The 72,089-nt window shown below is 36.5% G+C and overlaps 3 protein-coding genes and 1 long non-coding RNA gene across 5 annotated transcripts; 1 reads left to right on the plus strand and 3 right to left on the minus strand.

Annotated features, from left to right (window-relative positions):
• Positions 1–8,351: 8,351 nt before the first annotated feature.
• LOC137389554 (dehydrogenase/reductase SDR family member 11-like) lies at positions 8,352–18,613 on the minus strand. Its single transcript, XM_068075595.1, has 6 exons — positions 18,397–18,613; positions 15,148–15,348; positions 14,949–15,043; positions 14,523–14,658; positions 12,377–12,463; positions 8,352–8,686 (listed from the first exon to the last, which is right to left on the minus strand). The coding sequence occupies exons 1-6, from the start codon at positions 18,526–18,528 to the stop codon at positions 8,579–8,581; spliced, it is 759 nt and encodes a 252-aa protein (XP_067931696.1). The 5' UTR covers positions 18,529–18,613; the 3' UTR covers positions 8,352–8,578.
• A 4,181-nt stretch (positions 18,614–22,794) lies between these two features.
• On the minus strand, positions 22,795–31,482 carry LOC137391414 (dehydrogenase/reductase SDR family member 11-like). The gene is made up of 6 exons (XM_068077880.1): positions 31,322–31,482; positions 30,781–30,981; positions 29,222–29,316; positions 23,948–24,083; positions 23,427–23,513; positions 22,795–23,284 (listed from the first exon to the last, which is right to left on the minus strand). Exons 1-6 carry the CDS (start codon positions 31,451–31,453, stop codon positions 23,189–23,191), a joined length of 747 nt encoding a protein of 248 aa, XP_067933981.1. The 5' UTR covers positions 31,454–31,482; the 3' UTR covers positions 22,795–23,188.
• A 275-nt stretch (positions 31,483–31,757) lies between these two features.
• LOC137391483 (glutathione S-transferase 1-like) lies at positions 31,758–35,628 on the plus strand. 2 transcript variants are annotated; one of them, XM_068077974.1, is made up of 5 exons: positions 31,758–32,032; positions 32,291–32,383; positions 32,980–33,092; positions 33,525–33,647; positions 35,008–35,628. In XM_068077974.1, the coding sequence occupies exons 1-5, from the start codon at positions 31,894–31,896 to the stop codon at positions 35,185–35,187; spliced, it is 648 nt and encodes a 215-aa protein (XP_067934075.1). In that variant the 5' UTR covers positions 31,758–31,893; the 3' UTR covers positions 35,188–35,628. The 2 variants fall into 2 exon arrangements, with proteins under 2 accessions (XP_067934075.1, XP_067934076.1); XM_068077975.1 differs by lacking the exon at positions 32,291–32,383.
• A 9,716-nt stretch (positions 35,629–45,344) lies between these two features.
• Positions 45,345–47,964, minus strand: LOC137391744 (uncharacterized). Its single transcript, XR_010978162.1, has 3 exons — positions 47,912–47,964; positions 46,451–46,570; positions 45,345–45,824 (listed from the first exon to the last, which is right to left on the minus strand). It is a non-coding gene; the product is annotated as an uncharacterized lncRNA (long non-coding RNA).
• Positions 47,965–72,089: the final 24,125 nt, after the last annotated feature.

The following is a 72,089-nucleotide window of genomic DNA, read 5'->3' on the forward strand; positions in this document are numbered from 1 at the left end:
CCGAGTTGTTGAACTCGAGTTGCTGTTGAAAGAACTCGGCTTGGGTTTTGGTGAACTCGAGTTGTGCAACTCGAGTTGTACAACTCGAGTTATATTTACAAACTCGAGTTGTACAACTCGAGTTGTGCAACTCGAGTTGTACAACTCGAGTTGCAAACTCGGCACAGTATAATTCTAATAATTCGCTATTAGTTCTAGTTTTACAGTACACACATAATTTAATTTCTATTAGCTAACGGGTGTCTATTGATATACCATTGGTAATATAACCAGATCTACGGTTATGCTACCGTAATACCAATATATTGCACCTTACTTTTGAAAAGTCGTGTTGCGCGTTCACAACTCGAGTTGTGCAACTCGAGTTGATCAACTCGAGTTGTGAACGCGCAACGCGAGGCACTGTAAGGCGCCATACTTTCTTTCTCAGCGGTGCAATATAGTTAGTACCTGTGCTAAGACAAATGGCATGCGTTACACTTTACTGCACCACACTTGTGGCACGAAAATTGATTTCTGTGTCATGACAATATTCACCCCAACCAGACTGTCGAATTGTTTAACAGTATTTATTGCAAGTATGGACTTCTTCCTAAAATACACCCCAACATGTTTACCATTCACTCAGTGCAAATCAGTGAAAACAGCACATTCGTTCTGTCGGACAGGTGTCCTTCAGTGGAATATTGCCGAGGCTAGGCCGTAGTCTACACACACACAAAAAACAACATGTTGTTTTTTGTGTGTGTAGACTACGGCCCGACTTTGGCAATATCCCACTAAAGGACACTTGTGTTCTGTCGGCACTTATTTCAAATAAACTATTCGAAAAATGAGTTTCATTTTAATACTAGTTTGTAATCTTTTATTTTGTTGATAACAAAATAATAAAAAACCTCTATTTGCAGGCATATTATCAAATGAAATGAAAACTGTAAAAGTATCTTGAACACAAGATAGTAGTGAACAATTCATATTTAGTTTGAGATTATTTGTGTGAAAAATTGAAAGAAAATTTACATGAGAGGATGACTTCAAATAAGTTATACAGGATAACTTATACAAAAATAAATTGATTGATGCTATATCATAATATTCAAGTGCTCCAGTCTAAAGACTAGATTCTTTAGGAGTATTGATTGTGGCAAGATCGATTGTTAAATAATAAATGGATGACTATAATATGGTCTGTATCATCTGTCTGTGTGAGTATCATTGGTGTTTACTTCTATGGTCTATCTGCAGTGGGTTAATTATGTTTTTTAGTGAATCGGCCGCTTCATGTATAAATTCTAGCAGATGTTGGTAGTTGGGAGCATTAGGAAATATTTTCTTTTCTAGATTGATGTAATTGCGGCATCTGTATAGATAATGGTCTACTGTTTCATCCTCATCCTTCATTTTAATGCTTATATCACATCATCTACTTAGAGCTTTTATAAACACCTTCTGGTACGTTTTGTACAAATTGTATGATTTGGCGCGAGCTCTTTAATCATATGAATTATATTATACAATTATTGAGCTATTATTAGTTCTCGTGTAATATTTTTTCATGTAATGAGAATTTCTTAAATTTTCCGATCGCTCGCGCTATGTGATTGAATATTTCGAATTATTGCTGCAAAGCTCAATTCGGCACTTATATGTAACATACCTGCCGCTGCGCTTGTTATGCAGTTTTAGTTAGCGTTCTGTTATCTCAGGAAACGCTTGATCTGTGTGCATAAATAGATCATTTAATCATTATTAAAGAATCATTGAAAGAAGTCATTTGTTTGATAGGATGTAGACTGGTAAAAACAATACATTATATATAATTAGTTATATCTTTCTGTGCGTAATCATTACATGAGCATAGTGAGACAAGCCATTATAACCATGTGTTGAAGATGGGTCTGTTTTCTGCTAACTACAAATTCTTGTAACTCTTATATGACAGGCCACTGAAGATAGCTGCCACATCAACTTTACCCTTTTGAACTTTCTAAAGCGCACCCTCTAGAGTAAAAATACTTCTGTCTGTATGGTTATATTCATCCTTGTGCACTATACAATACAAACTGCTACCTTTTCCAGATCTTTCTACAAAACAGGTCAGGGATATGACAACCCATTAGACTGCTAACCAAAAGCCACTTCTTTAGTGGTAGCAGTGGGATTCTAGGCAAGAAGGTAGAAAACAAGGAAGCAAACTGTGTTTAGCTCTACACATATCCATAAACTAGGAGTTATCTTCTATATGCCCTGATCAGTGACAATGAAGCAATTGCTGTTATTCCGTTTTTAGTCCTACACATACCTGTAAGCAAGAAGTCACCATCTATATGTGGCTTGCTACACTAGTTGATTAACACAATCAATTAGTCTATAACTCGCAGACAGATCCAGTAAGACATGTTTAGCATACACCATAAATGTTTAGGGTTTGTGGTCTGCAATTGTTTATGAAGATATCGAGCTACGGCTTTTAGTAATGTGCCAACACACAGACACATAATCACTAGTGTTATTATTATAATAACAAGAAAGAGTCAATAACTCAGGAAGGTTTGCTAAGAGCGGACCAGACCATTTATATCAGTAGATAGTTAAGCGGATGATTGACTTATAATTTAGATAATTTTATATGAGATGCAAAATGCTACACAAATGAGCCGAAGAGGTAAATGTAAAACTACATATTACAGCAAAGACATCCACAACAAATAATTAGTGATTTCTATTTAACATAAGAGTGAAGTTCATAGACTGCCCAGCAGATGAAACTGTTTAGTTAATGTAAGATTCTTCTACCATAGAATTTACAATGCTATATGAGTATTTTAACACTTGTAATGCTTGATTATATTACTATGCTTGATGTTTCTTTGGCTTTGAATTGGATAGCCAGCAGGTGAGTGCTAGAAAAGCTGGTTTTCAAGAACCAGATCAAGTTTTGAAACTAAATATTAATTAATCATGTAAACATACCATAAAGTCTCTAATTGAATGCCTCCTCTATTTGACCACTACTATGAGAGAAAGGTTGTAAAATAGCGAGGCAACCTCTAATTGAACCCCACCTCTATTAAACCGCCACTTTGACTATGTTTGATCTTTATGAACCCATAAAAGCAAGTGATCAGTAGAAAAGTGTCCACAAAATAGTACTAATAATGACTCGGTTACTTCATTAACAATTAACTCTTTTGTGGTTCCACTCCGTGTCGAAGTCTATTTTTTATCTCAAGCTTTCATGTGACTAAAACTTTCTCATTTTGTGCGCAAAAAGTGTGCTAAATAACGACACAAAAGTTTTGCTCTGCTAAAAATTGTTTGGAGACTAAAATATTAACTAGTTCAACAGGGCAGAAGAAGAGTTCAGGTCTGAAGTCACGGCGGAAGGTATTAAACAGCCAAAAGTAGACGAAATAAATCCAAACAAAAGTAACAATCAGAATGCAATTGGCCGAGCAAATGACGCAAATATTTTTGCTTCAAAAATGTTAATTTTTGTTTCTGCATATATTATTAATATGGTTTATTTATGCCACTTGTTCGGTAGTGTGTATTTGTAGCATTTGATAAATTATTATTATATAACTTATAAACTTGCAGATTTGTAGGATATTATTTAATGACATCTTTGCCTTTATCTAAACTTTGCTTTCGATATATTGATGATCATAACTACTCTTCTATTGCACATAAAAAGCCAGTTTTGGCTGCAAACTGTAGCAAATATATCAGTGAGTACAATGAGCTTCATTGTAATATTGCGTAACATAGTTATAAATACAAACACGCCTTCAAACTTAAAATGAAATAAAAAATGAAAGCTCCAACAAATCACAATGCAGGCTCTATGGTTATCGTGGGTTTATTGCAAACAATAGATATCAACTGATAGATATTACTTGGTCTCCAAATGCATATTTATTTAAAGATCTACGAAGGCAAGTTATAGCAGATTTATTGCACCCAAAAGGGTTAATGTCGCTTCGCTCGAAGGAGAGTGCAAAATATGGGTGACATCTGCTTCCCCCGTATACGAGTTAACTTTAGCTTTGAAAAATTCTGGTACATTTGCAGATCGATAGCTTCTGATCTTTGTTGCTTGTGGGTGACGATCGCTAGCATTACACACAAGCACCAAAGATCAGATGCTATCGATCTGCAAATTGAATCCGAAGCTATTGATCTGTTAGTGATGATCGCTAGTGTTACCCAAAATATGATAATCGTTGATGTTATACTGCAGGCTGAGAGATTTAGAGACTTTGTGTAAAGTTCACACTTGGCTGTCACCTGTCTACAGTTTACAGTTTACAATTCTGTTACAGTCTACAATTCCCTGGCAGTCCGGTGTGCGGCGAGAAATCGTCCTGTGAATAGTCATGTGCACAATAATTCTAAAATGCTAGAATCAGTGATTGAGGCAGGCGGTAGTGCACTGGGTGGCAAAGCTGAAGGACATGGGCTCGAGTCTTGGTTAATGCAACCTTTGGTCTCAACCTCCATTTGTGGTTTTGGACAGACAGATGAACAGACAGACGAACAATGCTTTTTCCTAGTAAAAATTAAGTATGTCTATATAGCTTAGCTGGCTGCATGTTCATTTTAAAGTAAACGTTCAGATCATAGTATCGAGGATACTTTTGAGGCCGATTGGATATGAGCTGTAACTATCAAAGATTGCGATTGTAATAAAACTACCACTTACTATCACTTCAACTTAATGCAGAACATGCATTTGTACATAAAATAACTTCCACGATATGAAATGGAGTCTCTCAAAATACTCGTTGCGTAAATAAGTACAAATGATTGCAGGTCTCACTTACATTGCTTAGTTCTACACTACTATATAATATTAAACAGTACACCATATCTTCCTTTGACTGCTTCAGGAATCATTCAGCGCTGTTCGATCTTGAGTTGAGGTCATCTCAAAACACAAACTGTTTGATACAACATAAAAATTCGACAAATATTTGTCTAGGCATACGACGAAATTTCCATTTCATGACATTTTAAATTTTTATGACATGCAGTTTAGTAAGCTAGTGAATAGAGTTGTAGCTATTCCTCGTGTCGTTTACTTTGAAAAGCACTCTAAAAATATTAAACAATATACCGTAAAACCTCTAATTGAATGCCACTTTCAATTGATAGCCACTATGGAGGAAGGATTGAGAAACAGAGCTCCATGGCGTTCAATTAGAGGCTTTAGACTTCCTTTTATAGTTTTAAAATGACTGATCCTAAAAGCAACTGAAACTTTGCTAAAATTAGTTGAACACGATTTTTCTTAATGGTAGGAAAAACTACATGCGATGATTTTTTTCAAAGAATTAACAACTCACACATATCTCTAAAAATCAGAATTGCGGTGAGTGGGCCTAACTTAAAATATCCAATATGGCATTCTTCCGAAATGCCTACTTACTTTAGACTCGCCATAGCTGTGTCTGTAGAAGCTATCCAGTACTCTACAGAGTTATAGTATCATCCAAGTAACACTGAGCAGGCTTGTTCTACATCCAACCAACTACTTTCAGCTCATCATAGCTTTGATGAACCAAATCAAAACAAAAACTTATCTAAAACTGTTTCACATCTGGAGCAGCTGCTGCAACCTTGACATGTAGATGTCACACTTGTTAGTTTGATGTAGCATGAGATGAATAAAATTTTGCTTTTAGTTACACAGTTTTGTGCCAAAGTTTGGAGATTTATTTCCCTTTTCCTGAAGCTGATGCGCAGTCACAATAGCTTAACCTTGACTCTAAACAAGAATCAATGTAGCATGCTGCCTTAGCTTAAATCTAAAAGCCTGTAAATAAATTACTGAAAAATGACAAGGGCACCCGGCACCCTTTAAGAAAGGTGAGTAGAGTATATCCTTCAAGCAATCATTATGCGCCGGTCCCTTCTTGACTCCATTCACCTCGGTTTAAGCAAATATGCGATTGCGAATACAGTCCAACTTGCTATACAAGTTCAACTTTTTTCTGTAGACTTTCATAATCTTGAGTGAGTATAAGTTGGCGAATTTATTTGTATTTTAGCCAGATGCAGATGTTTTACCTATTTTTATTACAGCTAGCATGAATATATCGAGCGACACTCCCACTAAAATATCTGTAGACATATTTAGCTAATACAGAAATGATATTAAATTTAGCAGTGATAAAGCAATTCTTGACCTGTTTATTGCTGGAAAAGAAAATTGAGTCTCAGACCAGCTTGAAATCAACAGATATTGTTCAACAATGAGCTCTACCTCGAATTAAAAGCTTTTATTATGATTTCCTTGTATGAAAGAGATTAAAATCACTGCTAGCATAACCATACTGATGACTAGACTTTGTTTTAGTTCTAGTTATCGTAAAACCTTTATTTGAAGGCCACCTCTAATAGAGTGCCACTTTTAACAAAATGCCACCATAGGAGAAAAGTTGAAAACCCTAGGGCCAATCTTTAATTGAACCGCACCTCTATTTGACCACCTGTTTGACAGTTTTTGATCTTTAAGAGCCCATAATAGAAAGTGATTATTAGAATAGTGTCCACAAACTCGTACTATTAATGACTCAGTTACATCAATAACAATTAATTCATTTTTGTTGTAGTGGTTGTCATGATTGTAGTGATGGTGTACTTGAGAATATCAATCGTCACAATCATCAAAACTACATTCTTATTTGAACTCACTCAGGTCTAAATCCGATCTATTGTTTTTAGATTCGTCTGTAATGTGGTTTACACTCTTACCTGAAGACTTTAAAGCCTTTTGATGAATGATGATAATACTCTTCAGGAACATTGTGTGACGTATTAACAGTGATTGTTATGGTGTACCAAAGTCTGTTTTTCTGCTCTTAAGCTTTATGGATTTTCTTTAAAACTTTAAAAGTGACACCAATGAAATAATTAATGTTTGCATGCGAGTAATAATCTTTTACTCAAAGTAGTTCCTTGTTTAACTCGATCTGATACTTTGATGTATATGAAGATGGTTGACAACGGGAACATCGCTCCACTCAAAGGAGAGTACAAAACATTGGTGACATACGCTTCACAAGTGAAAGAGTTAAATTTATCTTTTCAAAATTTGACGAGCTAGTAGCAATTACAGTGCTACCCTCTATTTGAACGCCACCTCCAATAAAATGTCACTACAAGAGAACATTTTTACAGGGAACGTAAGAGGTTTTATGGTTAATGTTTTTACCTTGGTTTGACTGTATGCTGCCTCAGCTGTTTCTTTTGATGTGAATGAGCCTAAAAGAATGTCTTAATGAGTCCAGAACTGATTTGCTGTAAGTATATAACATCTTCATAACCCTAAATTATAACATGAAATTATCATATTCATACAGTAAAGTTATAATAACATGATAATCAGTAAAAGGATGAGGTAGTAGAGCATTTTTTAAAACTTATATAAGCTTTATTTATCTCTTGAGTTGAAGCATTTTACAATTTTAGCTGTGCATTTTTATAATTAAAATGGAACGATGTCTTATATTGATGAAACCTGCATCTCTGATAGCTGGTTTATTTTTATTTGTAGAATTTCACAAGTTTGAGGCTGCCTTTTGAATTTTCATTGATATCATTTTGGATACAGTTGGACTTATTGCTAGGTTTTTACAAAACATTACCAAGAAGCCAATTAGTGGTCTCATAGTCTAACATTTTGTAACCAACTTTGATAAAGTTGACCTGTGTCAACCAGAGATACATGTACTTACCGACACTCTGCAGTTGAGATCTGGTTGCTCATTAAGAAGCGCATGCCGAGTTCCTTGAGAGATTGCCTTTACAGCAAACTTTTTGGCAGCATAGACATGCGTATAAGTACTAGGGTAATAGACATAACTACTCTATTACTCTGTATTTAGTTTTATACATATCCATAAACTGGGAGTTATCTTCTACATGACACTTTCAGTGACCAATACAGTAACAACTCTATTACATTGAGTGTTTTAATCCTACACATACCCATAAACTAGAAATTATCTTCTACATGGCAATTTCAGTGAGTATATTAGTAACTACTCTATTCTATGTTTTTAGTTCTACGAATATCCATATACTAAGAGCTAGGCTTATGCAATTTGAGGATGTGCCTGTAGTAAAGACAAGAAACCATTTGTATGCATGTTTGACATATTCTTGGCATAATCTTGTGTTTTCTATGTGGAACTTTTTTTTAATTAGAAGCTGTTCCTAGCAACATCGTATTTGCAGCCATTGCACCTTCTGTACAACCCCACTGCTTTAAACCGTTTGTTGTTCATTTTGTAAACACGGATTGGTCGACATTTACGACTCTCCTTTTGAGTGACATTATAGTTGTCAAATTTTATAGCAAATTTTATTATAGCGAATAGTAATGGTTGAACCCTTTGAACCTGTTGAATACCATAATATGAATACCCTTGAAGGAAGCTAATGATTAATAATATCTTCCAATGGCCAGCTAAAAGCTATATCAAGTAACGTGACAGCGGTTTACTGATTGTTTTTAGTCTAGAAAGCACGTGATGCTTGTAAGAAAAACAAGACTTCAGCTTCTGAAAATTCAAGAAGTTTGCTGCAGGGGTCTGATCAAAACATCTTGCACCTGTGCATGAGCAGGCAACCCTAGCTGATATACGACTGTCTGGGCTATGTCCTCTGCTTCTAGTGCCTGTAATAAAACAATATACAGCATCTATGATTACATGTAAAAGTTCTTCAGTATTAAATAAGCTTGTTGTATATGCTCAAGCTGTTGTTGATATATCAAACAGTTGTTAAATTTTTAAATATTTTATACAAGATTTAAAAAGTTACATGCATATGCTAAACATGTTAGAAGGGGCTCAGACGTTAGACTGAAAAATACTTTAGTGTTAAATTGATAAATTAACCTGGTAAACTAAATCACTAATGCCAGTCAATAATCTCTATATATGTATATATATGTATATATATATAAAATGCGCTTTTGGGAACAGCTAAGATCTTGAGGCGAGTGCTCAAACTCCCAAGTCTCTTGTAAGAGACCCGAGTTGGAGCAGAAATTACCACCCATACGGGTTAACCGGGGTGAGGAAACAATTTTTTTATGTATATATATATTTCTCCGAGTTTGTGTGTATCTGTACATGACCAACCATTAAAATTCTGCACTCTAATGGACTTGAACTCCGCAAGTTTTAATTTGCATTTGCAACTGCAAGTTTTAAATCCACACTCTCTACCACTGAGCTATACAAGGCTTATTGATTAAAGACATCATATACCATAAACCGTATGCACATGCTAAATGATCTATTATTTGACACTCTATGGTTCTATCAACACTGTGAGACATGATGGTTTTTGTGTTTTCTTGAACTTATATTTTTGGTTTTTCGTAAGGTTCAATTGCTGTATTGCGATCATGGCCAATTACTTTCACTCGGACAATTGTATTATCTTTGTAGGAAGTGCCTCTACATTGTCTTTTCATTTGGTCAGACAAAGACAGTACGATATCTCATTTTCACATTCGTACCAGTTTCGAGAGGTACCAGTATCATCGTATTCAAAGTTTTGATGGATAACTTCTGGTGGAACAGTAACCTTTTTTCATACACACACACTCTTCTGCAAGAACTGTTATTACTAATTCAACATATTCAGGATTTTATTTTGTTTTCTTAGTTCATATGAATTGTATCATTGCCGAATCATCTTTTATTGTAATCATAGCAAAACAGATTTAATTTAGCTATTACTTGCTAATTTCTTCACATTTACTACATTCAAACCCTTTTATACATGTTTTATTTATTTTTAATTTATTTGACCTTCAAAAACCATTTTTCTAAAGATATGAAGTTTGAAGGTTGTTTGAAAAATATTGAAAACCTTTACAGTTGTTTTTATTTTCTCTCGTAATTTATTTAAACTACACAAAACACTTTTCTCATGATATGAAGTTTGATAGTTAGAATGGCAAATACTATTAAATGTTAAAAACAAATAAATTTTCTGTACAAAAACTTTATTGTTACCCGAGCAAGGCCGGGCATTCAGTTAGTTAATCTATATCTGTATATACATTTCTTAAAGTATGTCCGTATGTCTGTCTTCATTCCGGCTATAGCTATTGTTAGAATAACTGTAGCTGGGCAACAAGGCTGATGCATTGTTACAGCAATGCTGATGCAACTAGCCTACTGAAATTACTAGCTTAGAATTAGTAAGCTTACTAGCTTACTTAGTTTACAAGCTCATTTTTAACATCCGGGCAACGCCAGGAGGCACAGCTAGTCTGTATATATAAATCTCACGGTCTGTGTATCTGTGTGTAGTTCAGTTTGTCCAGTTATAGTTCTTAAAATATTGGAATGAAGAATCCATAACGCAGAAGATCTAATCTCAGAACCTCCCGTTCACCAGGCAAATGCCTTACTAATTTAGCTACGCGAGGTTGATGGATTCATTGGGCGAAATATGTCGCTATGTGGGTGAAATACGCTGCCGCTTTCCGTGACGGCGCATTCTAACTTTATGCGTGCTCTAAATGCTTTTGTTAGTAAGCTTACTCAAAGTAGCCATTGGCAATGTGCCAGGCTAATGGCGAGGTTGGCAAGCTGATTTTTAATACCCGTGCAATGACGGGCATTCCAATAGTACATGTATTAATTTCAGTATTTGTCCTTTATTGTCCGAATTTTCAGATATAGCGATAAAATTTTAGGTAAAGAAAATTGGTTTTACCGTAGATTTGAACTCAGAACTTCCAAGTCTGCAGACAGGCGAGCTAGCCCGCTCCACTACGCTGTCTTTGTCATACTTTGGATTAATACCGCACATTCTTATGCAGTGCTCGCAAAAGTACTAATGGTTATTAGCACGCTTGAAGATCTTATTTGCATGATGGATCAATATGCGTAACGTAACTCACAAGCTGCATCAGATGTAGGACACGACTCATATTATAGTGAGTTACAGGAGTCTAGATGGCTATTTACAGTGAGTATAGATAGTTTTGCTAGCTTAAGTTACTCAAGTTCGTTGGGTAATTATATTCAGCTTTTATTATTCAACTTCAGCAATTACTATAATCTGTTAGTAACAATATAATTTTAATAACATTGGCACTTCTATAAAGTGTTTACTAAACCACTAAAGATTCCATGCTACAATTCGCCTGTGTGTGAGTAGTTATATCGTGCACATATCTTTTTCTAGGAATGCATAAACAAGTTTCCTTTTAAATGATTTGGATATATGGCTTTTCAAAAGTTTATTTCTGCAAAATCTCATCAAATAAATATTTACCATTGGCATGTATTTGCATGTGATTGTGACACTAAGCTTGGACATACAAGTTCATAGCTCTTCTGCTAGCACAAATAGTTGCGACATTTAGCTACGATAACTACGATAACTATGATATTTAATGACGCATAAACAACGAAATGTTTAAACTTTTCAACAGAACTGTTGCTATTTAAAAACTTTCCTTTATTACGAAAATCATTTCAATTTTATTGTGTTAAATAACTTAAAAACATTTGAAGAAATCACCTAATATGAATATAAATGTTTTAACAAGAAAATCTCCTTTGAGGCAGCAATAATATAGGTCAGCGCAAGTATAGGCACTCTACGGACAATTATAAGTTGAGGCTAAGTAGCAGTTATTATTATGGACAACAATTATTGTCAACTTATAGTATCACAAAACTATTGGAATGAAAATTCATCTGAATTTGATAAAAACTGTACAGAGGCTGCTGATTAAACTTGATGGTTTAAGGAATTTAATTTATTCATATTATTCCGCAGAGCAGTTGCTAACAAACCTCTATAGTTATAACAGCCTCTTGTCTTTTTAAACTAATATCTGAATTAGTGTGATCTAAAGCAATTTGTTAATACCCAATACACATCAGAGTGCTTGTTAACATCCTTTAACATATCAGAGAACTTGTTAACATCATTTAATATATCAGAGTGCTTGTTAACATCCCATACACATCAGAGTGCTTGTTAACATCCTTTAACATATCAGAAAACTTGTTAACACCTTATGACACTTCAAAGTATTTTTTAACACCCCATGATTTATAGATCTATTAACTATACCATATTAAGTATAGTTGATAGGTCTATGCTTTGGCCTTTCAATCCTGCGAACTCAGTATAAGGACATACCAAAGCTCGCAAATGTATGTATGTTCTAATGCTCACAAGTACGCTTACTCCTAGTCTTATTAAATGATAAGATGAGATATTAAAATGAGGACTGCTCTGTCTTGCTGGTTAAAAATCATATAAGATAATTTACTTACGTTTCATGTGATTAACATAATGCTAAAAAAAACTAAATGAAACTCACCTTCAATTGACTGAAAATGGCTGCAGCGCGCTCCTCTCCTGCGTGTAATCCTATGAAAGGTGTTTCTACCAATCCAGGACTGATTTGCTAAAACAAAACAAAGCTGTTAAACTATGGCAGAAACAAGACTTTCCATAGATGCACAACTTATCTACGCTTGGGCAGCAATGCTGTCTAGTTTAGTCAGATTTCTGTATTAGAACTGTTTGCGTATGCCCCATTTTAATGACCTTGAAGAACTTTTGAACATATGAGAAATCTTCCTAAGTTATAAATTTGACTCACATGATCTAGTGATGACTCATGCATTTGATAACTAAATACAGATTGAAATGCTGACCAGATGTGATGCATTACTTTATAACTCGTAGCATCTGAGGAGTAAGCCTAACTTCCTTAAATTCAAACTTTATTAAAGACTTCATAGGATATTTTACTAAACATTTCAACATGATAACAAGTTTTGATAAGCAACTTTATTAGCACCAAGTCTGAGCGGAGTTGAACTATGATCACTTACTGTACCTAACTTATCAGATGACATACCTACTGACATTCCATAGTTAAAGAATAGATGACATACCTACTGATGGTCTGAAGTTAAGGAATAGATGATATACCTACTGATGGTCTGAAGTTCAGGAATAGATGATATACCTACTGATGGTCTGATGTTAAGGAATAGATGACATACCTACTGATGATCTGAAGTTAAAGAATAGATGTCATACCTACTGATGGTCTGAAGTTAAGAAATAGATGACATACCTACTGATGGTCTGAAGTTAAGGAATAGATGACATACCTACTGATGGTCTGAAGTTAAGGAATAGATGAAATACCTACTGATGATCTGAAGTTAAAGAATAGATGTCATACCTACTGATGGTCTGAAGTTAAAGAATAGATGTCATACCTACTGATGGTCTGAAGTTAAGGAATAGATGACATACCTACTGATGGTCAGAAGTTAAGGAATAGATGAAATACCTACTGATGATCTGAAGTTAAAGAATAGATGTCATACCTACTGATGGTCTGAAGTTAAGGAATAGATGACATACCTACTGATGGTCTGAAGTTAAGGAATAGATGACATACCTACTGATGGTCTGAAGTTAAGGAATAGATGAAATACCTACTGATGATCTGAAGTTAAAGAATAGATGTCATACCTACTGATGGTCTGAAGTTAAAGAATAGATGTCATGTCATACCTACTGATGGTCTGAAGTTAAGGAATAGATGACATACCTACTGATGGTCTGAAGTTAAGGAATAGATAACATACCTACTGATGGTCTGAAGTTAAGGAATAGATGACATACCTACTGATGGTCTGAAGATAAGGACTTGATGACATACCTACTGATGGTCTGAAGTTAAGTAATAGATGACATACCCACTGATGGTCTGAAGATAAGGAATAGATGACATACTTACTGATGGTCTGAAGTTAAAGAACAGATGTCTTACCTACTGATGGTCTGAAGTAAAGGAATAGATGACATACCTACTGATGGTCTGAAGTTAAGGAATAGATAACATACCTACTGATGGTCTGAAGTTAAGGAATAGATGACATACCTACTGATGATCTGAAGTTAAAGAATAGATGTCATACCTACTGATGGTCTGAAGTTAAGGAATAGATGACATACCTAATGATGGTCTGAAGTTAAGGAATAGATGACATACCTACAGATGGTCTGAAGTTAAGGAATAGATGACATACCTACTGATGGTCTGAAGTTAAGGAATAGATGACATACCTACTGATGGTCTGAAGTTAAGGAATAGATGACATACCTACTGATGGTCTGAAGTTAAGGAATAAATGACATACCCACTGATGGTCTGAAGATAAGGACTTGATGATATACCCACTGATGGTCTGAAGTTAAGGAATAGATGACATACCTACTGATGGTCTGAAGTTAAGGAATAGATGACATACCTACTGATGGTCTGAAGTTAAGGAATAGATGATATACCTACTGATGGTCTGAAGTTAAGGAATAGATGACATACCTACTGATGGTCTGAAGTTAAGGAATAAATGACATACCCACTGATGGTCTGAAGATAAGGAATAGATGATATACCTAATGATGGTCTGAAGTTAAAGAATAGATGACATACGTACTGATACTCTGCAGTTAAGTTCTGACTGCATGTCAAGAAGCTCATGCCGAGTACCCTGGGTAATAGCTGTCAAAGCAAACTTTGAAGAAGCATAGACATGGCTACGAGCAGAAGGCAGCACTCGGTGTCCTGAAAGACTGCAAATTGATAAGACGTTGAGTTATGCTTTTTGGCCTCCTTGAACTAGTAATTGAAACCTTTGGTAACGGATAGTTGGCATTTTATGTAGGTTGTTATTGGGTGCCTTTTAGTTAAAGGCTCAAATGATCAATTTTCGTTTTCTTGATCAAGTAGACTCATCATAGCTATTTTATAACCAATATCTCTATTACATAAAAGAGTAGTTCCTGTAATGGCTAACTACATCTTTATATTTGTATCACCGGTAATAACTTGCTTTCTATAATAAAATTCATGAGATATTTACCTGTTGATGTTTATAATATGACATTCTTTGGCTCCTTTTGATTTCATACTAGCTACTGCTTCCCTGGTTATCCTTAACACCCCAATAACATTTACCTGTTGTAAAACATTAACTTCTGAAAAAACAATAGGAATGAATTCATAAAAAATTGGATTTGCAAATACTACTGAAAAGATATTATCAAAGTTTAGATACTTACATCAAACATTAGCTGCCAGTCCTCAGACTTCCCTGACAGAATTGGACTGCTCTTGGATAAGCCAGCATTGTTAATGCACACATCTACTCCGCCATATTTTTCTTTAATTTTGGAGAACATGGAGATGACATCGTCTTCTTTGCTCACATCGCAGGGAATAATAGTCAGCTCTCCCTTAGATCCAAATGTCGACTCTAGTTCCTAGAATAATCATTTTTGGTTTGTTAATGCCAAACATACTTGACCTGTAGAACTTGACTTTACTGTATGTAGACGATAGCATTACGCCATACTAGCAGTGCATAAATCTACTGTACCATACTAGTAATATATAACTCTACTATACCATACTATAGTAATATATAACTCTACAATACCATACTAGTAATACATAACTCTACTATACCATACTAGTAATATATAACTCTATTGTACCATACTAGTAATATATAACTCTACAATACCATACTAGTAATACATAACTCTACTATACCATACTAGTAATATGTAACTACTGTACCATACTAGTAATATATAACTCTACAATACCATACTAGTAATACATAACTCTACTATACCATACTAGTAATATATAACTCTACTATACCATACTAGTAATATATAACTCTACTATACCATATTAGTAATATATAACTCTACTACACCATACTAGTAATATATAACTCTACTATATGATACTAGTAATATATTACTCTATTACAACATACTAGTAATATACAACTCTACTATACCATACTAGTAATATATAACTCTACTACACAATACTAGTAATATATAACTCTACTATACCATACTGGTAAAATATACCTCTACTATACCTTACTAGTAATACATAACTCTACTATACCATACTAGTATTATATAACTCTACTATACCAAACTAGTAATATATAGCTTTACTATACCATACTCGTAATATATAACCCTACTATACGATACTAGCAATATATAGCTCTAATATACCATACTAGCAATATATAACTATACTCTAACATACTAGTAATATATATATATAACTCTACTATACCATACTAGTAATATATGACTCTACTATACCATACTAGTAATATATAACTCTACAATACGATACTAGTCATATATAACTCTACTATACCATACTACTAATATATAAATTTACTATACCATACCAGTAATATATAACTCTACAATACCATACTTGTAATACATAACTCTACTATACCATACTAGTAATGCATAACTCTACTATACCATACTAGTAATATATAACTCTACTATACCATACTACTAACACATGTGTAACTCTACTTTGTGTCTTCTTAAAACCGCATAGTTGGTTTTTCATTACGATGAGACATACAAGTAGCTAGCTTACTGAATATTGTATTCTTTCTATTGATTTCTAACACAAAATAGATCTTGTGTGTGGTGGACAGTTCCTGCAATAAAAACTTCCTATTATGGTACTAAAATCTGTTCGGTATCTTTACCACAATATGGTGCTGCGGTGTACATTATTCATTTCAGGGGTAGCCAAACATTTTCGTAATGGGGCTAATTTTTAGAATACAAGCAGTTGTGCGTGGCAGAAGGTTTTCGGTTTTAAAACTACACACATTTTTACATAAAACAATCCATGTATTTGCAAACAAGGGTTTTGCAAATATTCGAAACAAAAAAAGAGATTTTACAAACAGCTAACATGTGATGCAGCTGTCTATATTCACTGCAATTTCATATTTTGCATTTCACAATCATATCTATAAACGCTACAACAACATGATATTTTTGTGTAACAAATTATGATAACAGAAATATATTTATCTGATAAATATGGCTAGTTACGCCAAATCCAAAATATCTGTTGACACATGCAGGGCTAACGAATACAATTACGCAATATGCATTTCTGTGTGTAGTTGCCTTATTAGGTCATTAGCTGCTGTAATTCATGTGTGCGCCTTTACACGCTTGTCAAGATAACCGGTTGATTGCAGCTTGTCAACAACGCCTTTTCTATCAGGAAACACTGTTTTTGCGACTTCTAACATGAACAACTTTACTAGATCAGCATAGCTGTATGGTGCAAGCCATTTTGTCTCAAGGAAGGACGCAAGAAAGCTTCTCTAGCTCTCTTCTTCTATGAAGAGTTTTTTCAACATTGCACTCTTTGACGTAATTGCCGTTCTCAAAGTTCCAACTTTCTCTTATCTTGCTTGAGAATCTGGTGGAAAGATTTGATCACACCTCTCTGCGCTTAGCAAAGTAGTGTCTCTGAATGTTATTTTCTTGATAACAGCAACCGTATCATGATATATCAAGCATTGAGGTTTAGCATAATGCAGTATATAAAGAAACTCCATCGTCCAATCATGATTGAATATTCAAATAGCAGGCTGCAACTTTTGCTTTTTCTCAGTGCTGGCCATTATCATTATGTTTATTTGCAGATTAATAGAAGCATATGAAACAAACTGAGTTGTCAGCATATTTATAGGTAAGTTACAAGAAATTACTAGCCAACTACATACTGAAGTAATTACACGTATAAGTACATTACCAAATGGGTCATGCAGAAAGAGGTGATGCAACACAATCACATGCTGATGCAATGCAGAGTATTCAGTATTTATAAAACCGATATATACATGTATGTTGTGTGATGCAGAATCTTTGAATGTTTACAGTAATTATATAGCGCATTGGTTATGCGGAACAAATCCAGTGAGTTTCATGAACTACATGTATTTCCTGTGCAAAACTTGGCACAAGAAAGTGGGCAACTCCAAATGGGCAAGTGGGCCACATTTTGCAAACGAACCATAGTTTAGCCACCCTTGATCAAGTTATGAGTATTTAGTTGAACCTGCACAGTATTTTCAGTTCTCTTTGAAAAATGTTCTAAAAAATATCTTTCTAAAATATCTTCGAAATTTTAAAGACTAATAAAATAGTCAAAAGTCAGCTTTAGAACTGTTGTATACTGTACAAATTATAAACTGTTTTAGAAATTTGTTCTAACACACTGATCCATAATCTCACTGTGCCATTCAACAAAACATCAGTCTGCTATATTATACAGTTAATGGGAATACATCTGTTTCATGGTGAAAACTTATGCTTGTTTTCATACAAATATAGCAAGAGCTAGGTGTACAACGTTGAAACTTATGTAGGCTGTCAATTTATAGCTTTATTACTTCAAAAATATCATTCGTTTTTCACATACCAACAATGTTCACTTTTTACCTGAAGTGCCTCTAATCTTCTTCCGCATCCGACTACTTTCATGCCATTCTCCAAGAGTTTGCTAACGGTCGCTTTGCCTATACCTGTTGCAGCTCCGGTGATTAATGCTACTTTTCCACACCACCTCTCCATACTGCCTTTCTATTTACTTGTTGTGGCCTAGGAAACTTTTGACCTATAAGTGCAGAACAACTTTCTGCCTCACTGGTACAAGTTAGGTAGTACTTGCTCTAAGACAAATGACATATGTTACGCTTGGCTGCACAACACTTGTGACATGATACTTGATTTCTATGTAATGACAGTATTCATCCAAACCAGACTGTCAAACTATTTAACACTGTTTACTGCAGTGCTAGACTTCCTCGTTAAATAAATCTTAGTATGTTTACCATTCACCACGTTTTTGTGAAAATCAGTTACATATTTCTAACAACAGCACATTGATTTTGTCTGCACTTTTTTCAAATAAATTATTTGAAAAAAGAATTTCATGTTTAATGCTCATGCCACATCAAGCTAAGGTTTTATGGAATACTTCTGGTATGCTCTGCACATGTTGTATGTTTTTGCGCGAGCTTTTTAATCAAACACATTCTAGTACACAATTATTGAACTATTATTAGTTCTCGCATAAGATTTTTTATATAATGAAAATTTCATAAACTTTGCGGTTAGTCGCGCTATGTGATTACATATTTCAAATCATAAAAAGCCGTAAAGCTCAATTCGGCACTCATATGTAACATACCTGCCGCTGAACTTGTTACGCAGTTTCAATTTGTGTTTTGTTATCTCAGAAAATGCTTGATTTGTGGGCATAAATAAATTATTTAATCATTGTTGAAACTTGTTTATTTATTGAGCATCATCATTGACAAAAGTCATTTGTTTGATGTGATGTAGAGTGGTACAAACAATTCCTATACACTATGTACCTGAATGGTACACTATATATCCTTAGTTATTTCTTTAATCTTTATACGTGTATAATAAGACTAGCCATTATATAACCATGTGTTGAGGGTGGGCCTGTTTTCTGCTAACTATGAATCATTGTAAGTCTTCTATGGCAGGCCACATAAGATAGCTGACAAATCAACTTTACTCTCTTCAACTTGCTCCCTTGCCCTCTAGGGTATAAATACTTTTGTATCTATGATTATATCCATTCTTGTGCACCACACAATACAAACTACAACCTTCTCTAGATCTTTCTACAAGCATTAACCAGCTAGCTAGCAATTGTCTGCATTGCATCAGCAAGTATCTTCTTCAATAAGCAACTAGGTGGCAATCTCCTAAATTGCACCAGTGCCAAAGTGCATCAGCAGGACAGTTGTATCTCCTTAAAGATTGACGCAACAAAATTCACATCACAGTTATTTGATATGAAAAGATTCACCATGTCTTACTCTGTTGTGTTTTAGGCGCGGAGTATATGGGAAAGGTGATTACAAGCTCTTAAAAGCTCAAAAACAAACAGAAAATCACAGCCACACGAGATCGCCCTAGTTTGGATTCCCTTTCCAAAACGGCTCAAATGCGATGTAGTTGTGAGAGATGGCTTCTGTTTACACTTTCTTGCAACCTTATTCGTCGAAATATTTTCACAAATATACTCCACACATTCAATAAAACTATGTTTATTGTTCTTACGCGTCTGTTTTATCGTCATTGTAATGCTGTCACTTTTAGCACTGATATCTTATAACTTACCGTAAAAAATTGTTAAACTTTTTAACCTTAGCTCGAAGGAGTACATATCATTGTCTGATAATCATGACGAGCCTATTGGTCCCCTGTGACAATCGAAAAGTGCTGCAAAAATTATTTGCGAAGTATTAGGTCACATGATCAGAGAACGACTTGACGATTGAATAATGCCGAAACAAAACTGTAAAGTAGCGAGCATCTATATTTGATACGGGGTCTTCGGTAAAACCCGAAGCGTTTGTCATAAACTAGTACTACGATAAGTTTTATATTGAGCTTTGTATTGGCCTTTCAATTCACGTGAGAACATACGTGACAAGACGATAACCAAATTTCGTGGCTGCGTCATCGAAATAAAGAAATTCCAATCTACGGCCGCTTTTCGTTTTGAGCTTTTAAGAGCTTGTAATCACATTTCCACATATTTGGCACTTACAACACAACAGAGTAAGACATGGTGAATCTTTTGATACCAAATAACTGTAATGTGAATTTTGTTGCAAGTCAACCTTTAACCTTTTCCACTTGTCAGGTGTCTCAGGACCCAAAGGAGGTACTCCTTTTTTTTAATAGAGCTAGTTGGAGCTGCAATCTCTGTAAACATGTCAGGGATTGGACATCCCCTTAAGACTGCTAACCAAAAGCCACTTCTTTAGTGGCAGCAGTGGGATTCTGGGCAAGAAGGTAGAAAACAAGGAAGCAAACTGTGTTCAGCTCTACACATATCCATAAACTAGGAGTTATCTTCTATATGCCCTGATCAGTGACAAAGAAGCAATATTGCTCTGTTACTCCGTTTTTAATCCTACACATACCTGTAAGATAGAAGTCATCATCTATATATGGCTTGCTACACTAGTTGACTAACACAGTCAGTTAGTCGCTGACTCACAGACAGATCCAGTTAGACATGTTTAGCATACACCGTAAATGTTTAGGTTTTGTGGTCTGCAGTTGTTGCATTGTTTATGAAGGTATTGAGCTACGGCCTTTAGTAATGTACCAACACATAGATCCATAACCACTAGTGTTATCATTATAATAGCATGAAAGAGTCAATAACTCAGAAAGGTTTGCTAAGAGCGGACCAGATCATTTATATCAGTAGGTAGTTAAGCAGATGGTTGACTCATAATTTAGTTAATATTATATGAGATGCAAAATGCTACACAAGTGAGCCGAAGAGGCAAATGTAAAACTACATATTACTGCAAAGACATCCACAGCAAATAATTAGTTATTTTTATTTAACATAAGAGTGAAGTTCAAGGACTGCCCAGCGGATGAAACTGTTTAGTTAATGTAAGATTCTCCTACCATAGAATTTACAATGCTATTTGAGTATTTTAACACTTGTATTGCTTGATTATATTACCAGATGGTAGTAATCCAAGGGATGCTTGAGGTTTCTTTAGCTTTTAATCGAATAGCCCACAGGCAATAATATATAGCCCTCAGTGGGGGCTGTATATTACTGCCTGCAGGTGAGCGTTTAAGAGGTTGATTCTTAGGCGTCAGACAGAGTTTTAGAACCAAATAATTTTTAGCATTTTGGCTTAAGGTGCAAGCATACCTGTGTGAAGTTTGGATAAAATCGGCCCTAGAATGTAGAAATTCATAGCGTTTATGCAGACTAACAGACAGACAATGACGAAATCGGAGTTATTAATAGAGATGCATCTTGGCTAATATTTTCAGAGAAATTAATTAAACACTTTTAGCATTCACCATGCAAACATGTCCTATTACACAGGTTTGTCTTATACACATATAATGCTTACACACACACTAAGAAATAATTAAGAATATATATTATATAATGTATTGTTTTTACCAGTCTACATCCCATGAAGCAAATGATTTCTTTCAATGATGATGCTAAATAAATAAACAAGTTTTGACAATGATTAAATGATATATTTATGCACACAGATCAAGCGTTTTCTGAGATAACAGAACACAAATTAAAACTGCGTAACAAGCTCAGCGGCAGGTATGTTACATATAAGTGCCAAATTGAGCTTTCAGGATAATGATAATCACAGGATAATGCAGTCAGCTTTCTCTTCCATCTTAATGCTGACTCCAGTTCCTAGAAAATGCTACTTTGGTTTGTGATTACTATACATACTTAACCTCTCCAACTAGACTTTGTGTCGATTGCATCATGCTAGCCATACATAGTTCTACCTGTCTTTTCAACGCATTGATTCATAGTATTACTAGGTTATTTTACAGGGTTTATTAAAACATTCGTAATAAAATAAAGTATATTTCAAATAATGCTAGTCTTCATACACTTTTAACAAAAGTTAGAGGTACAATATTTCAAGATATACAGGCCTTCAATGTATAGCTTTATTCCATTAAGATTATTACCCTTTCTTTACATACGAACAATTGCTGCTTCTTACCTTCAGTGCTTCTAATCTTCTCTCACACCCAACTACAGTACTTTCATGCCACGCTCTAGGAGTTTATTGAGATCGTTGTGCCTACACCTGCTGTAGCAGCTCTTGTAGCAGCTCCTGTAATTAACGCTACCTTTCCTCTCCACCTATCCATGTTGCCTTTCTACCGGCACATTGCTTTGTGGCACATGCTGTTAGAAGCAACGCTGGAACTAATGCCACAAGTTTCGTCTGACTACGCAACAAATGTAAGATAAAGGTTGATTATTATATTTCGAAAGTAATCACACAGCGTCTAGACCTGGATACACATGCTGATGACATGCGCTGACGACATAATGGTTATACATTGTCAGATTAACAGATGTATTTGTATTCTAGCCACACGCAGAAGTTTTACTAATTTTTTATCATAACAAACATGTATATATTAAGCGACAATCCCACTAAAAGATTCTTAAACATTTTAGAAAAAAATCATATTAAAGTGATAAAGCAAAAGTTGATATAGAGTGATCAAATTTAGCAGCCCAAAAGCTATTCTCTAGCTGCTTATTGCTACAAAAAAAAATTGAGTCTCAGACCAGCTTGAGATCAAGAGCTATTGTTCAACATTGAGCTCTACCAACAAAATCACTACCACTAGATATTGTCTATCTTGTCAGCTAGGCGGGCAGCATTATGACGTCTTGTACTTGAGCATGAGCAGGCAACCCCAGTTGATATACAACAGTCTCCGCTAGTTCATCTACCTCCAACGCCTGTACAACAGATAAAAAGTATGGAGATGGAATTAAAAACTTCTATTATGATTTGCTTGTCTGAAAGAGATCATAATCATTGGCAGCACAACCTTGCGTACGACTTAACAATACTGTAGTAGTTTCAGATAAATGTTTTTACCTTGGCTTGTCTGTATGCGGCCTCGGCTGTCTCTTTTGATGTATACGATTCTAAAAATGGTGTCTTAATGAGTCCAGGGCTGATTTGCTGTAAGTATATAACATCTTCATAACCCTAAATTATAACATGAAATTATCATATTCATACAGTAAAGTTATAATAACATGATAATCAGTAAAAGGATGAGGTAGTAGGGCATTTCTTTAAACTTATATAAGCTTTATTTATTTGTTGAACTGAAAAATCTTCAAAATTTAGTTTTGCATTCTTGGAATGAAAAATGGACAATATCTTGGATCAATGACGCAAGCACTACTGATAGCAGTTATATTATTATTAGTAAAACTTCACACGTTGGAGTTGCCTTTTGACTTTTTATCGATATCATTTTGACTGAGGTTTACTACATTTCCCTTTAAATATTTGCGGAGCACTACCATGAAGCCCATTAGTGGTCTCATAGTCTCACATTTTGTAACCAACTTTGATAAAGTTGATCTGTGTCAACCAGAGATACATACCGACACTTTGCAGTTGAGACCTGGTTGCTCATCAAGAAGCTCGTAGCGTGTTCCTTGAGAGATTGCCGTTACAGCAAACTTGGTGGCAGCGTAAACATGCAGTCGTGCGGCGGGTATAACTTGGTGTCCAAGTGTACTAAAAGGATTTCATAGAATATGTTTCAAAGTGATTGCATTCAGAGTGGCTTGGCAAACTACTGATAGTCAAACCAAGGTGTCAATGCACAAAGTTGTCAGCAAACAGCATTGGAAAGCATATTAAATACCATTCATTCTTAAAGTCAGCAGGGTAATTACAGGGTTTTTATTACAGACAGTGTGTTTAAATTGTTTTAAATGGTAACCTGTTTGTATTAATGACAGTGTATCGTAATTGTTCCCAATGATATTGTTATGGCAAAATCCCATTGACAGAGCCGCAAATGCCAACTCCACGAGCACAGACACAGCAAGGCTGAACCCTCCTATCACAACAGGAGGCTCGGCCATCAATAAGCTTAGAGGACCAGGAGCAATCAGGGAGAAACAAACAAAAAGGATGGAGCCTATTACGGAAAGGAATATATATACTAGGAGAATGCCCGGCATAGCCCGGGTAATAAAAAAGCATGTGCACAAAAAATTTATTTTTATTCAACATATAACAACAGTTGCCTTGTAACTTAATATCACGAGAAAAGCGTTTGTGCAAATGAAATAAATTAAGAGGAAAAATAAAATAACTGTAAAGGTGTTTAAATGTGAACGTGAAATAATTAGCAAGTAATGGCTAAGTAAAGTTTCTTTTGCTACAATTACAATGAAAAATTATTTGGTATACAATTATATGATTTTAATTCATTTCAGTGTTGTAGTGAAAATTTTGTAGAGTGGTATAGAAACCCATTGTAATTATCTAATGCAAACACCTGGTAAAATACCTGGTTTTGTATACATACTGTACATATTAAATGTAGAACAATTTTAGAACATATGAGAATATGTTAACCTTAGTAACTACATGTATAGTTACCTACAATAACTTTAGTGTATTTAGTGGTGAGCTGCAAGAAAATGTAACATTACAATGTACTACAGGCAGTATGAACTGTAGGGTGTTCTTACCATTGAGATATACGCATAACATTAAATTTGAATTTAACTTAATAGATTTAGCTTACAAAATATATACTTGAGGCTGAGTTTTAGAATGCATTTAATGAAACTAAACTTAAACTTTCAACTGAAATTTTATTACCTATGGTTTTCAAATTTGTTTTTACTGGAACTTATAACGATTAACGCTGAACTGAAATAGCGATCAACATATATCTCTTTCAGCCGTTGTGGGAGGGATTTCAGTGAATAGCATATCGACATTTTTTATATTTCGTCGTTATCAGTACAGCAACTGTACACCAAATAACAGGGGCATCGTAACCCGTGGACACATTGTATCAATAATTTGGCGTGTGCAATTATGAAAAGGGTATACAGCATATGGTAAGAGCGACAGTAATGGTAAGGACAGCGTAGCCCTGTGGTTATGTGCGCTTGTTTACAAACTTGCAGTTGCGATCTTCACGAGTTAAACGCTAGCACGAAGCAGAATTTTCACTGCTATATTTGAATCGCTAAAGCTGGTCAGACATCCAACGACAGATGACAAACTTTGAGAACTATATGTGGATGGGACTGACTGAATGTAGTTGGCAGTTGTATGCATACGCTTCTGCATGCTTGTTTATGCTTTTACTAATAAATAAATATATTCTGTTGAATGAACACGCGGTGTATTGGTTTTCCTGATCGGTCTTGTGGAGAGTAAGGGGCTAGGGGAGTCTTTTACACTGGTGGCAGTAGTGGGAATAATCTCAGCTCCACAAGACCAAATCTAGGGATGAGAGTCATCTCTAACCCCCGACGAGCCATGTTGCTGCAGATTGCACCACCTTTCCCGGCGGTTGGTGAATACTCACTCGAGTGATCGGTGAAGAGGAGCTTCCCTGATCTCGGCAGGTCGTGTGTTGCCGGAACGACACCAACCCTGTATTAGTGAGGTTTCCCCACAAGAAGAATTAAAGGCTGATGCTCGAGAAGCGCGGACAGAGGTACAGACTGGTTGGTGAAAACCCTTGAGGGACTGGTGATGGTGCCCCAGCAAGATCTAAGTGGTGCGCGACATTACAGTGCCGAATGACCGCTAAAAATTACTGCCCTTTGGGAGTTATTCAGGACTGTCAGAGTGGTCGGCTGCTGGCTGCAAACTTGAACCAGACTCGGCCAAAGGGAAGCGTATCACCGTAGTGCCTCAATCTCATGGACCAACCCCATCAACTCCGAACTAGCAATACGGTAGGTATATACATGGGAGTATAGGACCACCATGTGGATGACGAGCCATTTATTTCCAGTTTGAAACCCATGTTCCCGAATGCGAATACGTTGGATGGAAAGATGTCAGCTCACTTGAAGGGCCTCTACGCAGCGGCCAGACACAACTGCACAGAGCTAGGACAGGCCGAGCGGCTGGCATGGCTGCTCACACAATAATAAAGTCTGTTAAGCATCGACGACGGAGGCGTGGTACGCACCTCCGAGTGTAACATTCTGTTCCACTAAAAGCGGAAACCTGCCCTATCCACGAGCCACCGGCCCGGGGAAGGCAGAGCATCAAATCCAGGAGCTGCTGAACAAAAGACTCATTGAGCCAGCCGGTGGGGCTTGGAGCTCGCAAGTGGTACTTGTCTGGAAGAAGTATGGCCAGTGGCATTTCTGTGTCGATTACCAATGGCTAAATGCTGTCACCGAGCAAGACCCCTACCCCTTTCCCGGATCGATGACAGTCTTGATGCATTGTCCAGCAGCAAGTACCCTAGCACATTGGACTTAGTGGCTACTGGCAAGCACTCTAGGTCAGTGATGCAAAAGAAAAATCGGCATTCATGACTCATTCCAACCTCTGGAAGTGAAAGGTCTTACCTCAGCGCCGGCCACCTTCCAAAGGTTGATGGAGCAAGTACTGCATGACTTGCATTGGAAGATGCTATTGCTCTACTTGAATGACATCATATATCTTCAAGCCGGCCACCTTCCAAAGGTTGATGGAGCAAGTACTGCATGACTTGCATTGGAAGATGCTATTGCTCTACTTGAATGACATCATATATCTTCAAGCCGGCCACCTTCCAAAGGTTGATGGAGCAAGTACTGCATGACTTGCATTGGAAGATGCTATTGCTCTACTTGAATGACATCATAGTCGTCGCTCCCGATTTCGAGACCCACTAGCAAAGGTTAGAGGAGGTGCTCTGACAGCTAAAATGAGCCGGCTTGAAGTTTAAGCCCTCTAAGTGTAAGCTCCTCCAGTCACAGGCCCGGTATCTAGGCCATGTAGTGAGCTCGGAAGGAGTGGCTACCGACCAAGAAAATACTCAGGCGGTCATCAATGGTTGACCCCCAACAAACTCGGGGAAATGCAAGGCTTCTTGGAAACAATAGGGTACTACCGACAGTGTGTTCTCAACTTTGCCACCATTGTACCTCTTCTATACCGACTAGCGAATATAGAGAAAGAATGGACGTGAGACAAAGCAGAGCAGATGGAAGGACATCTTTTAGCAGCCCCTGTACTGGGCTATCTGCATCCGAGTCGGACGCATGTCCTGGATACAGATGCCAGTGGCAGAAGAGTGTTTACAGCACTCTTTCAAGTACAAGAAGCGGACGAGAAAGTGATAGCTTTCTTCAGCTAGACACTGACACCGGCTGAGAGAAATTACTGCATGACCTGGGAGCTGCTGGCCGTGGTCAAGGTAGTAAAACACTTCCGACTCTACCTGTACGGCATGCAGCTCCCGACAGAGTTTCGATATGCACTGGAACACAGAGCCAGTCCCCATCATGGGAATGCGAATGGGCTCAGCTGGCAGACCTGTGAAGACAGGTCAGCAATGTGCTCCAGTGTACTCCATCGCTCATTGAACTGAGAAATAGAGAATCGACTCAGAAAGAGCTAGCCACAAAAAAGGCTCAAGACTCAAGGACAGTCTGTCCACTGTACCCTAGGTTGCCGAGGCCGCGTGTGAAAAGTTTGGTCGTATGGACCTGTTTGTTGCCACAGCAACTGGGGGACCTACATGTAGCTCAGGACCGACCAAGGTCACCTTGAACCCTGTAGCATGGCACAGATGGAGACTCGGAAGGACACTGAGAGAAAGCTGACCCAGATGCAAGCTACTGACCGGGGACCAGTGGCCACTATGTACCATGCCATTGGATGAGCTGGAGACTTGGCGCTGAAGCAGTTGGAGTTAGGGGTCAAGAGCTCTGACAGCTGCATCAAATTTGTCCATCCCTCAAGCTACAACCTGACAGGGTACTGGAGACCCAGACCTCTCCTCATGGTCAACCAAAATGGTGCTCGGCTTGTCCACCAGCCATCAGAGAGACAGCTGTCTGGAAGACTCACACCCCTGCTAACTCTAGGGTGAGTGAGACTATCAGCTGACTGCGATTAACCTGGTTCTGGCCAAAGATGACAGCCATGGTGATAAGACTGATCAAGAGCTTTAAGGTCTACTAGGCGGCAAAACATGGTGGCACCAAGAGAGCCGGCAATAGGCATTGACTGCCAGGCGCCTCTGGCAAAAGGTAGTCCTGGACCTGATGGGACTGATGCCAGAGACTCTCAAAGGGAACAGAACAAATGGATCCTGGTACTCATGGATCTCTTTACGAGGTAGTGGAATGCCCTAGCCTTTCAGAAGGTCACGGGTCCAAAAGTGGGAGTACCTTGGATGAATGAGTGTTTTGCTACATAGATTCACCGAGCAGATCCACACCGACCAGTGGGCACAGTTTGAGTCAACTAATGACTGAACATTGTCAGCTCTAGTGGGTAGAGAAAACTTACACCATGCTCTGCCACTCCGTGTTACATTCGATGATGGTGTTGTTGAACATACCACTAGAGTGAGCACTACATCTCTGCGAGCACTACTACTGGGCTAAGGGCAGGAGTGGGACAAGTTGCTCCCTTAACTGTTGAGAGCCTAGGACAGATACTGCTACCGATCTCCCTACCAGCAACCCTGTCAAAACAATTATGGCTTAACCATGAGTCAGTGGAGACAGAGGAGAGAGACGATGGTGTGCTTGCTGAGCTCAAAAGAAGAGTCTGCATCTGTGTGTCAGAGCATAGGCTCGGCTGCCTTTGATGGCGCAGCGAAACCCACCACCAGGCAACTAAAAACCTTAGTTATGATATTCTTAAGAGAAACTGCGTCGACATACCTGTTAATGTTGATGATGTGGCCTTCCTCAGTTCCCTTAGCTTTCATAGAGGCAACTGCTTCCCTAGTCACCCTTAGCACTCCCATTACATTCACCTGGTTAAATCGAAAACCGGCATGTAAACCAGATACTTTGGACAAAGTCTCTGATATTAAGTTATCCAAGCTACAAAGTTGTAGCTTGGATAACTTAAAGTTTGTTTGACTTCAGATACTTTGGACAAAGTCTCTGAAGTCAAACAAACTTTGAAGATAAAAGAGTACATTTTTGCTTTAGGAATTTTTAGTGTTTCGACCAGTCTGACAGTTTTATAAAATAGTAAATAATCAGTTTGGTCAACTCTTCTGATTAGCCAAACAGAACAGTTATCATAAACAAAAGTTGACTGCACGTGTTGTTGTTTCTCATTAATAAGGAGTCCCTATCAAAATGTAAACTATTAGATGGGCCTGATTAAACAGTTGTGTGTTGATGATCAGTGCAGGTGGATGGTGTGTTGCTCTCACACTGTCACTTAGAGAGCTAATAGCACCAAAAGGTAATAATGGAATAACATAGTAAAGACCAAGCCAGTAATCCTATATAACCTTTAGATATGAGAGTAACTGAGGTAAGACGACAGTGTAGCTAAGTACAATTGGTAACAGCAAAATGCAGGAAAAACTGTAAAAGAGAGAATGATGGCGAAGCCTGAGTTATGCATGGTTCTTATAGAGAGTGCTAGTAGAAGTGAGAGAAACGATATCTTGCGCAATGCTGATAGCTGCAGAAAAAAGTTCAATGTTGTCCAACATTTAAGCAAGAGAACCGACAAAACTTCTTCAAAATAATTGTACCGGTGAAGGTGAAGATCATGCTTGGTAGTTCAGTTTTCTGCTGAAAGTAGCCATGTGAAAAATAACCTTGAAATTCCGTGGCAACTTATCCGTGTAATTATCTGTAAAGTTGCTTTATGTAACACAAACTGTTAAACCTCACATGCAGGTGCTTGGAAGCGCAATAAAGCCGCTAGGGTATTGCCACAAATAAGGCAACTAGTCTTGATTTGTCTTTGCATGTGCGTTTACTATGTATGGGTATACAGACAATCCTCATTTGTTAGGACTAATACAGACTTGGCCATTTCCAAACATTGAAAAGTCTTAATAGTGAGAATTGAGTGCTGTAGGTATATATTTTACTAAGTATGGATATATGGTTTACTATGTATGTATATATAGTTTACCATGTATGAATAGATAGTTTACTATGTATGGATATATGGCTTACTATGCATGGATATATATAGTTTACTATGTATGGATATATATTTTACTATGTATATATATATAGTTTACTATGTATGGATATATGGTTTACTATGTATGGATATATGGCTGACTCTCTATGGCTATATAGCTGACTCTCTACAGGTATCTATTGAAAATCTAAATCGTAATTTTGCCTAGAGATTACCAGAAAGGACAGATACACCTTTGAAACTACAATAACATCTTGAAACAACCAATGAAAACAAAACACATGGGACTTTCAGACAATATTTTAGTCTTAGTATTTACATTGAACAAAGTCTGCCAATCCTCAGACTTTCCTGACAAAATTGGGCTGTTTCTGCCCAGGCCAGCATTGTTAATGCACACATCCACTCCTCCATATTTCTCTTTAATTTTGGAGAACAAGGAGATGACATCGTCTTCTTTGCTCACATCACAGGGTATAATAGTCAGCTCTCCCTTAGATCCTAATGCTGACTCTAGCTCCTAGAATAACCAACTTTGATTTATCACAACTAAACATACTGTACTTGCAAAACCTGACTTTTCTGTGAATGGACGATTGCATCACGTCATATTAGCAATGCATTACCTGTTCTTCTGACACTGATTCTTACTACTTTATTTCACAAAGGGTGTATCTAAAATATTTTAGTGCACTGCGACGTATATCTTTTATAATGCTAATCTTAATAAACTTTTAGCAGAAGCTAGGTGTACAACATTCAAAGACATATAAGCCTTCAAAGTAATGAAAGTATAGCTTTACTACATTGATAATATCGCTCATTCTCCCCGTAGGCTACAAACAATTTCTGCTTCTTACCTGCAATGCCTCTAGCCTTCTGCCGCACCCAATTACTTTCATGCCGTGCTTTAATAGTTTATTAACGGTTGCTTTGCCTACACCTGTAGCAGCTCCTGTGATTAACGCTACTTTCCCTACCCATCTTTCCATGCTGCCTTTTTCCTGAACACCGCAGCGTATACTGGTTAGCAGTCCTGCTGGAACTAATGCCATACATTTCGCCTGACTGAACGGTATCTAGAAGGTTTTAGTGATTTCGCCAAAATTCTATTAGTCGAAATACGCATAAGCTGTTAAATACTCAATACACTGTATATAGTTTTTATTTGATTTTTTTATTTGATTTTTGTTTAATATCTAATTGATTTAACAAATAAATACCTACATCAGTCTGGATCACCCATGCATGCAATCGTCGTTTTTTTATCGAAAGTTCATTAGGCGGTGACGTAGTCAGGCGGGAAACTCAGAACGGTAATATGAAATTGATAAATTTCCCATCCATTTTGTACGTCCATTTTTAAACTTCATCTTGTATTTTCCATCATCGGTCAGTGCTTCAGCAAGTTGTTAGTGACATACAGAGTGAAATGGCAGAAGAGACCTACAAATTGACTTATTTTGACCTGCGAGCAAGGGCAGAGCCTGCTAGGGCTATGCTTACTATGGCTGGCCAAAAATTTGAAGACATCAGGGTTTTGCCTCAAAACTGGGAAAATCTGAAACCAGGTTAAGTAATGAGATCTTTCCAAGGCTGCATTTTGTTTTAGCTATAGTGTTTCACGATTCTCTTCAGCCGTACTGTTTGTATAGAAGGCAGGTTTATATTGTTAGAAGAAGCAAATTTTATTTGCACAATTTCCTTTGTGTTTTTCCACAGTGCTATATAATTGTCCTTGCTACTGTTGTTACTTTATAACAACAATAAAGGTTACTGATAGTAGCAATATCAACTAGCCTTTTGATTTGATTTCATTTACTTTTCAGAAACTCCTCTTGGATTTCTTCCTATCTTAGAAACGTCAAGGGGAACGATTTGTCAAACACCGGTTATTAATTATTATGTTGCTGAAAAAACTGGTGAGAGATGAGATTTCAACTTTTATAGCTCATTTTATAGTCTGTTGCCTTTTCTGTTTCAATGGGGCATAATAGCATTGTGAATTATATTACCAATGTAACCAATAGCAATGATATACAGCCACCACACTTGGGGGCTGTATATCATTGCCAATAGTAACAATTACCAATATTTAAACCAATTTTTGATGTTATACAGTTGGGCTAATATCCAATTGCAATCCCATAATTTTATTAACAACTGCTGTCAAAGAAATGTCACTATCTAGTTATCCAATAAGATATAATTGTTGATTCGTTGGCCATCTTGGTTCATTGATTAGAATTTAATTATTATTATTTAAGAAGGCACAAGAAAGCAAAACTTACATATGCCTCCATGGTAACTTTTAATATACGCGCAATAGGCTCATTTACTACAACGATCAACTGGCTAGCATCGCTTTTTAAATGAATAAAAAAACCTTAAAAACTGGTTATCTGAAACATGAAAAAATTTTAATATGTTGTTTTGCCCACTTTTTTGTTGCAATCAAATTGGTTGAGATTTGATGCATTGCTTTGCCTACATGTAATTTTACCTGCTAAATTTGTAGGTTATCTACCAGATGATGAGTTTGAGAGAGTTCAGTGTAATTCCATATTGCACACTCTAAATGACCTGAGTGCCTTTGTAAGCAAAAATGTCCTTCTATCGGAACTGTATAAGGTAAGCCTGACAGGCCTCATTACTTAGTCAAGATTATGAAAAGTTTGCTGAGCCTCAGAAAACCAGTTGAGATATAATACCTCTGACAGCTTATCTAGAAATAAACATATACCTCTGACAGCTTATCTAGAAATAAACATATACCTCTGACAGCTTATCTAGAAATAAACATATACCTCTGACAGCTTATCTAGAAATAAACATATACCTCTGACAGCTTATCTAGAAATAAACATATACCTCTGACAGCTTATCTAGAAATAAACATATACTTCTGACAGCTTATCTAGAAATAAACATATACCTCTGACAGCTTATCTAGAAATAAACATATTGATTTACATGCTGTTTTTTAGATGACTGTAAAACATTCAACTTTGACAGTCCGACATTCAGTGGTGTAAAACATGTTATCCGACTTGTGTTTTACAGCATTGTCCATCGCCTGACAATATTGACGAATTGAAGGAGCAAGCCAGATATGAACTTAGGAAAACTAGTACATTTATACAAGGTTTATCAAGAAAAGGAAGCAAGTTCATATTTGGTGACAAGGTAAGTGAAAGCCATGTGTAATATACTACTAATATACCTTGGCACTACTCACAAATAGTTCGTCTAATGACTGTTGTATGAAGCTAGTTTAGTATGGGGTTAACTTACTGACTATTAGTATGAAGTTAACTTACTGACTACTAATATGGGGTTAACTAACTGACTACTAGTATAGGGTTAACTTACTGGCTACTAGTATGGGGTCAACTTACTGGCTACTAGTATGGAGGTCACTTACTGGCTACTAGTATGGCGTTAACTTACTGACTATTAGTATGGAGTTCACCTACTGGCTACTAGTATGGAGTTCACTTACTGGCTATTAGTATGGAGTTAACTTACTGGCTACTAGTATGGAGTTCACTTACTGGCTACTAGTATGGAGCTCACTTACTAACTACCAGTATGAAGTTAACTCACTGGCTCCTAGTGTGGAGTTAACTTACTAACTACTAGTGTGGAGTTAACTTACTAACTACTAGTGTGGGGTTAACTTACTGGCTACTAGTGTGGGGTTAACTTACTGGCTACTAGTGTGGAGTTAACTTACTGGCTACTAGTATGGAGTTCACTTACTGGCTACTAGTATAGAGTTCACTTACTGGCTACTAGTATGGAGTTAACTTACTGGCTACTAGTATGGAGTTCACTTACTGGCTACTAGTATGGAGCTCACTTACTGACTACCAGTATGAAGTTAATTCTCTGACTAGCTTCACTACTGGTTTGGTAGCCATTAGAACAGAGTTAGTCTAAATACTATACAATGATGAGGTTAGTCCAGTGATTACGACGATGGATTTAATTCAGCAACTACTAGTATAGGGCTAGTTAGATGGTTGCCAGCATGAAATTAGTTTTTATTATTAACATAGAGATAGTTGAGTAACTACTAGTGCAGAATTAATTGACTGACAACTAGCATGGATATAATTCAGTGACTACTGCAAACAGATCAAACAGATCGGCTATTTACAAACATTACTATGGATATAGTTCAGTAGCTACTAGTATAATCAATTCAGAGACTTAGTTGAGTTGTTACATAAAGTAGTTATTTATCTAGAAACAATTCTTATTAACAAACTTTTAATGCAATAATAAAATAATAGCACAGATGTAATCTTATTATTGATGCCATTTTTACCGTTAGAGCGAAACCAAAGAATTTACCTACATATTTTGGTTACTATTTCTACTTGAAATTCCTTTTTTTAATTCTAAAATATACATGTTAATAGCTGTTATTATCAAGGTTATAGTTCACTTAGCTAATAGAGATATTCTCACGGGGCTCACAAAAGTAAATAATTCTCACAAACTTTTTCTAAAGTTATCTTCCAACTTGAAATTGTTGCAGATGACGGCTGCTGACATCACCATGTTCTGTAGTTGGATGCTAATAGAGCCTGTTTTTCCCCGGTCTAAATCTAAGGAAGACTGGCTGAACAAATTCATGGAAAGCATGGAAACTGATTCCAAGTTTGCCAAATACCTTCAGGAGCGACCCGACGACATCCTTTCTCGAGCAGCAACATAATGAAATGTACCAAATTAAGCTGTTGAATCAATGCTGCCTATATGTTAACCAGAAACATTAGGTCAAGCGAGTGTGTGTGTGTGTGTGAGTTTGTTTTTATTTAATTTACCAAGGTAGATTTTTTGAACATGAACTGGATGAATTTCTTCTGTGGAAATTTATTCTAAAACTGCTTTAATATACATGAACCATGCTCAGTCTATTGTACAGACTTTAAAATGAGTTGCATGACCCTTTCATAACTTCTTCTTTTTTAGATGTCTCAACAGTAAGCATTTTATAAAAATGCAAATTACCACGGTATCGACCGATTTCTGTAGCACAAGTTGTGTTAGGTGTAAAGTATTGCAATATTTATGATTTTAAAAGACCAATCATACCTTGTGTGATTGATTGGAATGGAGAATGATATTCAAATAAAACGATCCTTGGTTGTTGAAAGATACATACCATATACATACCAAATGCTGGACAGCTGGAGAACACAACTCTCAACATTATATATTCATAAGGTAAATATTCTTACACCAGTTGTCTAAACTTCAATTAATCACATCGCGGAATTTTAATTCTAAGATTTTAATAGCTATAGCTGGACATACCGAAAGGCAGACGACAGAAAACACGACAAGCCTTGAGAAATATATATATATATAGATTGATAATGAGCTTATGCAAGATTTGGCGTCAACTAAAAATCTTAATGAACAAGCTCATCTGATTGAGAGCTGGGTGGAAAGTTTAGTACTAAAACATGCCCCAGTCAATAAGGTGAGGGTGAGAGCTGATTCACTGCGCTGGATAACTTCAGAGCTTAGACGATTATTAACATTGAAAAATCATTCCTAAAGGAACGTTTCTTTGCGAACAACTTGAATTACGAATAACACTGGGCCAAATACAAAAAATTCAGAATAACTGTTTGCAGCAGGAATTCAAAAAGGCTAAGCGAGATTATCATGGGGAACAGCTTAGCAAAGATGCTAGGAAATTCTATAGAAAAAGGTTTCACCAAAAATGTGCATCAAAATAGAGGATGAGATGAAAGAATAATTATAGAAGATTATTAAAAGTTGCTAAATAGTTTTTGTACTAGTCTTAACAGCCCTATGCCAAAAAATAATGTTTTAATACCAGGCATTGCCTGCTGAAACTGATCACTTCCAGTTTTGCCCAGAAACAAGTACATGTACAACAATCCTTTCACTTCACGGGGAGGACATCTGATGATACCTACCATAGAGTTATCACTCTAGGGGGAGATAACTCTATGATACCTACTGACGTCTATAAGGGCATACAAAATACTCTCGGCTCATCTATGACCAGTCTTATAAATAATTGCTTCTCTACTAGTGTTTTTCCTGATATTTATAAAGCTGTCATTGTAACTCCAATATTCAAAGAGGGAGCGCTATGTAATATAGCAACTAATATAGGCCTACTTCATCATTGTCTATCATGTCTAAGGTGATTTAGACATGATAGGCTATTGCATTGAAGTTGCAGCGTTATACGCGTCTCTATTCTGTTGATCTCATTGCAACGATAGACGTCATAATCGCACTTTCACTTGATCTGAGCATTTCGACTGCGATCAGGCTAAGTCCATTTCAATTTTGAAACATTTTGAAAGCGCCTCCTGCAATTGGTTGGTGGTTTGTGGGGTGAACTCACCTGTTTTCGCTTAGTAGTGTAGAGCATAGAATATCTCAAGTAGCTCTTACTATTTGGTTCATTGGGTTTGAGTCCAGCTATGCAAAAGTACTTGCCAATGCCGCTCAGATTACACTTCATAAACCAATCTATTGGCCTCTATTAGGCAAGTTTTTGGCACATGCTGCAACAGGGCTAAGATGTATTTAATATGTTCTGCAAGTCATTTATCATGCTTCTTCACGAAGCGCCTAGTCTGGCTATCTCCTAAATTGCATCAGCATCTCAGTACACCAGTAAGGGATTAGGCTGGTAGTCTCCTAAATTGCACACTGATCCATTAGAGTGCACCAGCACTTCTTTGGCCATTTCCACTAGTCAGGATTGTAGGAGGTGGTACCTTTTTTCAATAGCAGCGACTAGCTGGAGTTGCGATCCCTGCAAACAAGCCAGAGATCGGAAAACCACCCTAAAACTGCTAACCAATATTCACTTCTTTGGTGGAAAAAGTAGAATTCTGGATAAGGTAGAAAATAAAAACACAAAATGTTTTTAGTCCGGCACATATCCATAAACTAGGAGTTATCTTCTATATGACACTTTAGTGAGCAATACAGTAATTACTCTATGCGTTTAGTACTATTAACACATATCCACTAACTAGGAGTTATCTTCTATATGCCAGTTTCAGCGACCAAAACAGTTATTACTCTGTGTTTAGTCATACATGTATCCATAAACTTGGAGCTATACCGATGCAATTTGTCAGTATGGGTCAGCAAAGGAAAAAAAGTCGTTTATATGCATGCTGGGCTTATTCTTGAGATATCCTTGCGTTTTCTAATTGAATAATTTTTTGCAAATCAGTTATTCTTGCAAACATCGTATTTCCAACCATTGCACATTCCGCACAATTTTGCTGCTTTAAATCTTTTGTGGTTCATTCTGCAAACATGGATCGGTCGACTTTTATGTCTCTCCTTGAGTGGCATCATACTTGCTGAATCTTAAATTTTATTACAGCAAATAATAATAGTTGAACACCTTGAATCTGCTGAATACCATAATATGAATACCCTTGAAGGAAGCTAATGATTCATAATGTTCCAATGGCCAGCTAAAAGCTATATCAAGTAACGTGACAGCGGTTTACTGATTGTTTTTAGTCTAGAAAGCACACGATGCTTGTAAGAAAAACAACACTTCAGCTTCTGAAGATTCAAGTAGTTTGCTGCAGGGGTCTGATCAGGACGTCTTGCACCTGAGCATGTGCAGGCAACCCTAGCTGATATACAACTGTCTGGGCTATGTCCTCTGCTTCCAGTGCCTGTAATAAAACAATATACAGCATCTATGATTACATGTAACAGTTCTTCAGTATTAAATAAGCTTGTTGTATATGCTCGAGCTGTTTTTGATATATCAAACAGTGGTTAAATTTTTAAGTCTTCTATACAAGATTAAAAAAGTTATATGCATTTGCTAAACATGTTAGAATAGGCTCAGACGTTAGACTGAAAAATACTTTAGGGTTAAATTGATAAATAAACCTGGTAAACTAAATCACTAATGCTAGTCACTAATCTATATATATATTTCAGTGTTTGTCATTTGCTGTCCTGATGTAAAGAAAATCCATCTCACAGCGGATTTGAACATGAAACCTCCAGGTCTACAGACAGGCGAGCTAACGCACTACACTAGGCTGTCCTTGTCATACTATGGATTAATAGTACACATATTTTTCCAGCAGATGTGAAAATACTATTGGTCGCTAGCACGCTTGAAAATCATGTGTGTATAGTAGACCATTATGCGTCACGTAACATCACAGACTGGCTTCAAACATAGGACATGGCTCTTATCATAGTAAGTTATCAGCATTACTAGCTTATGTTACTCAAATTCATGTGGTAATTATTTTATTCCTCGTGCAACGCTGGGGATTCACCTAGTAATAATATGTTACTGGCACTTCTATAAAATGTTTACTAAACCACTAATTATTCCATGTTACAATCAGCCTGTGTGTGAGTAGTTACGTCCTGCACAGATCTTTTGCTAGCAATGCATAAACAAGTATCTTTTAGAATGATTTATACATATATGGCTAAGTTTCCTCCTGCAAAATCCCATCAAACATTTATTTACTATTGGCATGCACTTGCATGTGATTGTGACACTAAACTTGGATAGACAAGTTCAGAGCTCTTCTGCCAGCACAAATCATTACCTATTAGTGACAGTATAAGACAACCCATAAACATCGAAATGTTTAAACTTTTCACCAGAAATGTAGGCATCACCAAACCTTGGTTAGGAAGAGGATTATAATTCTACATAAAAATGCTATAAAAATATTCGTATTAATTATTTAATATGAATATAAATGTTTTAAAAAGAAAATCTATTTTGAGACAACAATGATATAGCTCAGCGTAAAAGGTAATCTATTGGCAATTATAGTTTGGCGCTCAGTGGCAGCTATTAGTGGTGGACAACAATTATTGTCAACTTATTGTATCACAAAAAATATTAGAACAAAAATTCATGTGCACTCCGATATAAACTGTACAGAAGTCGCTGAATTCACTTAATATGTTAAGAAATGAATGTTTTATTCACATTACTCAGCAGAGCAGTTGTAAACAGGCCTCTATAATTACTAGCAGTGCCGTGTCTTTTTAAATGAGTGTTTGAATTGAAGTGATCTAAAGCGATTTTTAACACCCTATACGCATCATAGAATTTGTTAACACCCTATAATATATCAGAGTAATTGTTACCACCCTATAACATGCCAGAGTATTTGTTAACACCATATAACACATAAGAGTAATTGATAATACCCTTTAACACAAAAGTATTGGTTAATTATCCTATAACACAGAGTATTTGTTAACATTTTATAACACATTAAAGTATTTGTTAACACGCTATTACACAGAGTAGTTGTTAACATTTCATAATACATCAGAGTATCTGTTAACGCTCCACAACACATCAGAGTACTTGTTACACCTTATAACACATCAGAATATTTTATATTTAGCCAAGAACTTTCAAATCATTCAAAATGTTTGTCCTTTTGCACCGCCGAGAAATTTATTTTCACATTTGGTCAGCAGATTGAAACAAATGTATAATATGTATGAACATATCACCACGTAACTTATTACCAGTACTAATAAGACACATGGTGACATATTCATAGCATAACAAAGGTCTCTGCTGCATTACACACAGTGTTAACAAATAGTTCCTTTGCTTATGGCAGCCGACCAAAGGATTGGCACTTGGCAGCATGCTGAACAATCGCATAACATGGTGTGAACTAGTGTTGGGCCGGTATTGGGTTATCCGCTCTTACCGATACCGAGGGATTCTCGGTATCCGAGGAAACCAACCATTTTCGGTGACAGCTAGTTATCTGCGGCCGGTTTGGTATGATCGGTATTTATCCGTAAAAGCCTATCGGTAAATGGTTATACGGATATCCGGATAGATTTATAAATGCTTCTTTGATGAACTTGCTAATCTCAGCACGCATTGGCGAACAAATTCAACGAAAATTTCCACGCTTACTGTATCTACTATTATATTTCGTTACGCTGATAATGCCACCAGCCTCGAAGGTTTGGGAGTTATCCACAGATGGGAGGATGTATAAAGACTCTAACAGGACTGGACTCTAATTGGACTGCGTATAAATACATGTATGTGATTACATTACCTGATTACAATATGTGATAGTAAGATTTCTGTAAACTGTTTCAGTATATTTAACAAAGAGAGCCTTTTGCCATTATCTATCTGTTCTCTATTATATTTAACGTTTGTATCAATAACTATATTCTTTAATAGAATAAACAATAAAAACATCTATCATGAAACTTATATTTCCATCTTTCTTTTTTTTTGGCTTGCTAAAACAAGGAGTCTCCTTGCCGTAACAATATACTGCTGACTAAAGAATGTTTTTTGCACAGGATACTTTTTGCACAACGATAAAAGTTGTTCAAAACAATTATGGTTTAAAGCACAGGTGTCCTTTAGCGGGGTATTGCCGAAGCCGAGACCGGGCCGTAGTCTATACACACAAAAAAGGCTGCACTATACACACATTTAAGGCTGCACTAAATAATCATGCCAACACAGAGGCGGTGCGTGCCCCTACACATGCCACAGCAATGGCTTCAAGAAATTATACTCCTTACAAACAATCGCATCAATCTGCGAATGTTAGAAACAAGCAGCAATGTTTGTCCTGCGGACGTACTGATGGGCACAAATCTAGGGAGTGTAGATTCAAATCAAAACTACACTGTACATACTGTAACAAACCAGGGCACGTAGAAGACGTTTGTTTTTCTAAAAGGAAAGAGGATTCATGGTCACCATCACAAAGAACGACAGCCAATGCGATGGCCGACTACTCATTTACCACCCGCGTCACAAATGCAAGCACCACTTCTGATAGCAAACAAGTACACGACCAACTGCTAGTAGACTGTGGAGCTACATGTCACATCATTAATCATGCTGACCGCTTCATATCTTTCGACAACAAGTTCAATCCTAAGCAGCACTACATTCAATTAGCAGATGGCCGCCGAAGCAATAATCTAGCCACAGCTAGAGGTGTGGCTGAATTTCACATCACTGATTCAGATGGCAGAATATGCAGAATAAAGCTGACCAACGCCTTACTCGCACCCGAGTTTCCAACCAGTCTATTCTCTGTGCGTGCAGCCACTGACACTGGGGCTCATGTTACATTCACCCAAGGTACAGCATACTTAACATCACATAATACTAAATTCAACATAATCAGACACGGGCAACTTTATTTCCTACCAACATGCCACACCGACTCGACATGCCACACCACCGACTCGACATGCCACACCACTGACTCGACATGCCACACCACCGACCCGACATGCTACACCGACACGACATTCTCTGTACGAACAATAGATGAATGGCACGAAACACTAGGCCATATGAATTACGACGACATCGTTCAACTACAATCTGCGACTCGCGGCATGACGGTCATCAACAGCAAATCAGGACGCACTTGTTCAACTTGCAAAGAAAGCAAAATGTCCCGACAACCAGCTTCATGCGACGAGCCACCAATACGAGCTACGAAGCCCTTAGAGCGAGTACACAGTGACGTATGTGGACCTATAGATCCATCATCACGGGAAGGTCACAAGTACGTCATTAATTTCATAGATGAGTTTTCTAGCATGCTCTTCATATACAATCTACGAACCAAGGACGAGGCTGCCACAGCCCTCAAACAATTCATAGCCGACGTCGCTCCCATTGGCAAAGTAACCGAGTTACACAGCGACAACGGTGGAGAGTATGTGGGCAGTACATTCAAGTCAATTTTACAAGACAGAGGAATCAAACACACAACCACTGCTCCATACTCGCCATACCAGAATGGGAAATCAGAGCGCTCATGGCGCAGCCTTCTGGACATGGCCCGATGCCTCTTGTCTGACTCCGAATTACCTAAGTCGTTTTGGTCATACGCTGTACGATATGCACAATACCTTCGCAATCGATCTTATCAACGCCGAACTAAAGCAACCGCCTATGAATTATTCACCGACATAAAACCAAACATGAAGAACATTCACAAATTCGGTTCACCCTGCACAATCTACGTCGAAACTAATAAGCAAAAACTTGATTCACGTGGACAACCCGGCACCTTTCTAGGCATAAACCCATTAAATCAAGGCTATTTCGTTCTCAGTAGTAAGAACAACAGTATTCTAACATCGCGCAATGTACATTTTCATAGCGGGCCATCGCAGATAAAAGAACCAAACGCATGGACTGATGACATCGAAGACGCAGTTCCTATCCTGCCTCATAGTCAAAACACAAATCCTGCACAACCACAGAATCAAGAACATACAACACCTACACAAAATACTGACGCAACAGAACCACCAAGACCCCAGAGGGATACCAGACGACCTAAATACCTTGATGATTATCAGATGCTTACACACGTCGATTATGCTTGCGCTGTTTTGCCATTTTTACCCACTTCATATGAAGAAGCAACCAGATCAGAAGATGCAGGTAAATGGCAGGCAGCCATGGACATGGAAATTAAAGCGCTTTCCGACAACAACACCTGGCAAATCACAACACTACCTGATAAACGAAGTGAAATCAAAGGTCGGTGGGTCTACACGATTAAACAGGGCAAAAATGCTGGAGAAGTACAGTACAAAGCGCGATACGTAGCACGTGGATATTCTCAGATACAGGGCATCGACTACGACGACACGTATTCGCCTACAACACGATTTACCTCGATACGCGCACTCTTGCAGATCGCCGCAAATGAGCAATTACACCTTCATCAGCTAGACGTCAAGGGGGCGTACCTCAACGCCCCAATCGACAAAGAGATTTATGTCCAACAACCTCCGGGTTACGAACAGACATCACCTGATGGAAGCTACCAAACTTGCCTGCTACAAAAGTCACTATATGGATTAAAACAAAGCGGTCGAAATTGGCACACATCCTTGACCGACTTTCTCAAGTCACAAAAATTTACACCGAACGATAATGACGCATGCGTTTACTCCAAGATTGTCAACAACACAAAAGTAATGATACTCTTCTGGGTGGATGACATAGTCATTGCTAGCAGCGATTTACAACAGATCGCCGAAGTGAAGCAAGCCCTACACAACCAATTTCGCATGGATGATCGGGGGGAGTTGAAGTGGTTCCTCGGTATTGACTTTAAACACACTCGGAACGGATACCAAATGAGTCAAGAACGCTACGTCAACGGCATACTCACACGCTTCAACATGACTGAGTGCAATCCAGTAAGCACACCAGCAGACAAAGGTACACAACTCCATAAAGCAACAGACGAGGAGTACCAAGCGTTTTTAGCTTTCAAGTTCCCGTACAGGCAAGCTATCGGTAGTCTCATCTATCTTATGACCGCAACTAGACCAGACATCAGCTGGGTAACATCTAAATTATCTCAGTACCTTGATAAACCTAGTCTATCACACGTTGCAGCCGTAAAACATCTATTTCGCTATTTAAAATCTACCAAGTCCTACTGCATCATGTTTACACCTTCAAATGGAACCCTCACGATGTACACCGACTCCGACTGGGCAGGCGATACAACCGATCGTCGATCAACTAGTGGTTTTATCGCTACACTAGGAGGAGCACCAATTAGTTGGAAGACTCGCAAACAACCTACAGTGGCTCTATCTTCCTGCGAGGCGGAGTATATGTCCCTTGCAGAAGGCACAAAGGAAGCATTGTATCTGAGAAGCTTCTGCATATCGCTAGGCATTCAGATTTCAGAAACTACGCCGCTCTACTGTGACAATCAAGGCGCTCTGGCTCTCGCAAGCAACACTTGCAGTCAGCACAACCGTACAAAGCACATTGATGTGCGTTATCATTTTGTTAAAGAACAGGTCAATGTTAACTATCGTCATGTACCATCCGCCGACAACCTCGCCGATATACTTACCAAGCCACTCAGTGCCGCAGCACATCGTGAAGCGACACGCATGCTCCAGATTGAGGGGGCGTGTTAAGTATCAATCAGGACCGATGTCACGTAACTAAATCAGTAATTAGCTATATTCTATCTCATACATTATTATATGCATGTATTATACTTACATTACATTTTACTTGCTAATAGTGTCGGCATAGGCCAATTATATTAATTGTTACAATCATCATTATAATCAACTTCCTGTTTCCTGTTCAACTTGATATACAGCCAATACATGTAGATTCAAACACCGAATATTATCTCGCTGAACCTGCATATTTTATTGACATCTAACTATAAGAATTTACAGATGGCAACACCAAAGTATAACTCAACAGTTAAAACCACATTTTTATTGAATTCTTAAGCAAAAAACAAGCGTATGTATTTTTGAAGTTGTTACTCTTATACATACAGACACATGTCAATAACTGAGTATTTCTATGTTATCAGCAGCCCATCACTAAAAGTTGGTCGTTGGTCAATATATCATTTCATAACTTTGGAGTTGTTTTTTATCTCCTATTGCATACCATTATGTTTCACTTTTACATGGAGCCTCCCTCACAGCCGGTTGAGATCACCCTTGGGTACATATGCATATATACAGAGTAAATTACAAATACAAGTTACATGTATATGATTTACAATAGTGTCATCCATCATAAATGAGCAAAAGAAGGCTCTCATAAAAATTTGATTTTTCTGCATATAACCTGTTATTTCACTTTGATACAAAAGAAATTATTTACTAAACAATATTGTTTTAGCAAGAAAAAATATGACATATAAAGGAGCCAACTCTAAATTAACAAAAAGACCACAAAACAATTAAGCACGTTTGATAAAATTATGCTAAAGTGGCCATAGCTTCAACCACATTGTAATGCTGTAATAAATATTTTTGAAATGAAGTAAAAACCCATTTCTCAATCTCCTTGCATGGCTACTATAACTGCTCCTTCTCTTTAGCTTTGCTATATAATAAGCATACATTAAAAGACTATTTCGAAGTGAATATCATTTAGACTTATACAAAATTACTCACTTTTGTATAATTTGGAGGAATTGGGCTACTTTTGTACACACAACAGTTCATATGCTAAGTACACATTCTTGCAGTATTTTTACTTGCTGAAGTTTTCTTATTTCATCAATTGAATCAATAGGTAGATTATAAGTTTAGGATTTATTCTGCAAAAAAAATACAAACATCCAGTTACAGATTTATTTGCTCCATTTTCTCATTCATCACATATAAGCACCATCATGTCAGTGATACATCTTAAAATGGTAGTATCTGTACTTGTACTAGTATTTGTTCAATAACGTATGTATCGTCATATCACCCTATCTTCTGACTGTCATCATTCTTTCTCAATCGACTTTCAATGTTCTACAAAGTAGAGTAGAAGGTCATGAAAAAGCAATATGTTTTTTGAGAATATTAGAAAGTATGATAATGCAATTTACTTTCTCTAGCTCGATACATCAGAAACCCAACACTGAGCGGATAAGAAAATTTGCACAGAGAACAAATGCAAGATTTTGCAAGATACAGAACAAATCAACTTAAGCTAGGTTATAGGTATAATATTCTAAAATGTTCAAACAGTAATATAATGATTAAAATTTTGCTTCATTTTTGTGAGCCAAAAGCCCTGCTAATCATTGTATGAGCTAGTTTAGCCTGTTTAGACTAGCTTTAAGAAAGGAGTCGTGTGTTCAACAACAGCAAAACTCTAACAGACAACTCCCAAACCGCTTGTTGAGAAAGTCTAGAGCTATTTTTGTGCCTACTACATATTGCATAAAATGATGCTTGGTAGGCTAAGAGACGAGGTATTAAGGGACTCCATGCGAGTGCCAAAAAAGTGGCCGAAGATGAACTGACAACTTAGCTGATAACACAAAGCCTCAACAGCTACACAAGACAAAGCTCCCATGCTGCAACAAGATTTATGCTCTCTTGAATCTTGAGCCAAAATTTGGCACATGAAATTTAATCCACAAAAGTATTACCATCTCTCTATTGGCAAGTCGTCTTTGCCGATGGATACAAATAACTTTCTCATCTTATATGATCACCATCTTCAAAGTGTGACTTCTAATCCTTATTTTGTGGTAGAGTCGCAGAATGATCTGAAACTTAATCAACATATTTTTAAAATTGAATCCGAGGAAGAGCAATTAATCGGCATGCTTACAATGGTTCTGAAAGATGCAGATCAAAAGACAAGAAAGATAGCTGATACTTCACGAGTTAGACCTAGTCCTGAGTATGGCTGCATGGTTTGGGACCTTTACCTTACAAAGGATATTACTTTACTAAAGTGAACTCAAAACACTGCACTGAGATTTTTGTATAGACAAAAAAGCAGAGTTAGTTTTCTTCAACTATGAGAAATTAATTATTTTGAAACCTTGAAAGACAGATGAGTTAAACTTTGTCATAATGTTTTTAGTAAAATTCTGGGTGGTGATATTGACTTATTGATCAGGACCAATATCAATATACCAATATTGACATTGGTCCCATTCGCTACCTGGGACTTGTAATTTAGATGTTGCATACAAAGCTACATACATGGAAAATGGTAGCGTACAGCCTGCTACACGGTATTGGCGTTTCATAATTTACAGTTTTAGACTAATTGTACTGCTCAGAGGATGAAATTTTTAATGTAATGTTACTTATCACAATTAGCCATCCCAAGACAAACAGTTTTAACTCATGATTCAACCTTTCGATCAATCAACCTTGCTTGCAACACAAAATAATAAAACCACTACATAATTATATGTAATATATATTATGTATATGGTATAATATACCAAAGATATAATAATACTACTACTATGTGTACATTGGCAATGCATAAGACATTGCTAAAACAATGTTTTACAAAGCAAGCTAAAACAAAGCAATGCGTAAAACATTAAAAGTGACCAGAAGAATGGAACAATTTAGTTATAAAACAACTATTTATTTCTTTGTTATTTATTCGCAAATAATCATATTATTTTGTCTCATTCATTTACCCACACTCGTTTGACTATTAAATTACTATAAGCAGACAGACCAATGCGCAATATATCGAATTATTAATACTAGTTCACCGTTAGTTGCAGACTATTAATTAATTACAAACTATCAATAAATAATAATTCGTAGTACAACGAATGGTACTACCACCCTAAGGTGGTGATGATTTTATTAGACTCAATGCATCTACCAAAACTTTGAGATTTTAAGCACACATCTTAGCGTTCTTGTGGCTCCGAACAGCCACCAGTAGTAATAGTAGCAGTGGTAGTAATCGTTAAGAAAGCCAAGAAAGGAAAGGAGATAATAAATTGTTTTTATTTTACACTTCCACGATTTTCGTTCTGATTGATAGATGACTTTAATCAATAGTATGTTTTTCGATCAATGTTAAGTGAAAACACTATTATTGCATTACTTTTTACCATTTTTCTTACATTTTTTCTTCAACAATCAATGGTATGCACCATCTCCATAACTGTAGACGTAATCTCCAGGAAGTGTAGACGTAACCTCCAGGAAGTGTAGACGTAACCTCCAGGAAGTGTAGACGTAACCTCCAGGAAGTGTAGGCGAAACCTCTTGTAGGCGTAATCTCTGTAACCCCTTCTTTCGATTTATAGTGTTGGGCTTATAGCTAGAAAACAAGAGTTGTCTCCTCTTTACATGATGATAGACAACTCCAGTTTTGCAAAATAAATTACGCCGATATTTTAATAAAATATCGGCTTCGATATTCATACCGATTTGAAAACTGACCAAATATAAAATCATTCCGATAGACCTAGGCAGTGTCTAAACAGTGGATGGGCACAATATAAAAAATTCCGAAATTTTGTTCAGCAAAACATCAAACAAGCAAAACGTGATTACTATAACAAACGTTTGAGCACTAATGCCAAGACATTTTACAGTGAAATAAACCCACTACTCGGAAAATCTAAAAAATGTGCTTCCAAAGTTTTCCTAGACAATGACGGAATTACTGAAAAAGATCCAAAAAAGGTAGCTATGATTTTAAACAAATTTTTTTCAGATATATATAGCCCAGCAACTAATATTGCACTAACATCGTTACAAACATCTGAGCATAATTTTAAATTCGAATCTGTAACTGAAAGAGAAATCCAATCTATCTTCAAAACCCTTAAACCAGGAAAACGAGGCGGAGTCTTATCTATTCCTTCTGAAATATACATAAAACTAGCTCATAGCCTAATCCCAGCTTTAACACTTCTGATTAACAATTGCTTTAAGACCAATAAATTTCCTAACATTTACAAAAAAGCTATTGTCACGCCTCTATTTAAAAAAGGAAACCCTTTGAGCTTTAATAACTACAGACCCATATCTTCACTTCCCATTTTGTCTAAGATTGTTGAAAAGATTATATCTTTGCAGATTAAATCATTTTTAGATACAAACCAAAAACTTTCAAGTAGACAATTCGGTTTTCGAAAGTGGACCTCAACATCACAAATGCTTCATTATATATTTGACATTATTGCTAGTCACCTTGATAAAAAAGATTCACAATATGTAGCCTTGGTGTCTCTTGACATAAAGAAAGCATTTGACATGGTTGACCACTCCCTTCTAGTTGACAAACTTAGTTATTTCTTTTCATTTAGTTCATCAGCTACTAAATTAATTCAGTCTTATTTGACCAACCGCAGCCAGGCAATGAAAATTGGTAATACTCTGTCAGAATTTTTAGCTATTCGTAAAGGTGTCCCTCAAGGATCTATTTTAGGGCCTTTACTTTTTAACATGATGGTTAATGACATGCTAGATAAAAATCCAAACGCTTACTCCTATGCAGATGATACAGTAATTATTTCTTCAGCAAGTACTCAGATAGATTCTCAGATGCTATCAATAGAACAATTTAATAGAATGCAAAACTGGTACCTATCTAATGGGTTATCTCTATGTGTTGAAAAAACACGATTTATTATTTTCTCGAATCGAGCAGTTGATTATAATAGAACTTTGAAGCTATGCAACACTGAAATCCAAATTGAACACAATATAAAATTACTTGGGGTCACAATTGATGCAAATTTTGGTTTCAATACGCATATAAAACTAACAGTGACCAAGGCAAAACAATGTTTATATGCTCTTCGTAAGATTCGACATCTTTTGTCTGTTGAAGATGCTAAATTAATATATACTTCAATAGTCCGAAGTCGTCTTGAATATTGTGCTACTTTGTTTATGTTTCTTGGTAAATGTCATTCAGACCAAATTGAGGCTTGCCAAAATAAAGCGGTGCGAGTAATATGCAAAGCACCTAAATCCTTCTCAGTAACTGATGGTCGTCGATTATTGGGCCTACATACTCTCGCCAGTCGGCGTTCTTTCTTTTACAGGCAGTTGACAGGCAAAGTGGAGGTAGCTACAGTGGCCAGTGCTCTATACAAATATATTCAACAGGATAGTGAGAGACACCAAATAAGCCTAAGATCGCAATGCTCATTAATAACACCATCTATTAATAAGAACTATGGCAGACAATCTTTTAAATATAACGCTATCAAGATTATGAAAGAAGAGGTATTAGATCCTGTGAATGAGCTGTCATTTGATATTGATTAACTGGCCATACTGTGACTACTGACCATTCTATATTTTATTTACTAACACTGGTATACTAACAACATTGAATTAAAATTATTAAAAACCATCGGTTGTCACTTTACAACCATAGCTGACATAAGAATAGTAGAGTATTGTGTCACCCGCGTTAAAATTTTTAAAAAAATGACCATACTAATAATTACTAACTTGGAATCTAAATACTCAATCAACTCAGCTTGCATATATATATACACTATATATATATATATATATATATACTCAGCTCAATCAACGATCTTATTATCCTCTTATAGAAATCATATTATTGTAGCCACTATCAATTTTATTCTCAATTATCATATTATACCACATTATATTAGCTTTAATTTTTAATTATGAGGTCAACAGAACATTACTTTCTCATGAAAACCTCAATAAATAATATTCACAAACAAACAATTCACTGAAATATATCGTCACATCGAATGATATCGGTTTATCGCGCAGCACTAGTCTCGCCCATATAGTGAAGACCGCGGTGAATGTTTATTTGACAGTACATTCATAAAAATATTAGACTATGTAGGCCTTTTTATTTATTGTTTCATAGCTTTATGAATATATTCATTCACCCATTTGTTCTTTACTTCATTGTGTACAAAATATTTATGTGGTAAGCCAATATTTTTATTACATTATTGAATGAGGAACTTCGGCCTATGCAACTCAATTGCACAGTATTTGGTGAGCTACAAATTCTTACATTATCGGCCATTATTATACAGTATTTCTAATACCATTGATTGAGGAACATAGGCATACATAATATGCTTAGTACACATACATACATACATATGCTTAGTACACGTTTATTCGTGAATGAAAGTCACATTCAAATTGCTGACATTTGGCTAATCGTCTGCTGCTTTCACGTTTATAGCGCCGAGACAGCCACAAATTTAATCATTCATCCGTTGCAGCCTACGGAACACAAAGCCTTGCAAAGCATAAGACGAGCTGAACTCGACGTGCGAAACGACATTCTATTTCAGCAGTATAGGCTAGTTAGTTACAGGCATGCATTCCCTGGTTGCGAGTTATGGCTGCAGTCTGCAAATGTTGGAAAATTATAGATCCTGTTGGAAAAGTGGTGTTTTCGGTTGAGTAAGAAATTTTTTGACTCGCTGATTTCTTGTGCTGTCATGGTTACATAGATGCTAATTGTTGTGTTGATAATGATTATAAAGTAGGGATGCACTTTCCCTGCACCCAACCAGTCTTTCCAGATTTCTTATGAGTTACACTACCAGGGCCGACTGTTGTATTTGTGTGTCTATTGTATATATCTTTATTAATAAATATCGAATATGCTGCGATAACACAAGTACGAGTATTTAATATAAGCGCGTGTACTCAGTAACTGCCGGAAAACGATCCGTGCACATGCGTCAACCACAAATATAAAAGATAAGATAACCGCTAAGCATATACGGTAAGATAACTATGAAATGTAAACGAATGTATAGGGTGAGAGAAGATGACTCTTAATTATATACAACATCTCCTTCCCAAGCTAGCTCTCACAGTTTGACTTGACATCTAATCCTAAAAATGCAAAATAATTAATATGACTAACATTCCTCAATCAGTCTGCGTGGCTTATGAATTACACGACATGATTTTCTCATTGGAGAATCTGATGGCCTGGGTGCGGGTGAGATGGCTGACGGGGACCGAGTTGGTGATGCCTCTGGCAGGTCACCTTTCTGAGCAGGTGGAGGAGTATACACTAATGCTGACCGATTACGTCTTAGAATGTTGCCATTAGAATTAACTGTGTAGCTGCGGGTGCCTGGATGTCCTTGTTGTACAATTCCTTGGCGATGCATGTCACGTATAAATACTTGGTCTCCTGGAGCCAATGTTGAAAGCTCTTTAACTCTGTGCCTTGCATCATGGTTCTGCTTCATTTGTTGTTTGTACATCTGATTTCTAATGTAGTGCTGTTGATGGTTAGTTACGTTGAACTCAACATTTGCTGACGGTATTGTTGACCTAAGTGTCCTGTTCATCATGAGTTCAGCTGGAGAAAAGCCTGTGGACAGTGGAGAAGTTCTGTATGCCAATAAGCCTAGAAATGGGTCTGCCGACTTATCCAGAATGTTTTTCATCGTCTGTACCATCCTCTCAGCTGCCCCGTTAGCTCTTGGGTACCGTGGGGATGAATGCACTGAGCGAAACTGGTATTTGTGAGTAAACTCGCGAAACTCTTCCGAGGTATATTGACCAGCATTGTCTGAAATTAGCAACTCCGGTATTCCATGTCGAGCAAAAAAGCTTTTGAGGTGTTTAACTATTTCCTTTGATGTGGTGGATTGCAGGGCAGTTATTTCCGGATATCTGGAGTACAAATCTACTACTAAAAGATAATCTCGTCCGTTGTGATGGAACAAATCTGAAGCCAATACTTGCCATGGATGTCTTGGGGTGTCTAGAGGCCTCAAAGGTTCTCTCACTTCGGGTGCTCTGTTTCTGCAGACAGAGCAGTGGCTAATCATTTCTTCTATAGCTTTGTTCAGTGAAGGCCACCACACTGCTCTTTTTGCTCTCTGGGTACATTTAGAAACTCCTAAATGCCCTTCATGAATCCTTTCCAGGATCTCCATTCTTTCTAGTTGCGGAATGATGATTCTATCTTGGTATAAAAGAAGGTTGTGTGCTGGATGGAGTGTAATAAGGCCTCTTTTTTCGAAGTACGGCTTTATGACTGAATCGGTGTTTGATAAGTATGCAGGCCATCCTTTCTCGACATATTCTCGTATGATCTGTAGCACTTCATCTGACTTTTGAGCTGCTGACAACTTTTCCAGCCTAATATCTGTAGCTGGGAGACTATATGACCTGGCAAATCCTTCTATTTCATCTGTTGCAAGCATCTCACGAACTGTTGGCTTTTCTGACGGATACCTTGATAATGCATCTGCTGAGCTGTTTTGCTTTCATGGAACGTATACTATGTGGAACTTGTACCACATAAGTTTGAGCTTGAATCGTAATATCCTGGGTGGTAGCTTGTGTATAGGTTTAGATCCCAACAGTGACCCTAATGGTTTATGATCCGTGTGTACTTCAAAGTCTTGTAGCCCTAGTAGATATCTAGAAAACTTCTCTAACCCCCATGTAACACCTAACGCTTCCTTTTCAATTGTAGCATATCCTTCTTCTGCTGACGTCAGCGACCTGCTAGCTGCTGGTACTAGACGCTCGGAGTTGTCCTCTTGTATTTGCGTCATGACAACTCCCAGGCCTTTATTAGACGCATCTGTTGAAATAATAGTCCTTTTCTTGAGGTCATAAGGAACCAAAACAGGTGGTTTGGCGAACTCCTGCTTGAGTGCTTGTAGAGCATCTTCTTGTGGTTTGTTCCAGATCCATGGTGCATCTTTTTTCAACAGCTCTCTAAGTGGCTCGCTAAGCTTAGCAATGTTCGGGCTAAATTTTGCTGATTGGTTTACCAATCCTAAAAAACTCTGAATGTCGCGTGTTGAGGTCGGCGTATGGAAATTGAGTATGCTTTGAATTCGCTCCTCACTAGCGTGAATGCCGTCTGAGTCTACTCTGTGGCCTAAGAATGTAACGCTAGCTTTCCCAAATTCACACTTACTGCGGTTAAGTGTCATTCCAGCACTTTTGATCTTCTGCAGTACATCGTTTAGTCTCTTGTCGTGTTCACATTTATTCTTCCCATAGACTAATATGTCATCCATGTGGACGATTACGCCTTCCGTGTTTCCCAGTATACGTAACATCTCTCTGTAGAATATTTCTGGAGATGAACACAATCCAAATGGTAGTTTTTTGTACATGAATCTCCCGAAAGGAGTGAGAAAGGTGGTTAGTTCACAGGATGCTGGAGTCAAAGGGATCTGCCAAAAGCCACTATTGGCATCCAGTTTTGAGAATACTTTCCCACTTATTTGTGATAAGCTGTCATCTACCGTGGCCATTGGATACACTTCGCGTTTGACATATCTATTTAATTGAGTTACATCTGAACATATTCTTACTCGACCATTGCTCTTGGGGATCACTACCATCGGCGAGCACCACTTGGTCGGCCCAGTGACCCTCTCAACCACACCCAGGTTCACCATCCTCTCCAATTTGAGCCTAGTTTCATCCAACAATGGTATTGGTACTGGTCTAGAAACAGTTATAGCATATGGTACAGCATTGTCAACAAGTTTGATATCGTAAAATGCATCCTTCATTTGGCCCAGGCCCTCAAAAACTGGCAAGAATTTGTTTAACTTCAACTCAGACCTATTCGCATCAGTTTCATCTACTGAACATGAAAGCAAAGACAAAGCTGCACAGGCACGTTTACTCAATAGATTGACTCTCTGGTTGTTGACCACAAAAATGTCCTCTTTTACAGAAAATTTTTTATGACACAGCACAGCATTTACAAATCCTAAATATGGTATCTCTGCATTTCCAGGACCTACTAAACGTTTGTCACTTTTCAACATTGTTACATCAGAGGGTATTTCCTTGGGTGAACAGACAGTGACTGCAGCCCCACTGTCTAGTTTAAATGTAATGTCAACTGGCTCAGTATCTGGTAGCTTAGTGGTTACCTGTGCTGTCCATGGCTTTGAAGATGCCTCGTTTACCTCAATAACGCCTAGAAATAAATCGGTGAGCTCTTCCTGCTCTACCTCTGCTACTGGCTTATGCGCTGTTACGCTTCTGCATTTTTGAGCAAAATGTCCCATAATGCCACATTTCAGGCAACTTTTGCTGATAGCTGGGCATTTACTTCTAGGATGCCCAGGCCTACTACCACATCTGGCGCATTCGTTGCTACTGCTATAGCTATTGTTATTCTCTGATTTAGCTACCATTGATGCCGAATGTTGCCTTTTGTCACTCTGATATTTTGTTTGTCTCCATATCGAGTCCACTTCACCGCTACGGTTTCCTCTTACTATTGTTTGAGCTTGCTTTGCAGCCTTATATTGTCTCACTGTGAGTGTAGCGACGTCTAGAGTCAGATCGGGCATAGCCTGGAGTTTCTCCGACAACTCATCATCTTGTACTCCTACTACTAAGCGATCTCTGATCAGTTCTTGCTTAAGTGCCTTGTAGTCACAATATTCTGCTTGTCGATGGAGTTTATTAATAAACACGTCCACAGAGTCACTCCCTTGGCTGAGACGATTGAACTTTGCCCTCTCGGCAATCAAATTTCTCCTCAGTCCAAAATATGTATCAAATGCTCCTAGTACATTGTTATGAGGGTCTTCTGTAATGTTCCTGCTCAGCACTATATCTTCAGCTTGATCACCAAGGACATAAAGCAAAGAGTTTATTTGGTCGGTCTCTGGCTGGTTTTTGAGGCCACTCGCCTCCCTATAGCGCTTCCACCGAGCTGACCATCGTGCCCAACTGCCTGGATCATCATAGTCAAACTTTTCTGGCATACTCAGCGGAGGAGGTCAATATCTGATGGCCGACGCCGATACATCTTGAGTTTCTTCTGCCATCGTAAATATCTCTTTCTATTATTCTCGTATGAACGTCCGTAAGCATCCACAACGGTGACGAAATAACTATTTATTTTACAGTATCGCTATTCAATGTAAACGTTTAACAAAATGTCAACCGAATATTGTAGGCTCCACTGCTGCTACCATGTTGTATTTGTGTGTCTATTGTATATATCTTTATTAGTAAATATCGAATATGCTGCGATAACACAAGTACGAGTATTTAATATAAGCGCGTGTACTCAGTAACTGCCGGAAAACGATCCGTGCACATGCGTCAACCACAAATATAAAAGATAAGATAACCGCTAAGCATATACGGTAAGAGAACTATGAAATGTAATCGAATGTATAGTGTGAGAGAAGATGACTCTTAATTATATACAACACCGACTGTCTCAAACCTAGACGGAGATGAATGGAACTTCAGTGCAAACACAGAGCTTGTATAGAATTTATCATATCATGTAAACTGAGATGAGTTGCACTTTTTAAAAAAACATTTTTACAGCATATTGCTTATCGCATGCTGAAGCAGTTTGGTGCTAATAAAACAGTTGTCATTGCAATCAGATATAAAAAATATGATTCTACTGCCATTTTCAAGAGAGGGAAACTTCTCCAATATAAAAAAGCATCTACATAGCATGATATTAACCAATATTTGGACTGCTAAGTTATGTATGATACACTACTAATTTAGTAAAAACAAATACTCCTTCATTAGGTTTTAAATACAAATACTATAATAATGATAATACAGTTGAGTTCAGTTCAAACTATGATCTTTTGATGTCAGCACTTTTTGACCTCTAAAAAGCCAAAACTGTTATCGCTGTCTGTTTTTATCATAATTCTTTGTAAAGCAGTATCATACAAATTATACTACTAGTACTCCGGCAGTCTCATGTGTCATGAGAGATCAGCATGAGTAATAAATATCTGCACAGTTATTCCAAGTTGTAGCAAGGTGGTGGAGTGATGGTGATTGTGATGTAGCAGGCTGGTAATCTGAAAGTCCAAGTTCGACTCCTATGCAGGACAATCTTTTTTTCTCAGCATCCAACTATGGCTTTAGACGGAGGAACACGACTCTTGTTATAATAAAGATTATATTGAAGATTGTTTATACAGAGATAGATAACTGGTGTTTCACAGTTAAAAGGATATTGATGAAATGAAGAATATTGATGAAATGAAGAATATTGACAAAATAAGGATATTGATGAAATAAAGAATATGGATTTTCATCCTTATTCAAACACTACTTAATCTCATTTTAATTTGTTAAAATCAAACTGATTCACATCATTCAATCTTAAACGCAATACTATTCTAAGCTCGGAGTGTTTCATACTGTATTTAACACTGCAAAGGCCTAGAACTCTTCTTGACATGTGCACTGTTAGTACGAGTTGTCTTCTCAACTTAGGCTAGTTAGGAGCGTAGAAGACAACTTTTGTGTAAAAATTCATAGCTGACGTTATTGCTATCGTCCTCGCAGCTTTTAATTGTGAAGTTTGTATTTACATGTATATTTGGCGCAGCCTGATGCAATTGTAAAATTTGTAAATTGCACCAAATTGTGAAACTCTTTTATTAATTTTAAACATTCTCTGCCACTCGCTCTCTGAACTTCTCTGTTGAGTAACTCACTTTTGGCTATCTGAAATCTTCATGGCTCGTGTCATTGCCATCAATCATTCACTAACATTACAGAAGGTTTAGTGCATACCATCACTTCATTGTTTTAGCTTTATAAACTGACCCTGTTGATTTTCTACGCTTCATATAACAACGTCCACTAAATTAAATTCTTTGTACTTGAGTTCTGAAGCAATTTATAAGCACATCCAATATGCTCTTAAGCTTTTCTAGCCAAGTTTTATTAACCACTGAACTGATCCCCTTTTATAAAATTATAAAGTGTCACATTTGTTAAACATTAGGCCTTAGGCTATGCGCCACAACAATTTGGAAGGAATTTCAAGTTCAAATTATATCATTTTGCTAAAACACTTTCAAGCAAACAAAAAGAGCGTCTGACAATTCACATTAAAATTTATCCAAGTCGAATATGCTTAGAGTGCTACATTTTTGTTTGCACACATTTTTGAATGCTAATAATTAACATGGTGTTTACATGTATACACTGAAAATGATACAGTAGTGTGAAATGCGAAACATAAAACAGCAAAAACACATTCATGTAAATTTTATCTTATCTTACAATTACTGATGGAAACAGTTGCTTCTATTCTATGGAGCAATCACTATGAAACAATCTCTCAATAGTTGAATAGGATGTCTGCAGAGGCTGTACATGTTTTTTAGGGGTACTTTTGCACAAACAATTTCTCTATGATCTTAGCTAGACATGTCTCTGTTCAGAAGCAAAGGTACCTCGACGACTGGACATATGCCGAGTTGCAGAGGGCAATTTAAGGTTCAATTTCTTTCCAGTCACCACCAGTGAGTGACCTGTTTTGAGACTTGAACTACCGATCTGTTGCTCTCAGGCCTAGTGTTCTAAACCACAAGACCACAGCTGCTCTTTTATTTCTATCCAGCAATTTATAGACAACCGTGAAAGCTTCACTTCTGTAATATATGCTTATCGATATATATAACTCCCAAAGTTTGCCTATCTGTTGTCTGCCTGTCCAGCTATGGCAATAACATTTTATTACCTAGGCATTCAGCATGTTTATGAATACATGTGTATATAAACAGTTGCTTGTCAATTAAAGGCATTGTCTCTGACTGTGTCCATAGTTTTTTTACTGTCTTCTTATGCTGACATGTTCGTTTTATATACTGTCTGCTTCAGCTACTTGAATGTAGGTTAGCATTTACTTAAATATGTTGAAGCTCTTCATCTTTTATCTTTTACCTGGGATTACTAGCAATCTGATAGGATGCATAAGTAGACATTAAACTATCTTTTCATCAATTGCAAACATGACAAACCACAATAAAAAATATATGTAGGCCTAATGTATATCTATATACATGTATATACACCATTGAAACCCCAAAACGCTACACCAGTGTATGTAGTATCTCTCTCCCTCTCTTGCTCTCCTTCTCGCTCGCTCTCCCTCTCTCTTCACTCTCATTTTCTCTCTTTTTCTCTTTCCCTCACTCTTCTCTCTCTCTCTCTTTCTCCTCTCTCTATCTCTTTCTTCTCTTGCTATCTCTCTCTCTATCTCTTTCTTCTCTCTCTATCTCTTTCTTCTCTCTCTCTCTCTCTCTATCTCTTTCTTCTCTCTCTATCTCTTTCTTCTCTTGCTATCTCTCTCTCTATCTCTTTCTTCTATCTCTCTCTCTCCTCTCTCTCTATCTCTTTCTTTCACTCTTTATCTCTCACTCTCTCTCTCAAAATCTCTCTCTCTTTTTCTCTCTCTCAAAATCTTTCTCTTACAAACTCACTTTTTCTCTCAAACTTTTTATTCCAAATTGTCTTGCACAACCTCTCTTGCTCTCCATCTTCCTCACTCTTTTTATGTCTCAAATTCTCAAATCTTTTTCACTTTCAAACTTTTCCTCTCTCTCACAAATTCTCTCTCGCAAACTAGCTTCCTCAAAACTTTGCTCTCAGTCTATGTTTTGGCTGCGGTAGCTTACTCATTCCATGAAAAGGAACAAAAAAATCACATCTGATAATTATTAATCACATATCATTGACACAAGCATTGCCTAACCTCATCAATGAATCACATAACAATTTACCACGCTATGACACTGCAAAAGAATGTAACAGATGACCAAGCAATCCCTATCTTTACCATTGATGTGAAAAACTTCCTTCAAGAATGAGAAGGAAGTTTCTGTATAAAAACCATGATTCAATGGATTTTCTCATGTTAAAATTGATATAACTTTCATGCCTGTAAGTGTGTTTATGTTTTTCTAACTTCCCCTTTCAATAAACAGACACTGCTTACTATTTTTAACCTGTTTTTTACTGCGCGCTGTAACTACATTATCATGTTTGTACAAAGTGATTGAATGAGGATGTTTTTAGACTCCCTGTATTTACCCTAGGAGATGAATGCGTTTTAGAATTAAAAAAATATCAACCATTGCAATAAGAGTTGGTTTAGTCCTTCAACTTCCATAAAATCGTAGTTAACTTCTACATGGCCCTTTCAGTGAGCAATACTCTATTTGTTTAGTCCACATTTAGTATACATATTCCAAACTTGGAGTTATCCTCTAAATTTAACTTTAAACTATATGCTACGCATACATGCAGTAGTAACTCTACTATGTACCATAAAAAATAAAATTTTCAGTGTCTGCATTTACTATAACGCAGGGACCCTGTTGTCGTAGTCTACATATACAAACAATAGTCTATGTGTGAGGAGAGCGTGCACTTACGTGTATTCACTGTTGATTGACTTGCCTCAGTTGTCACTTATCAAGGGTAAAACCACTGTTATTTTTCCACAAATCAAGGAGCTACGCAGTTTGAATCCAAATGCAGCATGTGTACATCGTCAGGAAACTTCGCAGCCTCTATGTGTAGTTCTATGTGTGGAGAATTCGAAAGAACCTGTCCATGAGAAGGCCTATCTGATTAGTCCAATTTGCAAGTATGATGTGTCAACAGGATTGTATCATTTGTTGCTTTAAATATCCTCTTGTCTACTCAGCCTACAAAATCAATCACTCTGTTTTTATTGCTCCGATGATTTGGAATTGTGCGCACTTTGAGTTACTGCTTGATAAGAGTTTAAATGGCCATACGCATGTTACAGATTAGCTCGGGTGGTTTGTTAAAAAAAATAAAAAACTTTACCCCAGAGGTCATATTGGTGCATTGCTGTCACACTTAACAGCATGTTTTCGAAACAAAAGTGACTTGAGTGTGGAAAATGTTTGAAATGGAATAGCTTGCTCAGCATTTTTTGCGCATTATTCGCAGACGCCGCTTCTATCTTTGCCAAGTTTGAAAAATTTGATAAAACTTTGTAAGTAACGATAGTCTCCTAACTTACGGGTTTTTTCCATTTACATCTTGCGGATAACAGCGAACTTGGGGATTAACCACAACATGGAAACAGAAAGAGCTACTCTGCAGAATATATAAAAAAATTATCAGTTACCTATCTGTGGGCCGATTGCTCTAACCTTGTAGGATTATGGTGGCTTATTGGAGCACTTGTAACTTCCTTGAGGAAATTCCTTCCTCCAATAAGTATAAGCTGGTAATCTTCGGAACCATGGAAATAAAATTCTCATCGAATAAGGCATGAATAACGCTGATGTCATGAGTTTTTGGCACTAGTTTGAAACGATATCAGCCATAACTGTGCCAACAGCATTGTAAACAGATTTGACCTCATTTTTATATTTCAATGATGTTGGTTGTTGGCCAATGATGACATGTGTAATCTAGCATAAGCCTGGTATACTAGCTACATTATAGATTCATCTGCAATACGAGAGGAATTTTGAGAGTCATCTATGATACAACAAACATACACCTGTTTCATAGTGCCACTAAAATACTTGTCTTGGTCAAAATGTCCTGCCACCCTTGATTTATCTGTTCCACAGGCCAAAAATACCTAACGATAAATGTTTCAGGCAAGTTAACATAGTATTAACACAAATACGTTGTTTTCACAGGCACAGTATGACATTTAGATGAATTTTAAATACAACAGTATAATAGTATATTTTATATATATTTTACTGTACATGTACTACATGTAATGTATTTGCTTATATTAAAATCAACGAATTACGTACAGTATAACATATAATGTTTTTACTATGAATATACCTGTAATAATATATTATTGTATCTTATTATAATAACATACATAGTAGATGATGTATACTCAGTGCTGCTTGGGTAAAAAAAGTTTTTGCACAGAAAATTCACTTTTATTTAACTTACAACATTTGCCATTCAAACTGTTCAATGGTGTTTGTTTATTTCTGTGTGTGTATGGCCATTGCATGATTCAATTATTTGAAAGTTCAAAACAAAGCTAAGACAAATTGTTGAAAAACATTTTTTCTTATGCTACACATGGTTCAAGATTTAAGACATCTTATAAACACTGGCAGGTCATGTAGTTGCCATTGGCTAAGTTGCTTTACCCCATGAATTTGAGTAACTTAAGCTAGTAACTTAAGCTAATTTTAATCTTTACTATAATAAGAGCCATCTGTCCGTCTGAAGTTAGCACGCGCTAATAGTCGTGCTTATAATCGTTACGTGTCATGATCTCTCGCGCAATCATGATTTTCAAGCTTGTGAGTAGGAAACCAATAGATTTTTTACAAGAGCTTCAAGGTTGCATATTTTAACTAGTGTAATAAGTAAGTGTACAATTATTCCATAGTATCACAAGTAGGCCATGTGGTTTATTGGGTAGGACGCCTGTCTGCAGAACTAGAATTATCAAGTTCAAATCCAGTGCTAAACAGGTTTTTCGTTCACTAATTAGACACACAAATGACAGAAAAACCAATACTGAGATTTAAAAATATTGATATAAGATATGTACATATTTATCTAGATCTCAATGTTTGTTGGTCTGTTGTCTGTGTGTCCCTATATGGTAATACACTTTTTGAAATGAAAAATCACATCGCAGGGGGCTTGATCTCAAAACCTCCAGGTCTGAAAACCGGCAGTCTAAACCACTACACTATGATGTCAAACTGACTTCTGCAAAGAGTGATTGTGATGACATTTATTACATCGGTTAAAATAATCATATGCTAAAAGCCCTTGGAGTTATTAACTAGCACGTTTGATCATTACGCGTAACAGTTATTAAGCTGGCTCCAAACATCGCTATTGTTTTAGTAAAGATTTAGACTACTAGCTTACTAGGTAAGTTACCCAGAACCATTGGGTAATTATTCTAATGCCCATACAACGCCAGGCATTTGGTTAGTCTATATACATGTATATAAATGTCAGTGTCTATTTGTTGTTATTTGTCTGTCAGATATAGCAATAAAGCTTAAGGAACGGAGAATGCGCTTTGCACTGGATTTCAACTTTGCATCGCCAGTTCTGGAGGCTGCGAGCTTCACCATTTGACTCTTTTTCCAACTGAGCTTAGCAATTAATAATAGTCAATATATTTATTACATCGGTTAAAATACGAATAACGAGGCTGTGTCTCAAATAATGATTACTAGCTGGCCTTACTAGGTGAAAGCCTGGCATTGCACAGATAATAAAAACAAGTTATAAACAGTTGCAGGTAATGTAGTGTAAAGGTAATGTAGGTAATGCAATGTTCATAAGCTGTCTTCTTGTTACTCATGCAACGCAGGGCATTCAGTAGTAGTTACATATAAAGTCAAACATGGATAACTCAAAGGGACTGAGCGAAAGTATTCGAGTTATCAGAGCATTCAAGCTATCAGAGCACTGTCACAAGTGCATGTATTTATCAGTAGATACATGCACATGTACAAACTATATATAAATCAAAAGCATAGATTGTTTGTTGCAAGTTAAAGGGCTTCGCATGTAAAGTTTAAAAATTTTTCATTAGAAAGATTGATATTTTTCTATCACTTGAGACTTGCTTGTTGTTTTAAGTGATGTGACAGCCAGGACATTTTCAGAATAAAATTGGCAAAACTTGATTGCTGTTAAAACGCTAAAAAAGACATCTTTTTTAGCGTTTCAACCAAGATCAATTTTGCTGATTTTACTTTAAGTTTATCCGAAGGTTTCCACGCTTTCCCTTGCTTTCGAGAGGCCATTGCAAAGTGGGTGTCTGGTAAAATTAGAGCTTTTGCAAACCTTTGGAAAAGTCATTAATGAAAATATTTTGCCGATGGTGGTAATAATGACGCCTAAGAACTACTAAAATTTGATGTTTATCTCTATGGCTGAATAAAGTGATATTTTGAAGTGATAACAACTGTGTCGGTAGCCGTTGGGCAAAAACTGTTGGAATTAATGATGATAAGTTCGAGTTATCTAAAGCAATTTATCATTGTGCGGAACGGACCAAACAAATCCCTTCAAGTTAATAACTAAGTTTAATAGCTCGAGTTCAAGCTATCCGTGTTTGACTGTATATAAATGCATATTACTATTTATATATATAAACATGTAGAGAATAGGCTATGCTTATTTTTTGTTGTACAATTTTACAAAACTTCTGCTATTTTCTGTTAAAACAGAACTTTTTGCCCTAATTTTACTTTGCAAATGAAAAAGTTTTTTATGAGGGGATCATAATTGAGATTTGATTGTATTCCACAGTCTGTGCATTTATATAACACTCAGCAGAGTATGGCCAGTAGAAGGGTGCAACTGACAAACTAATATTCATGTAAATATCATGAAGGTGTGTAAAGAAGCTAGCAAGTTACATGCAAAATTTAACAATTATTTGGAAAACAATATCACCAGCTCCAGAAAATATCTGTTCTCTCAACAAAGAAAAGCATTTCAAGTGCTATTTGTCAAACCATTAAGTTGATTTGATTGAATATTTGTGGCCTTTTTACAATTTTTGTATGTCATAATTAAAAAAACATAAACACTTCAAAAGACTTCCAGATTGTTTGAAATAAAATTATTCCCAATAAAATTATAAAATAAAAAGTCTTGCAGTTAGCTATATTCACTATTACTGCAAACACAGCTGTCTACCGCTCTAAAGAAGTAGTTTTATTTACGAAATAAACATGTAAGTTCTAGCTGAAATTAAAATTTATTACTTTCTAAAAGGAGTGGTTGTGATGGCCTTCACCTCAGCTAATTTTATCACAATCCATCAAAAACACTTGTACGCTGTAAGCATGAGCTCCTAGAATCCCAGACGGCAGCATGATTTTATTTGGATTGCTAAGATTAAAAGATCGTGGAAAACAATTTTCATCAACTGTCTATAGCTGCCCACATCAGCTGTCAACAGCTGCCAGCATCATTGAGCAAGCTTAGAACTTTTGCACACGTAACTTTTTGATACCAAAAGCGACAAACCATCTCAGCCCTTACTTGCTTCATAGAAAAACAATTATCAAGTAATACTATCATTATTATTACTATTATACTAATTTTTACTATCATTTTATAGTGATTCATACTTTTAGATGGTCCATTTGTTCTAATGCTGACAGAAAATGCTTAATTTCCACTTCAGCTCCTGCGATTCTTATCCTGTATCAATATTGATAAATTTTGTTTGTTTCTAATTGGAAAATTAATTATTGTACCATTATTTGAAGCTCTGGATAGTTCACGGTAAAGATCGGTTTCGTGAACTGAAAGTAGTTGAAGCCTTGAAACCTCAGATTATCAATTTTGATCTATAGAATTAAGTTTATATCTATAGATCTTCAATAATTTTTATGTTTGGTTGTAGTTGAGTGTCTCTTTTTTTCTTATTTGTCTTTAACTCCGCATTAGCTTATGATTAGTAATATACGGTTGACCATAAAAGTGTCAACACATTGCAATTGCCTGCGTGTTTATCACAATATTGCTGGTTTTGAGGCTACGCGCCTCGTCATCTTCCTTTAGAACTCTCCTAGTCTCTAACCAAAGTTGATACCGTCACTCCATAAAAATCTTGACATGCACTTATTGACAAAAAATGGAAATAACAAACTTGTATTTTTTTGTTTTGACATATTTTGCAAGCTAATCATTGGCAGCTAAATAAATACATGTAACTTGTTTATAAGTAACCCTCAATGCTATGGTGGTCGGCAGCATTCCAAATGTGTCATGGTATAAACCAATAGAAGTAATTGGTTTTCTCATTAAATTACAGCATGAAAAACTACATTGCTTAGTATATCAGATGAATAAAACAGTTTGATTTGCCAAAGTTACTTTTAAAATCTCATTTTTAAATGAAATATGCATCAAATTCATCTAATTATGATCCTCGTCTGAAGCTTTAATCATTCCTCAAAACACAACTTTGGTTGTCAAAGCCATTGTATGTTGAAGCAAGTATTGCTATAACAATACACTGTATATGGTTTAATTCATTACAAATTTTATAAACCTTAGACAACTTCTTAATAAATGTTGTAGGCAGCCACCAAATATTAAAGAAACAAATTATTTAAGGTGTATAAAAAGCTAAGTTTAAAACCTAATTGTATGTAAAAAAAATTAATAAAGTAATAATCAATCTTAAAGGTTTTTATTTTTAGCGTATTTTAGTGACATTTGAATGGAATTTAAGCTCAACGATGCGGAGGGTCAGAGATAGAGATGGTGACAGAGATATCATAACTTACCTTAATTTAGATTTGGTAAAATTTGAACAATCTCAGATTATACATTTTTAGTGCTTTTTAGTTTTCTGCATTTTCATAATTTTTATCTGCCTCTTGAAATTGAATTACAAAACTTGATGCTTTGGAAATTTTTAAATTATATAATTTAAATGTCGATGAAACTGTTTGGAGGTCGAATACTTGCGTCATTGAAAAATCTTTCCATGAGGCAATCAGACATAAAGGTTGGACTGCACCTTTATAGATGAATTTGCACAAATCTTAGTATATTTTATCAGAAACTATTGGTATTTTTTTATCATTTGCAATTGTTTTTGGTGCTTGAGGTGATCTGACTGCCAGAACGTTTCAATATTAAAATCGACAAAACTTCATCGATTAAATCACTCACAAGAAAAATATATGCGAAATAATTTCACTAGTTGTGAGAGTTGATATCAGCGATTGTGTTCAAGTTGAAGCATTACCAGTCTTTATTCTGTCGTTCCCTTTGCAACTATAAACGTCACAATCGCACTTATGCCTGATCGGAGCGTTTTTTACCACGATCGAGTTTTTTTTCGATTTTAATCGTGAAACACCCTGGCAATCAGATCATCTCAAACGTCAAAAACAATCGTAAATGATAAAAAGCATCGATACCTTCGATAAAATCTGCTAAAATTTTGTGTAGGTTTACTTTTAGTTCCTTGTGGCACAAAAGTCACAATTTCTTCAACTACAGATAACAAAAGACAGGAGCGTGTATATAGTGGATAGGTGCTCAAGCTAGCTATAATAATAACAATTCAATGTTATTATTTATATTATTAGAAATCTTTGACCGCAAAGTAAAAACTATAATGCATCTTATAAAATGGCAGATCATGATAAAATTGCAAAGTCATTACTAAATACTTTATTTTTAGATATACGAAAATAATCCTTTTATATCTTGTACACCTAAGTAAAGTCTGTCTTTTATAAAAAATGTTACTTTATGGCATATACATTATTTCGTGTTTGTATTAAAAAATATTAATCATTTTGGTATGAAAATTGCAGTTTTTTTACCGAGATACAAAAAATGACAAGTTACACAAAGTATGACAAGATACACAAAGTATGACAAGTTACACAAAGTATGACAAGACACACAAAGTATGACAAGACACACAAAGTATGACAAGACACACAAAGTATGACAAGTTACACAAAGTATGACAAGATACACAAAGTATGACAAGTTACACAAAGTATGACAAGACACACAAAGTATGACAAGACACACAAAGTATGACAAGTTACACAAAGTATGACAAGTTACACAAAGTATGACAAGATACACAAAGTATGACAAGTTACACAAAGTATGACAAGATACACAAAGTATGACAAGATACACAAAGTATGACAAGATACACAAAGTATGACAAGTTACACAAAGTATGACAAGTTACACAAAGTATGACAAGACACACAAAGTATGACAAGACACACAAAGTATGACAAGTTACACAAAGTATGACAAGTTACACAAAGTATGACAAGATACACAAAGTATGACAAGTTACACAAAGTATGACAAGTTACACAAAGTATGACAAGACACACAAAGTATGACAAGTTACACAAAGTATGACAAGTTACACAAAGTATGACAAATTACACAAAGTATGACAAGATGCACAAAGTATGACAAGTTACACAAAGTATGACAAGATACACAAAGTGAAAAGTTCACAATTTGACTCCCAGCTGCCAATATTTAGATCTTCTATAATCATCAATTTTATTTGACGAGTTTTATTTTGGTAATTGTCTTCTCATAATAGTTTTGATGCGACAAACTGCCATCTGCAACCATTTCAATGAAGTAAGCAGAGTCTCTGATAGTTAATAACCATGATCAGTAAACTTTATGTAAAAGGGGAGAGGTCTAATGGGGTTCAGGCTGTACAACAGATGAGGAGTTAAAAATTAAACGATTACCAGTGAATCCTCAACAAAAGCAGACAGTAAATCCTCAACGACACCACAGCTTTGTTGTGGTTTTGTGGTTAATACACTGGCGTATACTCAGTAGGTCAGTTGTTGAATGACAGAAGGACTATAATTGGTGGTGTTAGGACAGGCACCCAGCAACAATTACTCTTGCGCTAAATTGGCTCAGATCTAGCACATTTCAAATGTGCTAGATCTGTGATGATTACAGTATAGTTAGTTCCAGGATAAATCTGGTTCAGAATAGAGTACCATACATGCAGCAGAGAGGGAATAAATCTTGGTAACGAAATTAAATCAAGAATTTTAAAATTTAAAATTAAGAAAGGCGGGGTGCCCACAAAAGATTTATTTATTATAGCCCTTTCAACCAAACTGGAGGAGCAGTATTCGAATGCCATATTTGCAGGAAGTTTTCAAAGCTTTCATTTTGTTTAGTTTATGTTATAGTAGCGACTAGGTTTTGATACCTGGGGCTTTACAAAGTAAAATATTTGCTACATATCAGACAAAAAGTAGTTTTACAATACACATAGTCTCCACGCTGACCTTTACATAACCTTGTGCTGACCTTTACGTAACCTTGTGCTGACCCTTATATGTAACCTTGTGCTGACACTTATGACATAACCGCAGGGTACAGCTTGAGCTGTTTGAAGTTAATCATTTATGCAGAAGTCGCTAGAGCGTCGGAGTAATTATGGTAGCTGGATATTCTTCTCCATAGTCCTTTGGTTTGTGGTTGAACCTCAGGTCACACACTGGAAATTTAGAAGTTAGGCTACAGCAAATGCTAGCGCTGTTTGTATTTGGATTGTATATACTGTCACTGCTATTTAAATTAAATGTAATATATTCAAACCAACCTTGCCAATAGAGCTGATTGGCAAAAAATGAAACCTTTTACAACATGGCGTGACGTTAATCCAAAACGAATATCTATGATAAGTACAGTATGACAGGAAAAATGATGAGGATAATCCTAAAATCCAGTAAATTGATCACTTATTAATCGCAAACATGGACCAGGTCTTAAGAGACACTCTTGTTTTGATAACTTCCTTAGCAACACCATACAGATAACTCTAAATCTTTTCACTCTAAAGCAGGTTTAGCTGAAACCACTGAGTTTACAGAAGAGCTTCACAATTTTCAACAACCATCAGATGAGTCGATTTGATATTTGAAATAGACGATTTGCGATATATTGCAATATTATTGTGTAAAAAACTTCTAAACTTGTGGTAATATTTTTTGCATATTTCAATTTACAAAGAAACTTTTTTGTGTTCATGAGGATTAAAAACAATTATTCATGAATGTCTGTGTGCATATGAAAGGCCATGGAAAAAGCATATTATAAGACTAAAACGCCCGTGGGTATTCGTTCAAGTATCGCTGACTCTGAAAGTTATTAGGTGTGAGATAAATCGCTATACAGAATTATATCGATTATACGATTGGTGATATCTTTTTAAATGGGGGCTATTGTCAAATCGACCACTTTGAAAATCTCCACCAAACGATTAAGTCGCCATTTCACAAAGCTCTAGTTTACAGCGAAGAATACCAGGTCTTACAAAATATTTTGACTGCGGACCGCCTGCATTGCATGCTATCTACCAGCAGTTAGTCATTTTAGAGAAGAAAAAGAACATTATAATACTACAAACACTAGACTTTTGTTATGATAAATTGGCTAGCCTTTGTGAAGATTGTTACAGCAGCTGATTTTTGCAATTAAAGATGTTGAGATCATTAAATCCTCTTTACTATAGTAATAAGTGTGTCCGTCTGTCTGTTGGAAAAAAGATTGCATCATACAGGGTTCGAACACACAACATTTACCTTGGTACACCGACAATCCAAAACCTGCGCAAATCGACCATCTTATCGCATTTCAGAATAATGGTCTAGATAGTTATTACACCTGGTGATCTCTCATTGGACAGTCAGCGCACTAATGCGGTTCAAGTGTCAGAACCATATTTACTGAACATAAACTCTTTTTTTTAAATGGCGGAAAAGTTGTCTAGGAAAAATAGTGCCGTGTAGATCCATTGTGCCTTGTTCTTCTCCAATTGCTTGAGATAGCACTGCGATAATTTCCGATTATCTGTTCCCTAGGAAAAAGCAATTTAAGGCTGGATGCCCTTCTTACAGCACATGGCAAGGATTGAATCACTGACCTGCTGCTTGGCAGTCCAGGGTGTCCCTCCTACACTATAGCTGCTCGAAATTTCTAAGAGTTGATGACGATGGAGCACTGACCAAAATGACATTAAAGGAGAGAGAATATAAAACAGAAAAGAGATAAAAAGACCTGAAAGCAATAATCAGAGAGCAAACTTTTAGCGCAGTGTTCAAGCTGAACATAAATGGTTTTCAAAATAATGTTACATGCAATTTTTAAGAATTTTTTACACAGTAAATTTCAAAATGCTGCACCAAATCGTTTGATCTAACTTTACATGAATCAAAAAGTAGCACCAACAATTCATAAAGAGCAACTGTGGTCTGGTGGTCTGGTGGTCTGGTGGTCTGGTGATCTAGCACACTTGTTTGGGTTTAGTTCTGTAAAAGAGTCCTTTGGTGATGCTCTCTGCAACTGGACATGTCTCCAGTCATTGAAGTTCTTTTGCCACTGAACTCAGACATGTTCAGCCAAGATCCCAGAGCCATGTTTGTACAACAAAACTCTTAAAAGTAAGCATAGCCTCTGCTTGCAGTAAGCTATACAGACATCCTACTCCACTTGGAGGGGTTGCCCACACAATGGTGTATGAAAAAGAGGCTCTGTCAAAAAGCTTTTCCGTTTATACTTGGTTATCATGTTGTTATTTTTTGGCAATGTTTTTTAGCTTGTACACTTTAGATAGTCAGAGTATTACCAGGTAGCAATGGGTTTCATCATATAATCTTGTACATGTTTTTCTATGGCTCTTTAGGTAAAACCTAGACTAATCTAGCAGGAAATCATTTTGTATTACAGCATTCATTTGGTCACAACCGGTGGAATACTTTTACAGAAGCAAAATAAAAAGTTTGTGGACAGCAGCATTGGTGTGCTATCTCTCATTACTAAAACCTGTTGCTGACAGAAAAAAGACTTTGGCCTGATATGACCGGACTCCTGTATCAAGTGTGGTCAACCATTTTTCGTACATCAGACAAGCTATATCTAATAGTTGAACCATACAGTTTTAAGTGAATGAAAAACCATGAAAGTGTTTGCTTGCCCACTATTCATTCATATTATGTAGTAAGCATACATTTGTGCATACAGCTTCCAAATCTGAAGATAAGGAAAAATTTATGAAGTCTCGTACATATAAATACATATTAATAAACAAATATATACTATTGTTCCCTCATCTCCTGTTTACACAAGTGTGTGGTAATATCTACTGAAAATTGATTTGTATTTAACATATAACAACATTTGCCATTGTAACTTTCAAACTACATACCATGAGAGAAGTGTTTTGTGTAGTTGAAATAAATTAGGAGAGAAAATAAAAACAACTGTAAAGGTTTTCCAACTTTTTCAAACAGCTGTAACTTTCAAACTTCGTATCATGAGTAAAAGGTTTTTTGCAAGACAACTAGATTAAAAACAAATAAAACAACTGTAAATGTTTTCAAAACACTGTAAATTAAAAATTTTAGAACTTTCAGCCACGTATACCTTTTATTAACGTACAGTGGAACCTTGGTTCTCGAACATAACCCGCCCCAGAAGGTTGTTCGAAAACCGAGTTGTTCGAGATCTGAAACAATCTTTACCATTAGAACGAAATTATGTAAATTTCATTCCATTCCAAGGCAAGAAAACAACTTCGGTAAAATATTTTTTTAAGATTTTACACCATAAACCGTACTGTATACTGCATACTATAAATAAAAATGGGTAGATATAGATCGTGTTTAATTTTAATAAAAGGTTTTTTATTTATGATGATGGAGAAAGAAAACAAAATTAAACATTTCGTATGTTTGGCTCTTAAAACATCAAAAACATTAAAGGTTAAGATACTATACTAAACATTGCCGAAATCGATAATGAAACAGCAAAAAATGCAACAGATCAATTACATCAAAAATCGTAGGAAAAAGAAAATATAAATAGTAATAGCACGTTTACTCTACATCTTTAAAGGAGAATCTTCCTCCAAAAATAATTTAGGGCAAATCGAGTGGAGGGGTTATCTCCCTAGCAAATTTCTTTGGTAGAGGAGGC

This window comes from Watersipora subatra, chromosome 3 (genome assembly GCF_963576615.1).
Source record: "Watersipora subatra chromosome 3, tzWatSuba1.1, whole genome shotgun sequence".
Classification (NCBI taxonomy): Eukaryota; Metazoa; Bryozoa; class Gymnolaemata; order Cheilostomatida; family Watersiporidae; genus Watersipora; species Watersipora subatra.

Bases quoted from the DNA above. Each gene is read 5' to 3' on its own strand.
- LOC137389554 (XM_068075595.1), bottom strand. From the start codon at position 18,528: ATGGAGAGGTGGTGTGGAAAAGTAGCATTAATCACCGGAGCTGCAACA. The intron at 14,659-14,948 runs GTAAATATCTCA...ATCAATTTGCAG, and splicing joins CATATTATAAACATCAACAG to TCTTTCAGGACACCGAGTGC. The intron at 12,464-14,522 runs GTACGTATGTCA...GTTTTGTTTTAG, and splicing joins AACTTAACTGCAGAGTATCA to CAAATCAGTCCTGGATTGGT.
- LOC137391414 (XM_068077880.1), bottom strand. From the start codon at position 31,453: ATGGAAAGATGGGTAGGGAAAGTAGCGTTAATCACAGGAGCTGCTACA. The intron at 30,982-31,321 runs GTAAGAAGCAGA...TGGTTATTCTAG, and splicing joins GAAGGCTAGAGGCATTGCAG to GAGCTAGAGTCAGCATTAGG. The intron at 23,514-23,947 runs GTATGTATCTCT...ATATACTTACAG, and splicing joins GTCTCAACTGCAAAGTGTCG to CAAATCAGCCCTGGACTCAT.
- LOC137391483 (XM_068077974.1), top strand. From the start codon at position 31,894: ATGGCAGAAGAGACCTACAAATTGACTTATTTTGACCTGCGAGCAAGG. The intron at 32,033-32,290 runs GTTAAGTAATGA...TTTACTTTTCAG, and splicing joins CTGGGAAAATCTGAAACCAG to AAACTCCTCTTGGATTTCTT. The intron at 33,648-35,007 runs GTAAGTGAAAGC...AAATTGTTGCAG, and splicing joins AGTTCATATTTGGTGACAAG to ATGACGGCTGCTGACATCAC.